This window comes from Cucumis sativus, chromosome 2, assembly GCF_000004075.3.
Source record: "Cucumis sativus cultivar 9930 chromosome 2, Cucumber_9930_V3, whole genome shotgun sequence".
Classification (NCBI taxonomy): domain Eukaryota; kingdom Viridiplantae; phylum Streptophyta; class Magnoliopsida; order Cucurbitales; family Cucurbitaceae; genus Cucumis; species Cucumis sativus.
Genome location: NC_026656.2, coordinates 10926351 through 10996815, shown reverse-complemented (window position 1 = coordinate 10996815; position 70465 = coordinate 10926351). Strand labels below are relative to the sequence as shown.

The 70465-nt window shown below is 31.1% G+C and overlaps 6 protein-coding genes and 1 long non-coding RNA gene across 7 annotated transcripts; 4 read left to right on the top strand and 3 right to left on the bottom strand.

Moving 5' to 3' along the window:
* Nucleotides 1–11059: 11059 nt before the first annotated feature.
* Nucleotides 11060–14989, top strand: LOC101218495 (ATP sulfurylase 1, chloroplastic). The gene is made up of 5 exons (XM_004150518.3): nucleotides 11060–11690; nucleotides 13469–13874; nucleotides 13964–14224; nucleotides 14316–14402; nucleotides 14555–14989. Exons 1-5 carry the CDS (start codon nucleotides 11185–11187, stop codon nucleotides 14696–14698), a joined length of 1404 nt encoding a protein of 467 aa, XP_004150566.1. The 5' UTR covers nucleotides 11060–11184; the 3' UTR covers nucleotides 14699–14989.
* Nucleotides 14990–15451: 462 nt separating this feature from the next.
* LOC101219440 (calmodulin-like protein 8) lies at nucleotides 15452–16633 on the bottom strand. The gene is made up of 4 exons (XM_004150522.3): nucleotides 16474–16633; nucleotides 16222–16379; nucleotides 16033–16110; nucleotides 15452–15917 (listed from the first exon to the last, which is right to left on the bottom strand). Exons 1-4 carry the CDS (start codon nucleotides 16547–16549, stop codon nucleotides 15741–15743), a joined length of 489 nt encoding a protein of 162 aa, XP_004150570.1. The 5' UTR covers nucleotides 16550–16633; the 3' UTR covers nucleotides 15452–15740.
* Nucleotides 16634–21328: 4695 nt separating this feature from the next.
* On the bottom strand, nucleotides 21329–24688 carry LOC101218256. Its single transcript, XM_004150517.3, has 4 exons — nucleotides 23999–24688; nucleotides 22904–23568; nucleotides 22206–22396; nucleotides 21329–22015 (listed from the first exon to the last, which is right to left on the bottom strand). The coding sequence occupies exons 1-4, from the start codon at nucleotides 24501–24503 to the stop codon at nucleotides 21637–21639; spliced, it is 1740 nt and encodes a 579-aa protein (XP_004150565.1). The 5' UTR covers nucleotides 24504–24688; the 3' UTR covers nucleotides 21329–21636.
* A 5944-nt stretch (nucleotides 24689–30632) lies between these two features.
* Nucleotides 30633–32968, top strand: LOC101218730 (guanine nucleotide-binding protein subunit gamma 2). The gene is made up of 4 exons (XM_004150519.3): nucleotides 30633–31064; nucleotides 32141–32193; nucleotides 32314–32358; nucleotides 32460–32968. The coding sequence occupies exons 1-4, from the start codon at nucleotides 30933–30935 to the stop codon at nucleotides 32542–32544; spliced, it is 315 nt and encodes a 104-aa protein (XP_004150567.1). The 5' UTR covers nucleotides 30633–30932; the 3' UTR covers nucleotides 32545–32968.
* A 7047-nt stretch (nucleotides 32969–40015) lies between these two features.
* On the top strand, nucleotides 40016–44726 carry LOC101218017 (plastidial pyruvate kinase 1, chloroplastic). Its single transcript, XM_004150516.3, has 6 exons — nucleotides 40016–40777; nucleotides 41680–41770; nucleotides 41942–42135; nucleotides 43018–43139; nucleotides 43401–43879; nucleotides 44089–44726. Exons 1-6 carry the CDS (start codon nucleotides 40190–40192, stop codon nucleotides 44388–44390), a joined length of 1776 nt encoding a protein of 591 aa, XP_004150564.1. The 5' UTR covers nucleotides 40016–40189; the 3' UTR covers nucleotides 44391–44726.
* Nucleotides 44727–59571: 14845 nt separating this feature from the next.
* LOC101218962 (uncharacterized protein PAM68-like) lies at nucleotides 59572–61567 on the top strand. The gene is made up of 2 exons (XM_004150520.3): nucleotides 59572–60279; nucleotides 61292–61567. The coding sequence occupies exon 1, from the start codon at nucleotides 59677–59679 to the stop codon at nucleotides 60217–60219; it is 543 nt and encodes a 180-aa protein (XP_004150568.1). The 5' UTR covers nucleotides 59572–59676; the 3' UTR covers nucleotides 60220–60279; nucleotides 61292–61567.
* Nucleotides 61568–66236: 4669 nt separating this feature from the next.
* LOC116401989 lies at nucleotides 66237–68679 on the bottom strand. The gene is made up of 2 exons (XR_004214331.1): nucleotides 68490–68679; nucleotides 66237–66499 (listed from the first exon to the last, which is right to left on the bottom strand). It is a non-coding gene; the product is annotated as an uncharacterized LOC116401989 (long non-coding RNA).
* Nucleotides 68680–70465: the final 1786 nt, after the last annotated feature.

Here is a 70465-nt window from a genome sequence, read left to right as displayed (position 1 = left end):
TGGTTGTAAGTAATAAGTGGTAACAAATTAATTAAAGGGTATGACGTCAGATAGAAGCATAGAGTGAGAGTAAGACAAATTAAAGATGAGAAGTGTTATTAATAATGGGCAGTGATATGTAATGCTATCACTTCCCTTCAAGTTACCATCAGAGGTTCTTGGAAAATGAACCAACCCTTATATATATATTATATATATATATATATATTCAGTCTCTTTCTCAACTCGCACAATACTCGGTTTCTCTTTGTACCTAAAAAGGCCCTCTCTTTTTTCAACCTTGGGGACCTTCAATCTCCATTTTTGACCCTTTCCATTGACATCTTTCAACTTTTACCTTTCATACTACACCTACATGATATATTTTTTAGAAAAGGAAAATTATATCTTTTTTTTCTTTTTATTTTGAAAAAAACACTTTAGCTCTATGTTGTAATCAAATGTCAATTGCTGTATTGTAGATAAATCCAAAGTTTTGAAAGTAAAATCAGCACGACCTTAGCACTAAATAGCAAATTAGTTGCTCTCCTAGAATGAAGAAAGATAAAAATTATATTCTTTTTAGTCTTTTCCAAAACCAACGGTGGTTTTTAAGGATAAAAATAAGAAAGGTTTTAAACATTAAATGGAAATTTCATTATTCTAGAATTAATTTTTAAAAACGGTTAAAAAATTAATTATGTGAATTAATTTATTATAAAATGAGTTGATGAATTTGGTATATGTTAATCCTTTCCAACAGTCTAATGGATAATCCTAATTTCCCTTGGCTTTTTTATGTTGCTTAGTTCTCTATCTTACAATAATAAAATCATTTTGTTCATGTAAGAAAATAATAATGAGGTGTGTAAAGTGATAAGTTAAGTTTTGTTTATTATTTAGCATTATTTAATTGTAGTGCCTACAATTAATCTAAAGAGTTAATAAGCTAAAGTTGGTGTTTTATTCTTTATTTATTTTTATTTTTTGTAGTTTTGGACCGTAATCAAACAAAGGGTAGAATTAATTAAGGGCCAAAATTATCATTTTGGTCAATATTTTTTCCAACTATTCAATTTTGGAATATATATTTTCAATAACCTCTTTGTTTTTCTTATCAACATTCATTCATAACTTAGAAATTATTCATAGAAAAGTGAAATTTAGGAGGAATAGTCCATGATAGAACAGACACATGATCAGTTTGATGTCCCACACTCAAATGGTGAAGCCATTTAATTTGTTGACAAAGGTATAAGAAAAGAAACAAATTGACGTAACTGGAGGATATATTATAACTATCAATCAAGGGTAGAAGAATAATACTTGTCCCATCCTTTCATTGTTTCTAGCAAACTCAATATTTCCTAATGTTTTCAACATGCTACATATTATTTATCCTCTTTTTCTTTTCTTATTTGTGTATTTGTACGGTGGACATACGTCCACACCACAAATTTATGCTACATGAGGTATATGTTCATATTTGCTACTTTCTTGTGATATTCTACATCTAATATATTATCTACACCTTTCCTCCAATCTCTATAATTTCTAACCACACAACATCTCCATGACCAAAATATATTTTTTTAGATATATTACCTTTAAAAAGTTAATAGAATAGGATTAAATATTATATTAAATGTACCTTCACCTTATCCGCTTAAACTTTTGAATCAAATTGTTATTTAATAAATAGAAATTCAAATATTTTAAAAAGTATTTGTAGGATAACAAATTAGGAGAGTTTTAATTGGATATAAAATTTCCAATATGTTTGTTAATTTGAAAAGGCATGCATGGAAGATGTCCAATTATCTATTACACAAAAAATTACAAACTTAAGAAAAAAATTAGATCACACTCTAAAAAGTCCACTTAGCTACGGGTAGATAAGGCCTCCCTTTAATAGTTTGTTTTCATGCATTTTCTATATTTTGCTTCTTGTTTTCGAGAATTAGGAACATAAATAAATAAGCTTCATAACTATTTTCATTTTCAATAATTTCTCAAGAAAAAATTTGAAATTGAAACTACTTCTACTAATCTTGATGCCAAATTTTAGTTACAAGGACTAGAATAATCTCATGAAACACTTTTGACGATAAATTTGTATTTTTTGAACTAACAAGCTTGCACAAGTTCTTTGAATGTGAACTCTCTCTCTAGAACTTAGATTTCCTGTAAGTATGTGACTATAAGTAGCGAAGAGACTCATCTCACTAGATTGAATCTTTTCTCATTTTCTACGTGAACTCCCTTCACTCAAGAACCAACCTTTTGCTCTCTCCCTAAAAATGAGAAAACCTTCTCAATTTTAAATGACTTTAGGCTCCCTCTAAAGCAGTGTAGTTTATCTTTAAATCGTTACACTCTCAAACATACTACTCACAAGTTTTGCTGCCAACACTCAAAGACAATATAGTTTAGAACAATAATCACTATATTCTCTCTCAAACTTTTTGATGAAATGAACAGCCAAAACAACATGTGTAGCAACTGCTCCATGTACTCTTAATTAGTAGGACAACATACCAAAGAACAAAATATTCATCGAATGAATCAACAGAAAAGGAAAATATTATGATTCATAACAAACACAACTGCTAAATAAGGTCACTCTAAAACAACTTTTGGAACAACCATCAAAAAGCCAAGAACCAAATCTAAAGATCTTAAATAAGGATATTTAACCAACATTGAAAAAACTAATTAACAATCTCCCCCTTTCACTAAGGTCTAGATTTTTTTTCTTTTCTGAAGATGGTAAACTCCCAAACACAGCAATCAATTGTGAGAGAGAAAAATGGTTAGTAACACTCGTCCTAAGATAAGTCCTTATATCAAAGGAACAATACAAAACTTGATTTAAGCAAAACAACAAAAAGCTATAAGGACAAAGAAAAAAAACATCAATCAACAACCTAACCGTCAAACCAACTATTTGTAGAGAGATGACAACACCAACCAAACACATAAGCCATCAAACCACTAGATTAAAAAAACTCAAGAGGACAATCTACCACCCTTCTTAAATATACATATATTAGGAAGATTGAATGAAATTTTTCTTAAAATCTAAATTGTTGAAGTATGGATCAAATTTGTCTATAAGTCTTGATGCAATATTACAAACTGACATTTAGAAACTGTTTGGAAGAAGGGTAGAGTTATGGGGTTAGTGTTATGATAATCCTGGAGTTATGATAAAACTATTATGATAATATGTGTTTGAGGAAATGTTTATTACTGGCAGTGTTATGATAGTATGTGGTGAAAGGATTATTGATAGATGTAGTGTTATGATAATATGCGTTTAGGAGAAGGATTATGATAGGTAGTGTTATGATAGTATGCGTTTGAGGGAAGGATTATCATAGTGTTATGATTTTTTTTAATGTATATCCAATGAACAAATTTAATATATTTATTTTAATAAATCATATTAGGAAGTAATTTTAGCTATAAAAAATATTTTTTTTTAAAAAAATTCTTCTCAATCTTTAAGTTTTCTTTTTGTGAAAAAAAATCAGTCTTCATTCGATATCCATTTTCCATTTTTATTAAAATTATTTTTTTACAATTTTTTATAATATTTATTAAATTTAATCATTATTTTTCCCTCCAACTTTGGACACTAAAATTTCTAGTTCAATTCTAATTCTAAATTTGAGACATTTTTTTAGTTTCTCAAATTTTGATTGAGTAAAACTATAGTAAAAACTAATAACAAATTTTTGAAGGTTTGAAGGTTGTATATGCAAATAATGTTTATCAACTTAATTTTAATTTTGAAAGATAAACAATGTTAGTTGGTTAATTATTTTGTTATTTTAAAATTAAGTCATGTTTTTTAACTACGAATTAATAATCAAAATTAAAAAATAATAACAATAACAAGTTTTTAAAAACTATATTTTTCTTTAATTTTTTAAAATAGGTAACCCTTTAATAAAAAAATGTTCATAAGCTAAGTTTTTATATAAAAAAAATGATTATTTGTATGAAAGGGTATAAATCTTTTCTCTATTTAAAAAAAATCTTATATAACTAATTTTCCTAAATTTATTTTATTAAAATTTTACTGTCCACCCTACTAATATTTTAAAATACAATACTCAGTTTAAAAAAAACTAAAATTTTAATACTTTTTTAAGAAGAGAAAAGAAAATTGTAGATCCTTTTTAATCTTTACAAAATGTCAGTAATGCAAAAATAATAGAGCTGTAAAAATTTAAAAATAAAGACAAAGGGTGTCCTAATCCCCTCTTATGCTAACCCTCCCCCAAACAGGAGTGGGGGATTATGATAATTCTAAGGGTATGTTTGGGTGAGCCGTTGGGTTAGGTAACTCAACCCATGTTTGGGAAAAGGGTTATTATAATCCTAGTTTTACCCCTAACCCCTCTCCTCAACCCTTTCTCAACACTTATTCATTTATAATTAATTCATTTATTTTAAATATTTTTTTCTCATTTATAGTTTCTACATACATTATTAAAATTTTAATTTCTTCCTTTACTCTTGAATTGGATAATTTATTGTAAATTACACCATTAAAATTTTAATTTAATTACCTTCAATCAACTTTATGTTAGAATTCACATCAATATATTTGTGAAATTAAGATTTTGATATCAATCTCAACTTTATTGTATTTTGTTAACTAGCTTAAATATCTAAGGAATATCAATTCAATAAAAAAAAAAAATGGTACAATTTTAACAAATTACCATAAATTGATTACAACAATTAGCAAACTATAAGGACTATTTGATTAAATTAAAAATTAGTGAGGACCGTAATTTCAACAAATCTAGAGGTGGTGTCTATATTTCGTCACTTTCATAATGTTATTTTGGTTATTAAATTAAGTTTTGTTAAATTAACATAACAAATCATTTGTTATAGAGATGGTAGATTCATGATTTTTTACCTAATCATTATTGCATAATGACTAAAATAAATATTTTGAAAGTATATAAACCACCGTTAAAAATAATAAAAATTAAAGTTGATATTTTAAAAGTAGTCTAAAATAAATTGAAGAGAAATCTAAAACTAGATTCATTGTAATTTCACACGAGAAAACAAAACTAGAGTTGGTAAAAGTCTTGATTGTTATTTTCTGTTTTCAGGACTTCGTAATTTCGATGATTATTTGCACTTATTTACATGTTTTTCGGTTACGTGTCACATTCATAAAAACCAATTTATTGAAACATAACGTTACTTACAAAATGTTGAAAATCAATGTTGTAGTTAAATAAATTAAGGCAACTTATTTTACAAAATCTAGGACAATTTGATAAATTAAATAAATGAAATTTGTGTTATTGAATTTAGAACATGAATTAAAAAGAAAATTATTCGCACCTAACGACTACTTAGAAAAGATTGAAAATGAACGTCGTATTTAAAGAAATTAAGGAATTTTTTTTATGAAAACTAGGACGATTTGGTAAATTAAATATACGAAATTCGTGTAATTGATGTAGAATATATTTAAAAAAAAAATCGCACAAATGTTGAAAATGAGCATTGTATTTAAAGAAATTAAGGCAAATTATTTTACAAAAACTATGACAATTTGATAAATTAAATATACAAAATTTATGTATTACATTTAGAATATGAATTTTTTTATAAAAAATTTATCCACAAGTAAGGATTACTAAAAAAAAAATGTTGAAAATGAGCGTCGTATTTAAGGAAATTTGGACAAATTATTTTACGAAAACTAAAATGATTGAGTAAATTAAGTATAGAAATTTGTGTATTGGATCTATAATCTAAATTTAAAAAAATAAAAAATAAAAAATTTCATAACACTACCCATATAACCCTTTCACTAAACATATCATATTATAACCCTACCCACGTAACCCTTCCTCCAAACACATCTTATCATAACACTTTTTCCATAACCCTTTCCCCAAACACATCTTATCATCATCCCAAGTTTATCATAACTCTAATCCTCTATAACTCAACTCTTCCCCCAAACACACCTTAATATTCTATAAACCCCCTCCCAAACAATCCCTTAAATTTAAACTAGATTTATCAGCTAAGAGTGAAAAGTAAATAGCAGAGACTAAACTAAATTACTACTGATTAATGTTTAAAGAATAATTTTAAATTTTTTTTTTTTGCAAATATGATTTTCTAATAAAAAACAATCAAAAATAGAATATTTAACAAAAAAAAAAATTTATAAAATGTAAATATTTTTTTTTCTTCGTTTTTTTAAAAAACCTTTTATTATTATTATTATTGTTTTTTTATATAAAAATTGTTTAAAATACTTTTAGAAAATCTTTTGAAAGGTAAGTGATTATAACAAGGACACCCATAATGAATAGGTTAAATGTTTATATGTATATGATGTTTTTTAATCTTTTTTGGAGAGACAAAAATGAATGAAAGAGGCAGATTTAATATCAAGTGGTGGGTTCACCCAAACATATACTTTCATTACCCCTTTGGCATCCATTAAGGCCAGGGGCCATCTTCATCTCTTTCTTCTCTTTCCATTTTTGCCTTTTGAAAAATATTTCAAATGCAATGTATTTTAATATTATTGTCTAAGTTTTTCTAATGCTTCAACAAATTATCAAAATTTTCATACACAATTATACGATTGATGTCTAATCAACGAATACATGTCTCAAGGTTGAACTATGCTTCAGTTTGACATTGGGGCTTGCATCAAAAAGTGCAAATGATATAATGGTTCATTTTTGTTTCAATAATTTTGAGATAGCTAAGTTTACAAATCAAGACAATTTAAAATTTAAAATACAACCATTTATTGCGTGGAGATTCAAATTTTTACCATTTTAGACAATGATATAATGTCTTAATCATTTCAATCAAATTTGGTTAAAATATGATTATGAATGAAACCACTTGATATTTGTTTTAGTACAAAATGAGGAGAGAAGGAATCGAATCACATGTCTATTGATCATTGATACCTTACATTCATACATTGTGCAAAGTAAATTTAACTCCCTAGTAATTAACATGATTATCTCTTCCTAAATATAAAAGATTCTTTCCTCATCCCATAATTATTCTACTAAATGATCTCACCCTACTTTTGGGTGATTATTATATTCCCAATTCATTGTAAAATAGATTATGATGTGTAATTAATAACACTACTTTTAAAGAATATATACCTAATCTAGGATTGGCTACATAAAAATCAGCCCAATAGATTAAATTAATTAGACAACTCCTTAAATTAAATTATAATTAAAATTTTAATGAAATTATACATACGATGGCCACCATAACCATTAACAATAACAAAACCTAGTGATAAATTTCACTCAATCAAGTTCATTTTATGAGATATTTTCTTTTTTAGGTTAAAATATCATTTTAGTTTTTATTCTTTTAAGTTTTATATTTTAAATAAATCTAACTCCAATCTTAGTTTATTTATATATATATATACATTAAAAAAACCGATTATAAATTATTTTGCAAAAACGCACTATTCACAAAAATTATTATTATTATTTAATCAATTTATAACTAAAAGAGGCTAAATGTAAGACTTATTGAAAGTATAAAGAATTCAAAAGATAAGAGACTAAAAATTGAACCAACTCCAAAGTCCAAACAAGTAAAATTGATATTTATTTAAAAAACAGAAAATACAAAATTGATTTGTTATAGTATTATACAAAAGATATAAATATATACTTTAGTGTTTAATAAAATCCCAAAAGATTATATAGTGGTTATCCTCTACTACGATACCAAAACATTAGATTAATTAGACAATATATAAGTTCAAATCATAAAAGGTAACAATTCTTTTTGTAGTTTTAAAATATAGATATCTAAGCTGTCGGCCTCACTTGTTATCGTCCTTTTTCTTAAAATTAAAAAACTAATAATTTCTATTAATTATACGAACCAACTCTTAACATATTTCATATAGTTTAAGGGTTAGATAATAGATAGGATGCAGTTGAAAGAAGAAAAAAAAAATACATTTTTATTTAAATTCTTTCCATAAACTATTTAAAAAACATACTTCAAACCATTTTGACTAATTTTCAAATACTTAATTTATTGTTAAAATTAAACGCTTAAATTGGTTAAAAGAAAGACGATTATTATCATCGGTAATTGAACTTTAGATGTTAATTATATAAAATAATATTATTAATTAAGAGGAAAGGAGGGAAAATAAGTATAGTTGAGCAGTCCAAATCTGAAATATGTGTCACAAAAAAAATTAGCTATGAATTGATTAGAGTATGGTTGTTTATATATTTGAAAAGAATTGTTGGTGGCTGGTGGGTGTATGAGACAATACATAAAATTGAAAATAAAATAAAAAAGGTTTAAGGTGTGGCCTCCCTTTAATAGTTTGTTGGGTCTCTCCTTACCCTTAAATCCAATTCAAATTCAACATATGAGTTAACTTTAGACATATTGCCATTAAAATTATGCTCTCTTTAATTCATACCTTTTCATTTATATATTGTATAATCATTTTTATTATTCTTATTTGATTGCATTGTACTATTATATATGGTAATCACACGTGGCCTCTACTATCAAAACACAAAAGTTTTTTTTAAAAAAAACTTAATTTTAACAAATAAAAAATTGATTTTATTGTTATTGTTATTACTGTGTATAAAAAGTTAAAAAATTAAAGCTCAATTATCCAATACATTTTATTTTTCATGCTTATCAATTAATAAATTGTTTTAACCCTAATCAAACCATAGTCTATCTTCATCTAATCTATCCTGATCTATTACACCTGTACTCTAATATTCTACGATATTTATAAATATTTTAAAAAGTTCTCTACAATATTTATAAATATTTTAAAAAGTTTGGTCATAAAATAAGTTAAATTATATAAAAAAAATGCTCCTAAATTTTGTAGGGTCATTGGGTCAAAAATACCCCAAAAGGTCCTTCAATCTTTTAAAAGAAATTTAAAAAATATCCTTAATTTTGGATAGAAATTGTTAAAGTTTTGTTTAAAAAATACCAATCAACTATTGAAAAAGTTTTATAAATACTTTTGAGTTTTTTAAAAAAAATTCAAAAATACATTCATTAATTCAAAATTTATACCAATTTTCTCTCCAATCAAAATAAAAACCAAAATTTTAAGTTAAAACTGTGATCTTAATTTTATTTGATTATTAACAAGCACTAATAGAACACAAACACAACCAATTTTTATAGTTATTATTTTAATTAACGTACAATTAATTGTGAAGTAAAAAATGTATTTTGACTATTACTAGATAGTGATTGTCTAATAGATTTGTCAATGTGAGGGTTTTTTTTTTTGTTTGAGTAATCATTGTTTTACTATGTTTTAAGAAGAAATTTTTATTTTAGAATTTTGTGATATTTTTTTTGAAATTTTATGTTTTAACCAAGGTTTGAAATGTCATTTCCATCGATATTTTTGGAAAAATTATAAAATTTTTAAATAATTTAATAAATATTTTATTATTTTCAAATTAGTAAACATATCTATTATTTATATTATAATTATAGTGTTATTCTGATGTCTATTTTTTGTGATATGTGGAATTTTTTAAGATGTAATGGAAATATTGATTCACATCTTCTATTGATATGGAACTCATGGACATGTGAATATATCGATATAAATCTCTACCTATCGATCGAAATTTGGTTTTAACTTAAAATTTTAGTTTTTATTTTAGATACTAAGAAATTTGGTATAAAATTAGATTAATTAAAGTATATTTGAATATTTTTAAATTTAAGTATATTTATAAAACTTTTCAACAGTTCATCCACACTTTCTAAATAAAAACTTTAATGATTTCATCCAAAATTAATAATAGGGATATTTTTAAACCCTTTTCAAATTTATAGACATTTTTTATACAAACAAGTGAAAGAAAAGTATATTTTTCTTTGATACAAAGGCATATGACAATCAACCTTCCTAACTCCTATCATAATAATGAATTTAATTAAAGAAGTATTTTTTAGAAATAACAAAATAAATTAAAATATTTACAAATTATAACAAAATTTTGGATTCTATTACATCGTCTTCTATTACTGATAGTCTTTTATCACTATAGCATATCAATGACTAGCTATGATAAGTTGCAAATATGTTGTAAAATTCACTCTTTTTAAAAATTCTCTATTTTCAATTTCTTTAAATTTATTAATAGATAATAACACTGAATATGAAAAGTGATTATTTAATGAAAATGAAAATTACAATGTATAAATTTAAAAACTGAAAGTTCAGATGGTATCATTTTAATAAACTCAAAACCTTTACATGTTTTTTCCTTTGAGAAAGAAAGAAAGAAAATATGAAAAGCGAAAAGAAAAAAGAAAAGAAAAGTTTTTTAAAATTAATTATTATTAGTTAACATTTAGGTTTTTTATTATTATTAGTATAGCTGCCCAAAAGTTGAGATTAGCACTAATTAGAAAAGCAATGTAAAATAGATGGTAACAATGTCCACATCCATTAGCCTTAATCAAACACCCCACTAAACTTAATTCCTTAATTAATTAATATTTTCAACTTCATTTCCCCTACTGATTTTTCTTTTCTTTTTTGACAACCATTCTTCCAATATATATACTTTCTCAAAATCCACTTTAAACTATATTTACAAAAATTTTAAAACATTATAAATTGATTTTAAAGACTGTGTAGAGGATAAGCACATTTTAATTACCATTTAAAAAAAAAAAACAAGTTAAATTAAAAATAATTATACTTCCACTATTACTTTTATGAAACGTTTTTTAATCTTCAAAATTATGTTGATAGTGGAAATTATGTTATAGTATCTTTAAGTTTAAGATCTTTTGCTTTTAATCGCACAAAATTTTTAAAAAATCATAATTTTTTTTGGTTAACAAATAAGGATGGAAGTATTATTATGTTTTTTAAAATATAAAAGCAATAAAAAACCAATTGTATGACTCTATTTTGTTTTGAAAAAATAGAAGAACCAATTTCATATTTTATTTGATTAATAATTCCAAATAATAATTTTTAAGAAATATTCATTTTGGTTTTGGTACCTAATAAACCAAATTATCCGTACAATTAGTTATTAAACACCCCCGTTTCTGAAGAAACAGAGACGACCGGGAACCGAACCTGACGCCGGCCCTGACCTCGTGTCTTCACCTCCAATGGCGTCCATGGCCGCCGCCTTCATCAAACCTTCAAATCTCTTCCCCCAGTCTCCAATTACATTCACTAAAGCCGTAACACCGCCGATTATGCTTCCAATGTCTCTCAGAGTAAAAACCAAAACCCACCGTCGGATCCGGGTCTCGTGCGGGTTGATCGACCCGGACGGGGGAAAGCTTGTGGAACTTATTGTGGAGGAATCCATGAGGGGTTCCAAGAATCGGGAGGCTCTGAGCCTGCCCCGAATCAAGCTGTCGCGAATCGATCTGCAATGGGTTCACGTTCTGAGCGAGGGCTGGGCTAGCCCTCTCACCGGATTCATGAGAGAATCCGAGTTCCTCCAAACGCTTCATTTCAATTCGCTCCGTCTTCAAGATGGATCGGTTGTTAACATGTCGGTGCCGATCGTTTTGGCCATCGACGATGACTTCAAGAACCGAATCGGCGACTCCTCTAAGGTTGCGCTCTTCGGCTCCGATGATCGCCCAGTCGCAATTCTCAATGAGTAAGATTACTATTTTCTTCGACTCTGTTCTGTTTTTGTATCTCTATTTGATATATATAATTTTAGACATTCGAAAACAAATATTTACAAAATATATTTTTAACTATAGTTTGAATTAAATTTTAATTCAGAACTATGAATTCATGTCATTTTCAACTATGTTTTGATCGGCCATGTTATGAGTTCTCATCCCACGCCTTGTTAAGGAAAATGAATCTAACTTTACTACAAAAATTACTCTTCTTTCTTGTTTAGTTTTGAATTTTGAATGTAATTTCTGTTCAATCTTTATTTTTCAAAATTTTACATAATTTTGGTTTGCATCCAACGTTTGACTTTGTGGAGGAAGATCATACAAATTATCAAGTTTACTTTAGCTATTTAAGTTTTTATTAGGGTCCATCTTCGTGTTTAAGGTTAATTTTCAATTAATTAGGACTAATTTCGTGTTACAATCACATTAGTTTTAAAATAAGTTATGGTGCAATTTTTTTTAATTAGAATGAAAAGTAAGAAAAACGAATTTATTTTAGTTAGTTTAATTTTTTTTAAAATTTGATTAACTTATATTAACAACAGCAATATCTAAAGCATGTATGAATTAAGGTTAGAAGTATAAATCATAATTTTTTTTTTTTTTTTTGTTAACAAATAATCTACCTAATTTTGAGTATAATTTTTATTTGTCCTTCAAATTTTAAAATATGACATTTTTATTTAGGGATATTTTTCAAAAATGATAAAATATTGTAATTATTTATAAAATATAGCAAAACTTGTGAAGATGTTTTTAGTTTTTTTTTTTTTATATATATATTTTGTAAATAGTTAAATTTTCTTTTACCCATTTCGATTTGAATATTTCACTTTTACTTTTGAGTTAGTAGTATTGATTTCAGTGGTTTGTGATAATTTTCTATAAATTAATTTTAATGAAATAGAATTAATTAATTTTTCATCCCTAATAAAGTTAATCTAAATATATGTATGAAGTAAAATTGTCTAATTAAATTATTTTATTCAATGAACAAAAACAAGCGCTAGTGTAAAATCTAGAAATTTAGGAATCGGATAAAAACTAAACTCGATGCTCGAGATTAAAATACAACATTTAAAAATATATAGACCAAATGAAAGCTAACCTTAAAACTTACGGATTTGAAGAAATGGAAACATAATTAAAAACTTTGGAAACAAAAAGTTATTTTCTCCTTATATTTATTGTCTTTTTATTGCATCCATTTCAATATTAATTTGAAGGTGTTTTATAATTGATGTTTCTTAAACAAGTAGCATTATATCTTTTTCCTCCTAATCTTTTTTGGTAGACAGTATAAAATCTATAATTTAGAGATGTAAAATTATAAGCAAATGAGAAATTAAGTATGAATATAAAAGTATGTAAAATTGAAATAATATGTATACTAGTCTTTTTTTTCCTTGAGTTCACATTATCTATTAATGGTGGACTTCTTAAAAATTAAAAATGAAAAAGCATACAATACATTGGTGTTGGGATTATAGTGATGCCATAATTAGTTGGTTTTGTTTTCTTTTCTTTTTTTCTGTATTGACCATTGGCTGGTAGTCGATTGATTTGATTCAGTTCTTGGTTGGTCCCAAAACTAACAAAATCGAACTGTCTTTCACTGCTTCTATATATTATATTGGTTTTGTTAGTTTTGGAATATACGCTTTGATGGTTTAATTGATGTTATAATAGAAATCCACAAGGGGAGTGGAGTAGTTTGTCTGATGGTTTTTGTTGGATTAATCAGTATTGAGATTTACAAGCACCCCAAGGAAGAAAGGATTGCAAGAACATGGGGAACAACAGCTTCAGGTCTCCCTTATGTTGATGAGGCTATTAAGAATGCTGGAAATTGGCTAATAGGAGGCGATCTTGAGGTCATAGAACCAATCAAATACCACGATGGCCTTGATCGTTTTCGATTATCACCTGCACAGCTTCGCAACGAGTTCACCAGCCGCAATGCCGATGCAGTGTTTGCTTTCCAGCTTCGCAACCCCGTACATAATGGTCATGCTCTTCTCATGACTGATACTCGTCGTCGTCTTCTTAATATGGGCTACAACAACCCCATCCTCTTGCTTAATCCATTGGGTGGATACACCAAGGCTGATGATGTTCCTCTTCACTGGAGGATCAAACAACATCAAAAGGTTCCCAGCTAGGCACCTCCCTTCATATCATATTTCCATTTTCCTCACCATAATGCTACTAAGTCAACTTTCGTAACTCACTTCATTAGGTTCTTGAGGATGGTGTTCTTGATCCCGAGACAACTGTTGTCTCCATTTTCCCGTCACCAATGCATTATGCTGGTCCAACTGAGGTCCAGTGGCACGCAAAGGCAAGGATCAATGCAGGGGCTAACTTTTACATCGTCGGTCGTGATCCGGCAGGCATGGGCCATCCAACTGAGAAAAGGGATTTGTATGATGCTGACCATGGGAAGAAAGTATTGAGCATGGCACCCGGTTTAGAGCGATTAAACATCCTTCCTTTCAAGGTTTTGCTGATAGGAACTTCTAACTTTTTTGCCACAATCACTTAATCTTCATTGCCTTTCCTATTAATCCCAACTTTCAACTTTAATATAGGTTGCTGCATATGACAAAACGCAAGGAAAAATGGCCTTTTTTGATCCCTCAAGACCTCAGGATTTCCTTTTCATATCGGGCACCAAGGTACTTTCTCATACCAATCTCCCCGATTCAAGAGAATCGATGCCAGCTTCATAGCTTTTCCAACACAAAATAACTGTCTTTTGTCTCTAAAACTAAAACAAAAAAGAGGGAATAGAGATTCTGAGATGGTGTCTTTTCTTGTTATTTGTTAGATGCGAAATCTCGCAAGGAATAAGGAGAATCCACCAGATGGATTTATGTGTCCCAGTGGCTGGAACGTATTGGTCGAATACTACAAAAGTTTAGTTCCAGCAGAAAATGGGAGGATCCCAAAGCCGGAAGCTGTAGCAGCTTAAATTAAATCTTATATAAATCATAGTACATCAAATGGATTGTAACAGAACACTTTCTCTCTTGTTTGTAATATAAATTTGACATTCCGTTAAGTGTCTAGAGCTGAATAAAGTCATTTGAGGCAGTGGCCTACCCCTATAACATATGTGCATATGGGGAAGTTGTAACATATAAGTTTGATGCTTTTCTTTGAAGTTGGTTACTGGATTTTCATTTTCATGTAATATATGTATGCTTATATCTCTGTCATTATATAAGTTCTGTTTAGTGAAGTGAATCATTAGCTTGGTAAAGTTAGAAATTTTCTTTCTGGTGGAATGGAATCTCTTTTTGAACAGGATTAACAGGTTCACAAGGCCAACTTTTCCGTGGAATCCTTTGTCTTGTTATCCCATTCGGCTTCCTCAACGTACTCTTTTGTAAACAGATGAGAAGTTCCATTTGCTGTAGCTATACTGTATTATCCCATTTAACTCAGAAACGCAGGTATCTTCGTGCGTTGATTTTCGTGTTCACATTGAAGGAAGAACCGTCGAACTTCCACATTGCTGCGTCATAACAAGGCTCAATTGGGATGCGCTGCTATTCTTCAGAAATTAACATCATATTACGAAAGTGAAGAAGATGCACTAAAAACAAACTTTTGTTTTTGTGTTTACAAAGAAAACTGGTGACTACCAACTGCCAAGAAAATGAAATGAAGATTACAGGTTTGGTCAAGTTTTCTGGTTCAAGTTGAAAAAGTACACATATCATAATCACAAGAGAAATTTCTAAAAATGCTTCGAAATTGTCATAATCTTTTAGCTACCATAACATGCTAGCTTGCTTGCTTTTGCTTCCAAATCATATTGAAATATTGCATACAATTTCATTTCTATCTATCTTAAACCATAATTTCTTCTAGACTTCCAACTTGATGTGAAGTCAAATACTCACAAATACAATAAAATAATAGGGATATGAACAAATCAAAGAAGAGCTATCTTTCTTGGTCATTCACACAATCTAGATTTATCGTTTTGGTTGTATATCATATGATCATTAAAAAAAGCCACTTTCTGGTAGGATTTGGGACACATCTTGAGTCATTATCTTGACAAACTCATGATAGTCAACGTGGCCATCACCATTCAAATCAGCTTCGCTGATCATATGAAAAACTTCCTCATCTGTTAACTTCTCCTCCCCCGAATTAAGCATCCAGTAGACATGGCTCAGCTGCAAAATAATAAGAAATAAATCATGAAATACATAACATTCTTTAATGGGTCTCCTTAAAAATTAACATTCTTTAATGGGTTTCCTTCAAATTTCAAAAGATTTTGGCTTTTACCTCATTTGCTGATATATATCCATCTTGGTTTTTATCAAACACTTTGAAGGCTTCTTTGAGTTTTTTCTCTGTTTCTTCCTAAAAACAGAACAGAAACAAAAATGGTCTCTCAGATTTTAGAAGAAGAAAAGAGAGAGAAAAAAAAAAAAAAACCCAAAATCAAGGGGGGAATAAGACGAAATGAGAAACCTTCATGATTTTGGACATCAAGTTTTGGAATTCTCCAAACTCAATTGTTCCGTTTCCATCAGCATCAACTTCTCGTATCATTTCCTTGAGTTCTTCCTCAGTTGGATTGTGACCCAAATTTCTGATCTCTGCTCTTAGTTCATCAATGGTGATACGACCTGCTTGTTGAATACACAGAGTAAAGACATAAAAGTGAAGTCATTAAACAAAATTGAATCACGATGCTGTAGAAAAAGAAAGAAAATGAGGCACCATCTTTGTTTTTGTCAAATAAAAAAAAAGCTTCTTTAAGTTGATCCATTTGTTCTTTAGTCAGAGCTTCCCCCATTTCAATGGAAACTAACAGAAGAGCTTCAAAGAAAGAAAGAGAGAGAGGAAGAGAGAGAGAGAGAGGGGAAAAGGCTTGTGTGAGAATCTAATATATATACCACAAAATCTTTTTATTTTTCTTTTTAGGAAACTACAACCACAAACTATTAAAATATTGTTTTTGAAAGACCCACATATTTTAATGTTATAATGTCTCAATAGTCAAAAAATGTAACTTTGTGACCAATGGGAGTGTCATTAAAAGCTATTAACACCAACAATTTTCATCTCATGGATTCCTAGTAGAGTAATTATGTGTAGGGATAGTAATTCAATATAAGAAAACTTAGTGTGAACAACAAACCAAAATGGTGAAACAAAAAATAGAAGAGAATAAAACATCCTCCCTCAAACTAAAAATAGTACAACAAAAATTATTGTTTTTATTTATATTTTCTCGTTTGGAAATCAATTATATGTTTTTTTTTATCATTATGTATTTACATTTCAAGATATTTACGCTTCTAAAACTGAATTGTCCAAAAAAAATTAATAAAAAAATAAAATTAATGTTAGTTTAAATTTCAATAATTTCAAGTAACTTAAAAATTAATAACTTCAAGATGTCGTGCGAAAAAATTCAAAATATATTTTATGAAATTAGTTCATAAACATTGATAGTATATGATAAACTAAACACAATTTTATATATAAACATTTGTCTATAAAGAGATCGAACTAAACGTGTAAATGTTAAAGTTTTAAACTTATTTTATTAAAAATATATCATTAAAAAAACATTTTTTTGTCATAAACAATCTTGTGATTTAAATGTACTATTAAAAGGAGTTAAAACTTTTATTTTCCTCTAAAAAATGGGTGTTTGCGAAAATAGCAAAAAAAATTGTGATAATAGGATTCGTGTCACTACATTTTCTAAATCGCAAAAGTAGCAAATTTAAAAACTAATTATCTGATAACTATTTGATAGCCGTTTGATATCACTAATTACTTGTCACATTTGTTATATTCACAATATGCAAAAGATAGATATCATTGGGTATTTTTTCTAAATGTTTTTGTCATTTGATGTAATTTTCTTTTAAAAAAATGACGGAGACAGAGGAAAACAGGTCAATAAAACAAAGATATTTGATATTTGATATTTGTATAAAAATAACAACAAACTTCTTTTTTCAATTACCCATTCTTTTACATTATTACACATCAACTTCTACTTATTTTCTCTAAACTATGTTTTAGGGATTTAATAAATGAGTAGATTGCATCAATTCAAGATTAGTTCACATAACTAAAGAAGTAAACCATTAAATAAAAATGTAAAAGTCAAAAAGTTGAAATCTCACCTTAATATTGTAAATAATTCACATCAAAAAATTGTAACTAATAATAAAATAACACATTATAATATAATAATCTTTCTTTAAAGAAAAAACAAATTAATGAGTGAACATGAGACTCATAACCATGTTTTGTAGGGATTGAGTTAGCAATTTCTCTTTTTGAAACAAAATTTATTTTTAAATATTTAGAATGAAATTATGAAAATAACATATATATATATATATATATATATATATATATATATATATATATATAATATTGTAATATCAAATTCCATTGAAATTTAAGTAAGGTCAAAGGGTAAGCAATTTCATAGAAAATTAAAGTTTGGAATAAAAGTGAGATTTATAACCAAAATTGCACGTTAATGTTTTTACGATATATTATGATGAGTATATTCTAAAAGAAATCATTTTTAATTACATCCAACTTTTGTGGATTTCCATGAAAAATCTTCATCCATTCACAATTCATTCTTTAAACTTCTTTTTCTTTTCTTTCATCTTTTCAACAGAATTCAAGACGAATTATTCAGTTTCTTTGTTTATTTTCCGTTTTAGAAACAATATTATTGGGTTAATCTCTTCCTATTAATTTCATTCAATGTTTTTCTTAATATCATGTACGAAAATGCCTTCTCTTTAAATTTCAATTCTATCAAATAATAGTAATAATAATAAGATACCCCAAGTACAAATAAAGACATTTACGGCGTGTGAATGACCACGTAAGCCCTATGTATCAGTGCATATACAAAACATAAGTAAACAACACCAAACGTAATTACAAAAAGATTCATTACTATTCATTCATTCCTAATAATAAATACTTGATTTGACGTAAATCAAATGTGACCGACTCATTTAAAAAAACAAAAACTTAATTATTATTTTCTAAATACATAAAAATAAAAATATTGTTGAGTCATTGTCTTATTAAATTTTGTAGTGCATTTAATGGAATTTACATTGTATTATACCAAGTGGTCCAACACCTATATTTTATAACTTCAAAATATGATTTTCTATTTTCAAACTCCTAATTTTATTTTAGTTTTACTTCTTTTAAATCTCTACATTTTTGTTTTCTTATGCTTTTCAGAATTACCTTTATGTTTCATCTTTAAAATATATATATATATATGTATGTATAAATTAGCACCTCTCTATAGCTTACGGAAACTTATCCTCATAAAAACATAAAAATTACTACTAAAAACTATCATTTTGGACTAAAATTAAGTCCCAACAATTTAAGAGTTATATTGGAAAGTACACATATTAAAATAAAATTAAGTGTAAAGTAGAGAAACAAAGAAATGAGATTTTAACTTATTTAAAACCAAAAAATCATTAGAAAAATTTGATTTAAAATCATATGCAAAACTTGAATGATAAACATCAAATAGTCATTACAATTCAACAAACATAGGTAGTATGGGTGAGTAATCAAAATATTTATGGATAATTAAAAATAAAAAAAGTAATAAACCAAATATTTTAATAAGAAAAAAGAAACTTGATCCACAAGGAAATGAAAATATAGAATTTATAAAAGAAAAGAAGAAAAAAAGTGAAGACTGTGAGGGGCCAAACACATTTGAAAACAAAGTGATAAAACCCAAACGCGCTTTCTGCTTTCCAATTCCTATCCTACATCTTTGCTTTCACAACAATCCCTCTCAATTTATATGCCTTTATTTCACTCTAAATATAATGTTTAATTCTCAATATATTGAATTAATACAAAGAAAACTTTTTTTTTTTTTCTTTTTGTGGATACTTAGATTTTTTCTTTTTTGGAGATGGGCCAAATCCAACAATTCTTCCATCCAAATTTGAGTATGTTTTGTTGACATAGAGAATGTTGGGATGTAATAGATTTGTAATGGATTGTAATCACCAACTCATGTTTGAGTCGAAGCCTTTAATCCCGATTTGTAATCCTTATTATATTCACATTTAACAATCTCTCCATCAAATGAAGTAGAGTGTCTTTTACATTGTGGTGGAGCCAAAGTGTTGAAAAATACTACTTTTTTTTTCTTAATTTAGGGATGAAGATTCCATGAATTAGAACATCATAATGAAAAATAAAAGTAGATGTTGAGGTTCTGTGTGTTTCAAACATGGAAACACTATGAAAATCGATGGATTATTACTAGAAAACATAGATACTAGAGTTGAAAAATGATATAAGAATGATACAAGAGATTTGGAATGTGTTTGTTAATGGTCGGTAGGGGATTCACAATGGGTCTTTCCTTTTGGAAAGTAAAGTACTTAAAATGGTAGTATTTGACTTTTAAGCCACATCCCATGAATTTAATCATCCCAAATGGCTAAAAGAATTATGAAGTTTACTCCTACCTTTCAATTGTTTTGTATTAATTAATAAATCATTTGATTTTTGGTTTATTGTTTCACCAATTTGAACATATAAACCTTCGTTCCAACTTTAAATTTCTTTCTTTGTTTTGTCTACTCACTAAATTTTGAAGAGAAAAAAGACCAAAAATTCTAACTCTTATATTTACTTATTCATGGTATGGAGTTGAGAGGAATAAGACTTAGTTTCAAAAACCAAAAGACCAAAAAACAAAATAATTATCCAATAAAACCTTGACGTTTGGCTAAATTACAGACATGTCGACTATTGTTATGAGATAAGTTGTTTGATGGCTTTATTACTACATATGGCCACCAAGAAAACTAGCTGTGTATTAAATTTTGGGCTCATGACCAACATAGCTTGAGAGTAATTACTCATGAACTTACTATCACTAGACCCACCCCCACGTACTTTTCACATTGTTGATGCACCGACATTATATTTCCAAAGTACACTTTCGTAGTACTAAAACACCGGGGAAAATGGTCAATTTATACTTGAAATTGGTAAACTAATCAGGTCCAAATTCTACCATTCAAAATATACCAACACAAACGCATTCGTGTGTGAACTTGGGAAGAAAGTTTCAAGATACAGCTTGGGTGTAAGAGCTCTCACTGGAGCAAAAAGTCAATAGAAATATTTTTTGCACATCTCACTAAATCATCCAATCATTTTTTGCCACAAGGCAAATTCATTTTATTTTTTTTTAAAGAAAAACATTTTAATTATTTTTTGTAGTTTAAGAATGTGAGATGCATACAGATTGATGTATTACAATCTTGGAATGCACCTGAGCATTGTTCTAGAGTCAATACTACAACACAAGTAAACACAACCATAACCTGGACAGTCCAAGTCATATAGGGCATATAGTTTATTTAAACAAACTTTCATTTTAATGTAATAATAAAATTTAGGTTCCAATTGTATGTGTGATGACTCCCATGTAATTTCTTGGAACAGTCTCAATGGTACTTAGGTCTACTTCTATATGCAGAATATGTACACATGTATAACTAATTGAAAAGACAGAAGAAGATATTGCAGTTGTTTCTTTATTGCTTCTTTTGGTGGTCATAGTGGGGAGTTATTTAGACTTTGGGACCTTTCCAATATTTGGAACTATGATACTATCTATAATCATCTCAGAAAATAAAGAAAGAATGCTAATTTATTGACCTAAAAAGTTTCCTATTATCAATGTCTAGGAATATGTTGTGCAGTTCTCTTTATTGCATGTACAATGCCAGGAAAACGGTATCAATCCTGAAAAAGCATTCTACTTTCTTCAAAATGGACTATATACTATAAGCTTTTATATTCATTTGGCAGTAAGAAAACGAAGACTTACGAAGCCCTCTCGGATGGTTTCTGAACTTCCCGGAGCTGGACTGAATTGTTGAAGCAGTGATAAAAGCCGAAGTGTGGGAATCTCTCATACCAGGTTTCCTGCTGAGCATGTGTGTCCCAATGCTCCCCACTGCTGCTCTTTCCATACTTATGAACCCAGCCCGAACCATTGTGGCCCTCCCCCCATGTACGGTTCCACCGTTCTCCATGTCTACCTTCCCACCAAGTTTCACCCTGTTTGATGCCATGACCATTCGGATCGAAGTTTTCATCCCATTTGTCGCCCCACTTCGTCCATCCATCACCTTCACATCGTTCAGCCCATTTATCTGTGTACTTAATGCTGCCACCTTGTCCATCATACTTTTCGCCCCATCTGCAAGAGGAAAGTTACATGCTAAAGCAGATCGAAATAGACAATTTCTTGAGAAGCATATCACCAAATTGAATGTACAAAAGCTTGAAGAAGGGAATCAGAGGATTGAGAATACATCATAAAAGACCAAGTCAAGAGGACAAATGAAAGTTGCTTAGCATCTCTAACAATTGAAAAACAAAATTGATACCTTTCATTCCAGATATGAGCATGACCAGGATCAACATATGTGTTCGGATCAATTTTACACCATTTATGAGCATTCTTTTCAGCTTGACCAGAGGTATTATAGTATTCCCACCATTTCTCTTGCCACTCAGTACCACTTCCATTTATCCCCCACTTGTCTGCTGTTTTTTCAAGGTGAACAAGGCCTTGCTCCTGAAAGAGAGTTAGTCAGTAACTTCAGTTAAGGTCACAAAAAAGATTCTTTTGGCTGCAATGATTGAAATTAGGAACACATGTTAGCAGCGGGATGTTGAGATAATGAATTGGAGGAAGAAATAAAGTAAGACATGTAAACATAAATAAATCCTTTAAGAACATCAAAGAGAACGACCCAAAAGAACCTGTTATATATCAACCGACACATTGTACATTACACACTCATAGAGGAATTTCCATATCCATCTTCTAGCAATCTCCAATGAGTAATATAAGTAAAACTTCAATTTCAAAGATAATCAATTAGCAGATGGATGTGAACTGTTCATTAAGCACATTAAGTGAGTGCATAAAACAAATAATTCTAACAGAAAATTGCATTCAAAATCGATCTTTTCACAGATGAAAAAACAAACGATTGGGACTTTAACTGCTTGCATAAAGCAAGTATTTTCCAAGGATAACGTGAAAGAATCAAGCAAATCAGTAACAATTCAAACTGACCTGTCGCATGGATTCTCTCCAATATTCGCGCCAAACATTTCCATAGGCATCACGACCAGATTTCTCTGAACCGAGTTCCTTATAGCCAAACTCATCAGCAGCTTCCCAATATTTGTTCTGCCACTCAGTGGCTAGGTCTGCACTAACTCCCCTCGTTAGTGTCCACTTGCAAATCACTCCATCTGGTCTCTGCTCAATTCCCGTCTCCTTCCACCATCGTGACCCATCGGGATCTATTCCTTTTGTTGATTCCTTATCAACACTGCTAAGCGCCTGTGATGCTTCAGCTGCATGTACCGAAAACTCTATCCCAACATTTTCATCTTCTTCCAAGGAATGTGTCTCGGTACTGGTTTCCGATGATTCTAATTTTTCCATACCCACCAATGACTGAAAGGGTGGTAGAAGAGGATTGACACTTTCAGAGATTTCACTCTGAAATGGAATTGAGAGAAAATCAATAGGTCGCTCTTTCTCCTCAACAAAATTGGATAGCTTCGGATATGCCTGTGATTTTCCAAGCGGTTGCAACTCACCGAAAGCATTATCATTCCCGTCGTCATCAGGAGGGGGCGTCCAAGACCAGAAATCTGGACCAGGGGTCCAAGATTGTGAGGTTTCAAACTCAGGTAGCAGAGCGTTCTCACTTTGAAATTCAGATAATGCTAGATGAATCATAAACAATAAAGAAATTAACAAGTACGGAAAAAGAAAGAGTTAGTGATAGAACCTGAATAACCGCATAAAAATGTTAAAAAAAAAAGAGTCCAAAGTCATAAACTGTTCAAGTGTTTCTGTAAAACTGAACCACAAGAACATTAGGTTTTTACTCTTTTATGTAGTCATACTATTCAACACTGACATTGCTTTTAGTACTATGAGATCTATATTAATTAATCAATTTTGTGAACTTGAAATGTAGAGAAGATATGCGTAGCCAAACATATACGTTAACTACTAGTAATGCTCAAAGTTGATTTTGAAAGAAAGTCAAATACAGAAAAGGAAACCTCAACTAACATGGTATTAAAAATTAGGGCTTCTGAAGTCAACAAAATAAGTCGAGTATTCAAGATTCAATAATGCTAAACATACCTTCTTCACGATCGAGCAACCCCTCGTCATTAGTACTATTCAAATTCACACAAGTATCCGAATCTCCAACAGCTAGCGTTCCAGTCTCGCCAACAAGTGCACGAGCAGCTGCAATGGCGGCGGCAGCGCGATGAATGACCTGCATCCGTTGAATCCGATCCCTCTCCTCCGGTGGGACCTGAAGAATCTTACTAAACTCCTCACTTTTCTTCTCCAATTGATCAGAACTTGGATCACCGGCATTGCGATCATCATTTCCCTCAGTATTCTCCACAACTTTCTGAAACTCAACAGCCTTCCTCTGGCGCTCCACCGCATTCTTCCACATCCCAAGATACGATTCTCCTTCATCGGAAGCCCTAATTCTCAGAGTCCTCGCGGGCGTCGCGTGCCGAATCTGAATGTGTGGCTGGAGAGGGAGAAGGAGAAAGTTGTGGTGGTAGAGACGGGGAAAGTGATGGTGGAGGGTGGGGCGTGGAGAAAGTGGTAATCGGAGGGGCATCATGGTTGAAGCGGGGAAGAGCAGTGATGAAATTGGGAATGGGATAAGGTCAATAATTCAATATCAGGTTGTGAATTGATGATGTAGTTGTGGACGCCATTTTTCTTTCTTCTCCAACAACAGTGTACACTGAGAAGCCCTCGGGAAATGGAAGAGAGTTTCTTGAATTGGAAGAAAGGACGCGATGCCGTTACCCGTCGGTCACCTTTCTTTCAAATAAATGTTTCTTTATTGGTCATATTTTGGACGGTGACACTTTGCGTACTGTCATACTTGATGGTTCTTCCTTTTTTGTGTTTTTGGCTACTTTACTCGCTTGAGTTGCCTTCTTATCATTAATCTAATTTAATCTAATCTAATCTAATCTATAATGTTTCCATTTTCCCCCCTCTTTTTTTTTTTTTTTTTAATTCTCTTTTCTTTTTTTAGCTTTTGGACAATTTGATTTTATGTTTAAGGGACTGATGCTACTTTTAGTATTATCTTATATATTAATGAGGAAAAAACTTTATCACCATTAAAGTGGACAATACTCACTTCATTTAAGGTAATAAAGGTAAGAGGAAAGCCAGCCACAACTCTCTTCATCTTTTAAAACTTCTGGGTGGACAATTTTATTCTTTTATTTGCTTTATTCATTCGGTAACAATTTTGTCATTTAATTTCCCTGTCAGGTGAATTTTAACTCAAAATTATTTATTAATCTGATTATCTGCTTTTATGGGTAGTGGGAGAGTTTGTATGTGCATGATAATAATTGTGACAGAAGTTCTATAAATACTTGTGCTAAACATTCAAATTTTAAAATAATAAAAAACAATGAATTAAACATTTAATCTCCTAAAAAATCAATATTTTATATATACAAATATTTTCTACCACTCTTCTCCCAGAGTTATTGCAATCATGTTTCTATCTATTATATAACTCTATATTTTTTTATATAACTTTTATTTATTTCAATAAACAATAAAACTCAAAATCATTCCATAATTAAGAGAAATTAATATTAACTTCTATAAAAACTAAATTAAATATTATCACACTTTAATCCATAACAAACTTTGAAATAAAGAAACTAATTAAAAAGTAAAAATGAAGGAAACGTTTTTAAATTACCATCAACCTTAGCAATAATAATAATAATAATGTGAATATAAAAAGTTATATCCATTTATTTTATAGAAATTAATTTTGAAATGTCTCACATGAATTACTATTAAATACTCGTTTTTTTAAAAAATAGAAGTAAATATATGATGGGATGTGACTCTTTCCCCTAGTCAATTATGAGACAATGTTAAAACTTTATAAAAATAATAAAATATAATTATTAGTCATCTATTATTCAAACTTACTATTAGTTTTATATTTTAAAAGATAACATGCATCTGCATGTACACGTAAAAAGGTTAAGTATATAGAAAACATAGGTATGCCAAACCACAAAAACATTATTCAATCCATTTGATATAAACATGATTTGATGATTAAAGCTTAGAATAAATATGTTCACTGCTATAAATTTGACCTTCTAATTTGATGTGCAAAGCACGTCAAAAAATATCTACATATCAATCTCAACTCCATCAACAAAACTGATGGTAAAAATATGTCATTAAAAACTCTTTCTTGATGGTTAGCAAAGGGAACTTCGATGTTTTTTGTCCATCAAACAAAATATTTGGAACCTCTTATCCACATGTGCATAGTGCCAATTGAGCTAAGCTTATGTTGGTCAGCTTATGCAATTTTTAAAAATCTTAAATTACAAACTTTCAATTCAACTTATTAAAGTTGAACACAATAACTAATTTAATTTTGATAAAGTCAGTTATTTCAATATAATTATAATTACAACCATTAACTTTAAAAAAGTAATATTGTATTATTGTTGAATAGAAAGTAATTATTTGAAAAAATAGTAAATATTTAAGAATATTGTTGATGAATATAGTATTTTCTAAGTCGGTTAATGAGGGTCCAAATTTCGTGCTTGGTGGAAAGTAGTTTTTTCTTTATAGACAATGTCCATCAAGATATTATTTTTCTTGATGGACCTTGCACACAAACATAGTTTTTTCGTCAACATCTCTTTTCTCGACGTTCGTTATGGCATTGGAAAAAGCCTCATTGCCATAGTGATCCGAGAGTTTCGTGTGGAAGGCTCTCGCTCAACGGATCAAAGGTACACCGGGGATAACAGACTGATGACTCCTAAGAGCTCTTATTGACGGAGTCGTTTGGCACCTCGATGTCGACTCATCACATCCTGGGGTTGAAGAAGGTCCCAAGGGTTCGGTTGTTCGCCGATTCAAGTGGTACGTGAGTTGGGTTTAGAACATCGTGAGACAGTTCGGTTCCTATCTACCGTTGGTGTTAAAGGGAGAACTGTGAGGAGCCAACCCTAGTACGAGAGGACTAGGTTGGGCCAACCTATGGTGTACTGGTTGTTATGCCAATAGCAGCGTTGGGCAGATAAGTTGGTATGGAAGAACCGTTGTAGTGTGGACAATAAACACCAATGATTATATGTTATTTGACTAGAAAAGCTCATCAAGTTAGTTAAGGTTTTTTGATGGACGTGAATTTTTTTTATTTGCAATGGTCATCATCGAAAAAAAATTAATATATTTATTTTGAATTTCTTGATGGGCCTAGGGTTTCTTGATAGATATAGACAAAAAAAAATCATAGTCAAGATCTATCAACAAAATTGATATTTTGATGGACATTACACATCAAGATTTTTTTTTTTTTTTTTTTTTAAATGGATTTAGAATAAGATCATGACACAACACATCAAGAAAAATGATATATTGATGGACTCATTATTTAAATAAAAATAATTATTTTTCAACCCATTATTTAAATAAAAATAATTATTTTTCAACCCATTATTTAAATAAAAATAATTATTTTTCAATCCATTATTTAAATAAAAATAATTATTTCACACGAAGCAAAAAATTCAGATCATCGTTAACAAACTCATAAAACACAATATTATCAATAATATTCTTAAATCTGTACTATTAGTTTCCAATTATTACTTTTCTATTCGTCAATAGTACAAAAATTATCTAAAAGTTGTAGAGGTTCCTAGTTCAAATCTTCACCTATGCTGTAGAAGTTGTTTATAAATTTGGATGACCAAAGTTCTCTTCATAATCGGGCTTTCTTGATGTCTAACGGTTCAATTTGATTTCCATTGATTTTTCCAATAAAAATTCGATCGGAATCCCATACTCTTTAGTTTTCTTCAAATACAATAAAAAATCAAACCATTACACCATTAGATCGATTTTGATTGGTTTGGTTTTTCGATTTTTTAGTTTTTTTTGTATGCGTTTGACATATTCAAAACCACTCTAGAATAAATTAAAAAGCAAAGGATGGAAAGCAACAACTATGAATAATAATAAAAGACTAAGACATTTTATGTTAATCCACCACAAATTGTTGTCCAAAAATCGGCTTCAAATAATTCAATTCATGAACCAATTTATATGACGTAAAATTATAAATACATAAATGACTTTGAAACATTTACCAATCCTCTAATAATTTAAATCCAGGACCATGAATCAAATTATATTTCATACAATGACAAAAATAATTTATATTCATGTTGGTTTAAGTTTTACATTAACTCCGATTATTCTCATGTTTTTCCCTTTAAATAATCTATTCAATTATAATAGAGAAAGCTAGATTAATCATTTCAATTGCATGGTTTAGTTTTGAAATAAAAGAACATATTGGTTGACAATGACAACATTATTCAACAAAAGCTCAGTCAATAAATACTAAAAATGGACACAAAATCACTTCTCTAAGTCATTTTCTTCTTTAAGTTCTTGATAGGCCTATCAATAGGTTAGGTACCTATCAACATAACTCTTTCTCAATTGAAAGATCCATAAATTTAAGTCATAGAGCTTTGTTATCCATTGGTCATAAGTATTGAAGGACTTGAATCACTTCTAGAAGGATAACAAATTAACTAAAATCTTCAACTTCATTAAAATTCATTATTAATTCATGAAAGTATTAAATTTCTTGCCTTCTTCCCTTGTGTAGAGTAGATGCAATGACACTCTCCAATGGTTTTGTAAGTTATATACGCACACTTCATATCAATATCAAACTTTTAACTTTCCAAATTTTCAATTGATAGAAAATTTTCATTATTTCATACTCTCAAATTCATATATTTTCTCATCTAGCTATAAACTAATATAAGTTTTATACCCTAACCTTTCAAGTTATACTAGTTGAAATTAGGAACTAATAAGCCAAAGCTAGCAGTAGTGATGAAGAGAGCATGTGATTGAATTTGGATCTCTTCAACCCTTACTGTATGAACAAAATTTGGGAAAAATAACTGTTTTTGATGATCACTACATTTTGAGTTTAGTTACCATTTGGTTTTTTAGTTTCAAAATGTTATATATAAGTAATTTTGAACTTCATTCTAATTTAGTCTTTAAATAAACATTTTTTTTTCTTGAAATTTGAATTTTCTTTTAATATAGTCTCTAAATTTCAAACTTACATTTGTTTCTTAAATGGCTCAGTTTTAGCTTTTGATATTAATATCTACTAATTAATTTAAATGGTTATAAAATTTTGAATTTATATATATATATAGATATAGATGTCCATAGATTACTGGTATTGTTTTATTGGCTTGAAAATTTTCTTTTATTCTTTAGCTTTTGTATGATATGGTGTTTTTCTTTTCGGAACCTTTCTTTTTTCTCTCCCATCTGTGCTTGGAGTTTTTTCTTGTTTGATTGTCATCTTCATGACAGCAATTGTCTCTTTTCTTCTTGGCTTTGTAAAAAGGTGTTCTTTGGTTGCTTTGTGTTATGATTGGAAAAAAATGTAGAAAAGTAGTATATCAAGCAAGTAAGGTTGTTTTCTTCGACACATTATTGAACTATTCATTGGAAGAAGATCTCTAGAGATTGTTATTCATCAGGATGACGACCATTGTCTCTTTCCTTCATGACGGCCTTTGTGAGGATTGTTGTTATTTGACTTCGTGTTGGATGTTGTTGAGAAGAATCATACCAGTTAGGGAGATCTTAACTTTTCATATCTCTAGAGGATTCTTGTTCAGGGGAGCATGGAGATAGAGGCCACGATGGACCGATTTCAACAAATTTAAGAAAAATCTAGACCTTATTTTGTGAAGATTTGTTGTATTGCAAGATGGAGTTCATCAATCAGATACATAGTAAATATTCTTTCTCAATTGCACAAATGCCCCTGGATATAGTGATGCTACATACCATTGGGATAACAATTTGCAAGTGTCATTATACTTTTTGTTTTTGGTTGTGTTAGTTATATTGCCATTAACTTTGAATACAACATTATCCCACTAGATTAATATATATATATATATTTTTTTTCAGTTACATATCATTAGAATATCTTTCTAGTACTTGATGAATTTTTTTACCTTTTTATATCTCGTAAACTTTATAAATAGTAGCTATTAGAACATTTGAATGATACAACATAATACAAAAATACATTCATTCTCTACCGTTTTCTTTTTCTATTTTGTTTGAGGTTGATTCATAATTTACCTCCAAATGGCCCAATGGACTTACATACATCGGTAAATGATATTTATTTAAAAAAAAGGTTAATGGTGTCAATTATTATTGTTGTTGTAATGGCAAACTCTATAGTATGACAGATGAACAAAAGTAAGAATTGAATTATTTTGTTTAAGCAAAAAGAAAGAAAAAGTGAGACTTAAAATATAAAAAGAATTTAAGATAAAAAATAAAACTCTCAATAAATTCAAACGGCTGATTTGTAAAGATTTGATATTCCCAAAAAGACATAAAAAAGAAAAACCCAGCTGCAAAAAACCTATGGGAAAACACTAATTTTAGTGTCAAATTTCAGAGTCATCATCCTCTCCATCCTCGCCATCCCCATTCTTCTACTGTTCTTCTTCGTACTTACTCTGTTTAATTAAATACACTGACAAAAATGGTGGAAGAGAAAAAAGCTTCATAAGCAGACAAAAAAAAAACACTACGCACGAAAAGTTAGAATTTCTCTCTCTCTTTTTTTTTTTTTATTTCTTTTTCTTTTATAGAATATGACAAAAAATGAAAACTCCCTTCTTTTTTCCTTCTCCACTCGCCTGAAAAAGGGCCAAAACAATGCTGAATAAAACACCCCACCAAAAGCGAACTGACTCTTACCGCCTCCTCCTCCTAACTTCTCTTTAGATCCATCACTTGCTGCCAAAAGAGGGCTTCAAGGAATTTCCATCTTCGCTTCTGGGTCTTCCTTATTTTCGTCTTTAATGGCTTCTCTTTGATTTTTATTGACTTACTACTAGATTCCATCTTTAGGGTTTGAATTTTTAGTTCTTTGTAATCCGGGAACCAATCGGGTATGTCCCAATCGGCTAGTCCAATAACCCAACGGGTTCAGTCTTCTTCTTCTTCTTCTTCGATTGATACCAGAGGAAAGCATCGGATTCAAGCTGAAGTGAAGCGGCTCGAGCAAGAAGCAAGGTTTCTGGAGGTTAGTTTTCTTTTTTTATTCTTTCTTTTTTCTCTCTTTCGTTTGAGGTTTCTGATCGTGTGTGATTTTGAATGTGTTTTGTTAAATTGTCACTTACCTAATGTTTAGAAGCCTATTTCTGATAATGGGTGCTCCAGAAAATTTGAATTGAAGGTTGAACTGTAATGTGAATAATCTCTGTACTTCTTTTTCTAATGTTTCTGGATGGGGAAACTGTATTGAAGTTTTAGTTTTTTTGTTAGTGTTCGTGTTTATTTTGATTCTGTTCCTGATAGTTCCAAGGGGAAACTGTCAAAATTTTGTTGGGTATAGGAGTCCTTGTTTGGTTGGATGTTGATTCCCACTGCATAGTTGTTGATTGGATTGGAAATCTTACTTGCAAAACTTTCTGAATATGATGTTTAGAGATAGCATTTAAAGACAAACAGATTATCCTTGTTCTCACAATTGGAGAATTATGATGCTAAAATGACAAGTGTTGGCTCAAGAGAAATCTTTTGTTTCAATTTTAAAGATCAAAATAAAGAATGATGTTCCTTGTTTTTACTGTTCTTATAGTTTGACCATCAGATTCCAAATATGTACTTATGTACTTGCAGTTTTCTCATGAAGGTCCTGCCTACAGCCTACCCAAGAATCACCATTAATCTTAAAAGCTTATGCTATTAGAGTAAACCAAATTTCATCTTTTTAGTCTGCTTTCAAAACTCCCTTTGACTTGTGGGTTCGGATATATAAATTTGACCACAGTCCATGTCCACTGACTAAATATGTAGCTATATGAACAATGTTCGATATATCTAAAACTTAGGGGCCTCCTGTTTGAATCACCACTAGATTCAAAAGTTTAAGAGCTTGTAATTTGGAGTGACTGGTCTAATTGCTTAAAAAATATTTTTAAGTGCAAAAAAGTGTTTTCGAGAACTTAGGTAGTCATTCCAAACAGGTCCTAAATTATTAAGATAGAGTAAGCTTATTTGGGCTTCTTGATTGTGACTATATGCTTGGATTCATGAACTGGTGTTGATTCGTTCTAAGGGGGGATTGATTTTGTAGCATTGTGAATTCTAATGCAGGAAGAACTGGAACAGCTAGATAAACTGGACAAGGCATCGACAAAATGTAAAGAGTAAGCATGATATTTATTTCGGATCTGCTGAATTGAGTATCCATACGAAATAAAACTTTAAAATAAAAGTATGAAAATCTCCAATTCATTTGTGAAATTGCTGTTTTTTGAACCTGTCAGAATGCTGAGCAATGTGGAGACAAGACCAGACCCTCTTCTCCCACTGTAGGATCTCTGTTCTTCTCTTTAAATTCATTGCTTTGTCTTCAACAAAATAATTTAAAAAAATAATTCATTCTTCTGTCTCTATTTTTGGTTGTTTGTAGAACCCATGGCCCCATAAATCCGCTATGGGATCGATGGTTTGAAGGTCCACAAGATTCTAAAGGTTGCAGATGCTGGATATTGTGACATTGTTTGGATTTCTCTTTCAATTCATTACAGATTGGGAGATTGTGATGTGATGATCATTGCTACTTTGGAGATTTTTAACTCCCATTCTCATTTGTTGTTTGCCAGAGGTTTCTTCAACTTAGGTACTTTTGTGAATAGTTTTTTTCTAAAACAAATGTTGCATTCATTTGAAAACACTTACCATAAAGGTATTTCATTTCACTTTGCACATTTTTCTTGGGAATTTTATTGATACATAGAAAGCATTTAAGAAAATGGAAGTAGAACTTGGAAAACCGATTTGTTTTTTCAGTGTTCTTATACGAAACGCTTGAGAGTCCATATATGTATGATGTACACTTTTATACAAAGATGTCTGTCTGTACAATTTTTTTAAAGTTATGTTTGAACATTTTCAATAAATTGTAATATGTTGAAGTGATGATGCTTTGTTAGTGGTTGGAATATGTAAAATACGTCTGAAGAGTTAATGTGAGCAAAAAAAAAAAACAATAATAAAGTTTTGAATTTTGGAAATGTGAATTGTGTAGAGTGGCATATAAATATAAATAAATTGAGATGGTATTTAATTGAGCGTATATAGAAATGACTAGTGTGTGTTTGGTTGTATTTAAAAGTGACCAAATTAAAATTTAAGTTGTTTTAGAAAATAAAAAACATGTATTTTTTTGCAACGAACTAAAATGAAATTTTAATTTTGAAAATTTGACTTTGTAAAATAATATGGCTATCAAAAACGTTTAAAACCACTTTTACAAAAATGAATTAAAACTTTAGCCACCATCTTCAACCATCATTGTTGGCCATTGTCGATCATTATTGGTAAACATTTTCGATTATTATTTTGACAATATTGATCGTCAACTTTTGTCTATTATTTTTTTCGACAAACGTTGTCAGTCAACTTTCGAAATTGTTTTTTGACAACTATCATTGACCAGCATTTGACAAATGTTTTTCAATGTTCGCCACCTGTCAACTTTTTGGTTACCCATTTTGGACAATCGTTATTGACAACCTCTTGTCACTATTTTTTTACGAATCCTCTTTAAGAATAGTTGTTGACCAACTTTCAAAGATATTTTTTATGATAGTTTTTTTGGTGATTTTTGTTGATGAAGATCAAGTCATTGTTCTTCTAGCAACTATTTTTGTTGATCGTTGACTATCAATTTTTGTCTACCATTTTTCTTGAAATCACTACCATACAACCTTCAACATCACTTTTTGACAATCGCCCTAACCGAATACCATTTTTCGGTGATCATTACGACCAACCTTCTGTTACTGTTTTGTATTGACAGTTGCCAGATAATCTTTAGTCATTGTTTTTCGACGACTTTTATCGACCAATTTTCCTTTACCAATTTTCGGTAGTTGTTGCCTACAATCTTTGACAACCGTCTTCGACAATCACCGACAACCAACTCCCAATAACCATTTCTTTGAGAACTATTGTCGATCAACCTTTGATCATTTTTTTCCAGCAACCACCACCTTCGACTGTCGTCTTTGATGATTGTTTCGTATGATCATTGGCGACCAACTTCCAACCATCTGTTTTTAGTGAAGTTGCTGGCCACCTCTGACTACTATCTTCAATGACCATCGACCAACTTCGACCATTACCTAAACGAACAAATTTTTTATTCTAATTTAAAATTTAATAAAAACATTTTTAGTATATTAAAAGCCAAACAAACAAAAAAAGTTGTTAAACACGTGCTTTTATTTTAAGGAGACGTTAGGAAAAATGTTTAGATGAGTATGTATTTTTTTTTACCATTATTTTCTTAATTCATTCCAAACATGCCCTAAAATTTGAACACCTTTTTTAAAATTTTAGGATACTAGCATGATAATGATACATTTATTGGAATATATATCATTTTTAAACATGTAGAAAACTAAGTCAACGTGTTTATGCATTTATATGCTTAAAAAAATAGTTTGGTATATTTAAATAATTTTTATCATACATGTGCCTACTTAGTACACGCTAACACGTGTTAATTGTCTAAACAAAAACATTTGATGCATGTTAAATAATTGTTGTGTTAAATCATCTATTGCCCTAAAGTGTTGGATACATGTCCGAAAAATATCAAACATGGACATGCTAATCAAACTAAAGTGTCCCTACTTCTTAGGTTAAACATGTTTAGCTTATAATAACCCAATATTGAATGATCGCTTGAAAATTTTTCTAGAAGACCTACGAAAGATGACAAAGCATGTAAATGTTCAAGACAACAAGGTAACATGGTTAAGGAAATGTCCATGTTTTGAGAGAGTATGACTTCACAAATGAAATTGAATAAATTAGATAAACATATTGCACCACAATAATGCTAATTGGAGAAAACTACCTCAATTGATAAAACTTTAATAAAATCTATATCTTTATTGTAGTTTATCTGAATGAGCAGCCATGCACAAAGAAAACACCAGCTTTTGCATGTAACAATAAGTTCTTTTTCTATTGTTTTTTCTTTTCCCTTTCTTTCTCTTTGAGTGTAAAGTAGATTATAGAAGAGTAAAGAAAAAACTCTCCAAGCTTTCTTCTTCTTTCTTTCTTTTCTCTGTTTTTTCGGGTTCTTCTTTCGGATTTGAGCTTAGAAGATGATGAGATGGGAGAAGATGAAGAGAGGAAGAAGGAGAAGATGAACACACAAGATTTTAAAGTGGTTCGACAAATACCTATGTCCACTATGCTTGGGAGCAAAATGTTATTTCAGTTGTATGATGTAATTTCAAAATGATACAAGGTATTTATAGTCTTCCTTATGACTCTAGTTAAAACTCTAGTTAAATCAGAACTTAAAAAAGATGTTCTAACTAATTTCTAACTATATTTCTTTTACAAATAGATAACTAATTTGTTAAGATTTTTACAAATCTCCACCTTAAAAGATATAGTGTGAAAATTTGACTCCCAAAGCTTTTGATGCAGCCACTCATTCTCATATTCTAGGAACTCGATTGTTTGAGAACACTTGAGGAACTTTGTTCGAGTGACTACCTTCGTCAACATATCAGCTGCGTTTTCACTGATATGAACTTTGAGCACTTTCACTTCCTATTTTCCAATTTGTTCTCTGATGAAGTAGAATTTAATATCTATGTGCTGTGCTTTGGTTATCACAGTAGATCTTTACAGATTTTTGTGATAAACCAAAACTCTTCAATAGTCCCTTTAGCCAAATAGCTTCCTTAATAGCTTCTAAAAGAGCTATATATTCAACTTCTATAGATGATAGGACCACCATAGGTTGTAGTGAAGGTTTCCAACTTAGTAGGTTGCCTCCAATTAGGAAACAATATCCTATTAGTGACATTTTCTTGTCCAAATCCCCTACATAGTCAAAATCTACAAAACCATAAAGCTCAAACAATTCTTTAAGACATATTTTATAGATCAATTGAGTATTCATAGATCCCTTTAGGTACCTAAAGACCCATTTGGCTGCTTCCCAACGCCTTTTGCATGGGTTAGTCATGTTCCTACTAATTAAACTAGAAGAATAAGATAAATCAGGCTTAGTAGAAATCATTAGGTACATTATATTCCCTATCACTTGTGAGTAGGAGATGTTTGTCATGTATTTAACATGGTTGAGATCTTCTAGGTTTGGACTGTTAGCAACTGATAGTTTGAAGAGAAGTGTAAGAGGAATTACCACTTGCTTAACATCTAACATATTAAACCTTTTAAGTACCTTTTAACAGTAGTTACTTTGGTCTATTGTCAGAATCATCTTTGTTCTTTCTCATGTGATGTCAATGCCTAAAACTCTCTTAGATTCTCTAAGTTCCTTTATATCAAATTCTTCCTTCAATGTTGTCTTTACTTTTTTAATATCAATTTTAGATTTTTCTGCAAGTAGCATATCATCTACATACAAGAGTAAGTAAACCTTAGAAGAATAGGAATTTGAATTTATAAATGCACAACTATCATAAGAAATTTTATTAAAACCAAGTTTAGAGATGAAATCATCAAACATTTTGTACCAACACGTTGGCGATTGTTTTAGACCATAAATGGATTTTTTAAGATAGCATACCTGATCTTCTTTACGTTTCTCAATGTATCCTTGTGGTTGGTTCATGCATATGTCTTTTGTCAAATCACTATGTAAGAATGTTGTTTTAACATCAAATTGTTCAAGTTTTAAATCTTCTTGAACAACTAATGAAAAAATCATTCTTGGAGATTTTTGTTTAACAACCGGTAAGAATATTTTATTGTAGTCAATTTTTTTCCTTTGTGTAAAGCCTTTGGCTATAACCTGGCTTTATATCTAGGAGGTTGAAGATCGAGAACTTCTTCTTTAAGTTTATAAATTCATTTGCAAGATATAGTCTTACAATTTATGGGTAGCGTTACCAAAGTCCATGTATTATTGATAGTGAGAGATTCCATTTCATCATTCATGGTATTCATCCAATGTCTAGCATTAGGATAGCTCACTGCCTCATCAAATGTTTTTGATTCATCATTATTTAGATGATTCATATCATTTAGGGCAAAATTTACAAAATATTCTTCACTGTATCTAGAAGGAGGAACACTAGTCCTTCTTTGTCTATCTCTAGCCAAAGAATAGTTTGATAAATCTTCTTCTTCTTGAGTAGTTTCTTCTATAGTAGGTGGCAAAGTGATCATTGATTATGTTTCTTCCTTAATGGTACTAGGAAGTTTATTTGATTCATTGTTTGGTGGATGCTCCACCTCAATCTCATTTGACTTATAATTTGAATAAAGTGTTTAATTAATTTTATCAAGCATAAACATAGTAGCTTCCTTAAAAACCACATCTCTACTAGTTATACACCTTTTTTCTGTAGGATGTCACATTCTAAACACTGTAACTCCCTCTGTAAAACCTAGGAACATACATTTTATAATTCTATGGGACAAACCATATACAACAAAAAAATCTAAGGTTTTGTAAATTAGAAGGATGTTTAGACCATTTTTCTTCAAGTGTTAGAAAGTTTGTAGAGTGATAAAGATATCTATTAAGGATGTAAATAGTATATGAAACATTTTCTGTCCAAAATTTTTCTGGAACTAAACCATTAGACACTTGACAACTAACCCTATCCATTATGGTTCTATTTAATCTTTCAGCAACACCATTTTGTTGAGGGTTATATCTAAGAGTCCTATGCCTTATAATTCCACGTTCTTTACAAAATTTATTGAATTCCTCACTATAAAATTTTAAACCATTATCAGTTCTTAAGACATTTAACTTGTTTAGAAGTTTGTTTTTTTACCATGGTTTTCCATTCTTTAAAATTTCCTAGAGTTTGGTCTTTAGACTTTAAGAAACAAACCAAACTCCTTTTAGTGTAATCATCAGTAAATGTTAGAAAATACCTAAAATTATTTAAAGATGGTGTTTGTGAGGGTCCCATAAGTCAGGATGATGTAGTCTAGGATATCTTTGGTGTTGTGATCAGCCTTTTGAAAACTTTTCAGTCACTCCTTTAGAAAGGATCCCCAGTTCTAACAACATTTTCAATCATTTATCACTTATATGAGAAAGTCTTCTATGCCAAAAATCTCCTTGAGTCAGCATATCATCATAAGCAACTAGAGTAGCATGGTTCATGGACACTTCTTTGATGGGAAAGAGTCCATTGATTTTTAAACCGACAAGAACAACCTTGGAGTCTTCCAGCACAACCCGTGTATTCACAACCTATAGAGTCTAGCATGCCAAGGAAAATTAAATTTATTTTCAAGGATGGAACATGCCTCACATTCCTAAAAAGTGTTGCTTCCCCATCTTTGAACTTAAGTGTAACAAATCTAATGCCTACTATCTAACAAGCCTTGTCATTTTCTATGTATACTAGGCCTCTATTCTACGCTTGGTATGTTATAAACCATCTCTTTAATGATGTCGTATGGTATGAATACCCTAAATCAAGTACCCAATCATAAGTATCTTTATTACCTTATGTTTGAATTGAATTTTCTGAGATAGTTAAGACATCCGAATACACAAACGAGACTTGTTCTATTACTGATGCTTTTGCCTTAGGTTCTTCTTGTTGTTTATTTTGATTTTGCTTTTTTTAGAAAGAAACAATCTTGTATGATGTGTTCCTTTTTGTGGAAAAATGTGCATTCATGCTTTGATTTATTTTTCTGATTCTTGTATTCTTGTAAGTTGCTTTTGCTCTTTTTTTTAGAACAAACCTTCACCATTTGCTTGATCTCTTCTCTGTGAATTAAGCTCTAATTTTTTTGGTTTTTTTTGGTTTTTATTGTTGAAATAGAAATAACAGTATTTGAGAGTCATCACTTCTTTACTTCTTTGTATGTTTCTGGAGGTGAGTTGAGTAGAATAAACCATTCATTTTCATCACTAATCTTGTCTCCCAATTCTTTGAAATTTGAAAACACCGTTTTGAATTCTCCAAGTCATCCATCTTGAAGTTAAAGAACCCCTCCTTTACATATGCATGGTTAGGTAGATCTTTGGACTTATATATTTCATCCAATTTTGTCCACATTCCATAAGTTGTTTCTTCACCAATGACTTCCCTAAGAACATTATCAGAGTTTTCAATGTCTTTGGTTGGTCGACTATGGCTTTGATCTTAGCTTTCCATAAGATAAAATCTCCTTTATCATCAAACTTCTCAATATCATACCTTGCTATTCTTGGAGCTTTCTTGAATCTTTCTGCAGGCAGACTCTGATACCAATTTCTATTCTTGGAGCTTTCTTGAATCTTTCTGCAGGCAGACTCTGATACCAATTTTGAAAGGGTAGCCACACCACCTTTGGCATGTAAGTTCTCTCTACCGTCTTTTCTTTTCCTTTCTTTCTCTTTGAGTGTAAAGTAGACTACAGAAGATTAAAAAAGAAAAAATATCTCTAAGCTTTCTAAACTTTCAAATATCTCTAAGCTTTCTTCTTTCAATGAACACACAAGATTTTAAAAAGAAGACGAAGAGAGGAAAAAGAAGAATGGTTCGACAAATACATCAATTGTGCTTGAGAGCAAGATGTTGTTTCAGTTTTATGATGTAATTTCAAAATGATACAATGTATTTATAGTCTTCTTTACGGCCTTAGTTAAATAGAAGTTAAAAAAGATATTCTAACTAATTTTTAACTCTATTTCTTTTACAAATGGATAACTAATTTGTTAAGATTTCTACATTATGAATGTAATCAATAATTTGATTAACTAATTTGTTAAGATTTCAACATTATCAATGTAATCAATAATTTGATTGCTTGTTAAGATTAACAAATGACGTGAAAATTGTTTGGAGAAAGAGAGAAATTTTCTTTTTTAATCGAATAATTGTAGAAATAAATAAAAACCAATTGTTTGAAGATTTTAACTAATTGTTTTTCGTACATCAAAATTAGAGAAACCAATCATCACCGTCCACGTCATTCTTTAAAACCCAAACACACCTCATCCGATCCTTTCTAAGTGCAAAAGGTTTAAGCCGTTTAGGGCCGTCGATCTTCCGGCGACAATTCCGAAGCTGTTCTCTTCTTCGGCATCTCCGTCTCTCTCCCTGCATTAAGCACCGATCTCCGTTTCCTCCATTCTTCCATTCCCCAATTCCCTTTCTCCAAATTCCCTCATTTACCTTTACAATGACACAATCTCTCCAACTTTTCACTTCCTCCGCCATCTCTCTCCCCAAACACTCCATCTCTAAACCCTCCTCTTCCTCCGCCGCTTTCCGCTTTCCTTTCTCCTTCTCCAAATCCTCAATTAGAGCTTCTTCTTCTTCGGATCTCAATCCTCTCTCATCTTCTTCCACTTCCCAAGTCTTGGTTTCTGAAAATGGCTCCAGTTCCGGTGGTGGGGTTGTGTTCTCTTCTGCTGCTACTAGGGAGTTTGTGTCTGTTGCCTCTGATTCCACCTCGATTGAGGTTGATGCTGTCACTGAGGCTGAGTTGAAGGAGAATGGGTTCAGGAGTACCAGGAGGACTAAGCTCGTGTGCACTATTGGCCCTGCTACTTGTGGATTCGAACAGCTCGAGGCGCTCGCTGTTGGTGGTATGAATGTCGCTAGGATCAATATGTGCCATGGGACTCGAGACTGGCATCGAACCGTTATTGAACGTGTGCGGAGGCTCAATGATGGGAAGGGATATGCTGTTGCTATTATGATGGACACCGAAGGGAGTGAAATTCACATGGGTGATCTTGGTGGCGCCTCCTCGGCTAAAGCGGAAGTGAGTTCGATTCTTTTACCGTTTTTTTAATCTTATCGTCTCATAATCGGTCAAATTCTTGATAATTTGCCCCAGGTTAAAATTTTTTCTGATTGCATTGGGATACTGGGTTTTGTCTAGCTGAGAAACGTTTCGCTTCTGCCTGAAACTCTATAATCTGCCAGATTTCTAGATTCTTAAATTGGGTCATAGTTCACTTTCCTTGAAACCTAGTTTTCATAAAGATATTACCCATTTTGTGTTTTAAAACTAAGATGGGTCCTTTCATCATCAATCAAATCGTGAACTTTTGTCAAATACGTTGTTATCATAACCTACGTGTCACGATATCTTGGCTCAATGCATAAACCTTGATCACTGGATTAGTGAAAATGAGTTTACTTACTGTGCAGCTGTAAGTATTCTCGAAGTGGTACTCAGTGAGTCAGTGTTTTATAAAGCTCTCCCGGCACATGCCTAAGCGTTAGGCGTAAGTCTGGCGCTTCTTCTTGGAAAGGCAAGCTTACGAAATTAGGCGCGTCTTCTATGAAGTCCCAAGGTTAAAAGGTTCAAAGCCCTCGGTCTTGGAACATTTTCATTATTTTTATAATATAGTAATAATGGGGGGTTCTTTTTTCTTTAACTATAAAAAATTAAACTTACTAATGTTACGTGCAAAATTTCTTGTGCGAAGGGTTCTGTTTTTCTTCCAGCTTTCCACTTAATACTCAAAATGTGATATATTGCAACTTGAGCTTGTTAACATTTGCGATACTTATGAATTAGCATAGTTCTTCTAATTCTAAGCAAGGAAGATGCTCCTTCATTTCTGTTATGTTACTGCTATCTAACTCCGGTTTAAATAGGGCGATGGGGAAGTCGTTGGGTGGGACATGTTTAACTGCTTGCTCTGTTCTATGTAGGATGGTGAAATTTGGACATTCAGTGTCAGAGCTTTTGATTCAACCCTCCCAGAACGCACCATTAATGTGAACTATGAAGGGTTTGCAGAAGGTTACTGTTTCTATCCTAAATAAAAAAATCTCTTTGGCATTTACTGAATGCATGCACAACTTAATACAGCCTTTGGAAATGGCGTGTGTGGATTGGATGTATCTGTGTTCATTGTTGTAGTAAGTTCCATGATATTGTTTTTGATCTGGAATTATCATTGATGTTGTGTAGATGTGAGAGTGGGTGATGACCTTCTTGTTGATGGTGGAATGGTGAGGTTTGAGGTAATCGAAAAAATTGGTCCAGATGTTAAATGCCTGTGTACTGACCCGGGATTGTTGTTGCCACGGGCTAATTTGACTTTTTGGAGGGATGGACATCTAGTACGAGAACGTAATGCCATGCTCCCTACAATTTCTTCTAAGGTAGGTGCCTCTCCTTCCTTAAAATGTCATTTCCTTGTTTAAATTGAATTCATTTGATATACAATACCTAATAAAGTACCGATATACCACTAAATTGAACGTAACTAGTCAACTTAAACTTCTGGATGCATCATTTAGTTTTGTGTGATTTTTGAGTTGGGTGTTATGTGTTCGAATCTCTTCAATGTCATTTCTTTTCCGACTGATGACCAACTTGGGTTTTTTGCCAATATCTCTAACTCTGCAAGTACATGGTTAAAGTATTGTTATAATATGAAAATTTCCATAATTTATGAGCTTAAGATCTTAGGTTTAGTGATTTTACAATTACTAATAATTGTTACTGTGGAAAGAGTTTCAGACTGCGACAAGAGTTCCATCATCTAGGCTTACCATGTTTTTTTGAACCTGTGTAATGTGTATAGCTAATTTTAGATTCCATTGTTTTAGAACTTGCAGACTTTATACTATTTTATTTTTGTAAGATATGTTAGTATCAGAAACTTTACCCTAGAATTAGAAAGGTTTTGCTCTCCGATCAGAATCTAACATTTTTGTTTAATTAGCTTAGATATTCAAACTTTCGATTTTGGCATTGCAACCAACTCACACTATATTTTGTAGAGGGACTAGATTTATGTTGAAAGATCATGTAGAGATAATTATAATTTGGACCATAAATCTTAGAACATTTTTCATGGGGTGAGTAGTTGTATATTCACACTGCGTACTCTTTATGCAACCTAATGATTGCCTCTGTTCTTGGATCAAAGCGTCCTCATATTCTAGGTTAATCTTTTGTGCAACCTTATGGCACAAATTTCCCTGTTACAATGGCTTCTTTTCTTGTCCGAATTTCTAATGCAAGTTTTACAAATCCAGGATTGGTTGGATATTGATTTTGGGATTGCTGAAGGTGTTGATTTTCTGGCCATATCATTTGTCAAGTCTGCTGAAGTAATTAAACATCTCAAAAGCTATATCGCTGCACGTTCTCGTGGCAGGTGAGCAGAATTATCGTATTTTGCTGATTTGCTCTTTTACTTCATTTGGGTCTGAAGCTTAGGACGTTTCATTGTTTTTTCTCACGGATTTGGAGGGACTAAATGTTTCTCAACTATGTGTTAGTATGTTTTGATTCATAAGCTAGGTATTGACAGGCTAGTTGATGACAGTCACATTTTCCCTCCAATTCTGTAAATTTCATCTCTAAAATGTTCATATGTGCGCCTCCTAAATATTTGTGTTTCTAATTTCACATGCAGTGACATTTCCATCATTGCAAAAATAGAGAGTCTGGACTCGTTGAAGAACTTGGAAGAAATTATTTTGGCATCAGATGGAGCTATGGTAGCTAGAGGAGATTTAGGAGCTCAAATACCATTGGAACAGGTGCCATCAGTCCAGCAAAAGGTCGTCCAACTGTGCAGACAATTAAATAAACCAGTTATTGTTGCTTCTCAGCTGCTTGAGTCAATGATCGAATATCCTACACCCACCAGAGCTGAAGTGGCTGATGTTTCCGAGGCGGTTAGGCAGCGATCAGATGCTCTAATGCTGTCTGGTGAGTCCGCCATGGGCCAGTACCCCGACAAGGCATTGGCTGTTTTGAGAAGTGTTAGTCTAAGAATTGAAAAGTGGTGGAGGGATGAAAAACGCCATGAACCTATGGAACTCCCAGAAGTTGGATCTTCATTCTCAGATAGTATCTTAGAAGAGATCTGCAATTCGGCTGCTAAAATGGGTAAGCCTAAGTTTTATGACTCCTTTGTCCTGTTGTAGATAGTATTCCTATAGAACCATAATTTAGATCTATGTTTTAGTACCATGAACTCAAATAACCGCATATCATTTCACAAAAGTGGTCATTGGGCTGTATAACAATGGTTTCTTGAGTTCTGTTCCTCTTTGTTTACCACAAATCCAGTCTAATTGTGAATTTTGTTTCTCTAGCTAATAATTTGGAGGTAGATGCAATTTTTGTCTACACAACATCAGGCCACATGGCATCTCTGCTGTCCCGTTGCCGACCTGATTGCCCAATCTTTGCTTTTACTTCCACAACATCTGTTAGGAGACGTCTTAACTTGCAATGGGGATTGATACCCTTCCGACTGAGCTTCTCTGACGACATGGAAAACAACCTCAACAAAACATTTTTGCTGCTTAAAGCCAGAAACTTGATCAAATCAGGTGACCTTGTAATTGCTGTATCAGACATGTTGCAATCTATCCAAGTTATGAATGTTCCATAAGGAAGAAGGGGCTCAGTATGGTTCCTGCTGATGTTCCATTCCTTTAAATTATTTAACATAATCAAAGTTTTCTGGGTCTGCTATTTAGTTGCTAGGAAAATCGATGGAAACAAGCTTCAGGTTTTTCGTTTGGTTGAACTCTGATTTGCTTGCTTTATTTATTTCTTATTATGTAACATTTTAGTGGCTATAAGATAAGTGTTCTATGAACAAACTTGATTTACGAGTTATTTATGTAGTTTTTGTGATAACAATAAGTAATATTATGTATTTCTGGGCTTTTTGTTAAAAAATTGAAGCATCTGGGAAGTGTTATCTAAATGTTGGTTATCATCTTATCTTGAGCTCAGAGACTTGTTTGTTTTTTATAAGGTAATTCATATCTAATCAAATTTTTAGAGTTGAAATTGTATTAATTTGGCAGTTTTAGAATTTGATAATTAGGAGTGCATGTACTAGACGGTTCTTAACTTTCAAGGTCCTAAAGTTTTCAGATGCCACTTGTTAAAAGTACAACTAATGGAAGTGTTTATCAAACTATAAATGAAACTTACAGTGAGTATTATAATAACCAAAACCACATGTTTTACAAAACCTTAGACATAACCACGATCAACTTTAAATACAAACTTGCTTAGAATTTTGTATTATGAATGGTTTTTTTTTTTCAATTTTGAGTTTTTCTTTTTGTTGTTTGTTTTGCTATGTTTTTCTATTATTAGACATTTTTAGTTTAGATTTATTATCTTTTTTATTGCTTGTATTAATGATTGTTTTGAAATTTTGAGTTTTTGTTTATCTTCTTTAGGTCTTTTGTTGTATAATGTCTGCTTAGGACACATTTTATTTTTATTTTTCTGGTTTTGTTGTGGGATGTCTTTTTATGAGACATTTTTAATTTAGATTTATTCTTTTAACTTGCATTTTGTTTTGTATTAGAGATTGCTTTGAAATTAGGAAATTGAGAATTTGTTAGGATATTTTTACTTTGTATTTTTTGTTCTATGATTTTTTTTTCTTTTCACGGCAAGGTTTGCTTTCAAGGAACATTATGACTACATCTATAGATATTGTTCAATTTATTAGATTTTCTCTTGCACAATTGTTGAAATTTAAGAAATGGAAGTATTGAAATTAAAAGGAAATTTAAGAAATGTAAGTACTGAAATTAAAAGGATTACTTGTAAGAGAGTTATTTGAGCATTATCACTAGATGAAACTTTACGTATATGATGCTTCAATTCACCTATAATGCTTGATTTTTTTTTTTACAGATGATGAAAAACGTGTTTATAAAAGTAATTTTCCACTGAAATTTTGGAATGTAGTCCTCACACACACAATATAAATGTCACACCATGCTTTAGTAACCACATATAGAACAAATCAATAGACGAAGCAACAAAAACAAGCCAGAGTTGGTAACCCAGTTTGGTGATAAACACCAACTTTCAGTGTGTTTAGAAAAGATAATTCACTAATATAATCAAGTTAAATGATTCCAACGTTGAATTTATCAATAGATAATGAAGATTAGAGTGACAATGGTAGAGCCTAGATGTGATACTCCCTCCCTTGAACTTAGGTTCCTTAATTAAGTATGTGGATATTAGTGATGTAGAGCTTAGGCTCCCCTTAAGCTTGTGAAACTTCCTCTATGATTTGATGTTATCTTTTCTTCTTCTTGTGAACTCATTTCACTTAAAAAAACACTTGAAGACTCCCCTTTAGTGTACGAGAACTCCATTTTCAAATGATTATTGTACCTGTACACCTCGTCCCGCAAGCACCTCAATACATTACGTTACGCGGTATGACTTGAGCATTTCTAACGCGGTTAAATACTAGAAAGCTCAACTTAAGTTCTTAAACTTTGCTTAAAAGCCTAGTACCTTAAGTATTCAAATTTGAACTACACATTGTGTTACGCGGTATGACTTGAGTAATCATAGAATCAAACGACGTAGATCTTTTTTAGGATAAATTTCCTTTTAAATCTAGAAATAGTGGGGGACTTAAATAGTCATTTTAGTGGGGGGCTCAAGTTCAAGTAGTCTACCTTCGGTTAGAATCCAAACCCAAGATAAGGAAGTTGATCCTGAACGTAGAAGAAGCAAAGGAGCTAGAACCATAAAATACTTTAGAAAAGACTTTGAAATATATAACGTAGAATATCCAAAAGATCTAACAGAAGCCTTATCTTCAGAAGCCAATTTATGGCAAAAACCTATTAACAATGAAATGGATTCTCTTGAATCCTATAAAACTTGGAACCTAGTTGACTTACCCTCTGATTGCAAAGTAATAGGCTCTAAATAGATTTTGAGGAAGAAATCCAAACCTGATAGATTGGTAGATAAGTATAAGGCTAGACTAGTAGCAAAATGATCTAGGCAGAGGAAAAACATAGATTTCGTCTACACCTTCTCTTCAGTCACTAGAATTACCTCAATTAGAATACTGATTGCTATAGTTGTCCTAAACAATCTTTAATCCATCAAATGGATATTAAAACTTCCTTCCTAAATGGTGATTTAAAGAAGAGATTTATATGGAACAACCTAAAGGTTTCATAGTTCACGATCAATAATCTAAAGTTTGTAAACTAGATAAAACCCTATATGGTCTAAAACAAGCTCCTAAGCAATGACACGAAAAGTTTGAAAACTTAATCATGTCTAAAGGATTCAAAATAAATGAGAGTGAAAAATGTATTTACTATAAGACTGAAGATAGGTTATGTACTATCATATGCTTATACCTAGATGACATATTGATTTTTGGATCAAATCTGCACGTCATAAATGCTGAAAAATCAATGCTGAGTGCAAACTTTGACATGAAAAATTTAGGAGAAGCTAATGTAATCCTACACATCAAAATTACTAGAACTGAAAATGGAATTTTCTTAAATCAATCTCATTACATAGAAAAAATTCTAAAGTACACTTACTTCGAAAGTAAACCAACTTGTACACCCTATAAGTCTAGTGGTAAATTGTTCAAAAACACCAATGATAGTGTTAACCAATCCGAGTAGGCTAAGTATCATTGGTAGTTTGAGGTATGCTGCTGATTGCACTAGACCAGACATAGCTTACGCTGTAGGATTACTAGCAAACCTAGTCTAGAACACTGAAATGCTATAGAAAGAGTAATGAGATATCATAAGAAAACACAAAATCTAGGATTACATTATCAAAAAATTTTCGCTGTACTTGAAGGTTACAATGATGCTGATTGAAACTTCCTCTCATATGAATCTAAGGATACAAGTGGTTGTATTTTTAATATAGCAGGAGGACTTGTTGCTTGGAAATCCAAGAAACAGACAATATTAGCCATGTCAACGATGGAGTTAGGGATGATAGCACTGGCTACTACTAGTAAAGAAGCAAGTTGGATTCGAAGCTTTCTATCAGAGATTCCCACATGGGAAAGACCGATACCAGCCATACTAATCTATTGTGATAGTACTGTAGTATCGTAAAAGTTCAGAACCATTATTACAGCGGTAGGAGGCAACATATAAATTGTAAACACAGTACCATTAGAGAATTTCTCACTACTGTGTAGTGATAGTTGATTATGTGCGATCTAATGACAACTTGGTTGATCCTTTGACGAAAGGACTAGCAAGAGAGAAGGTTTTTAAAACTTCAGAAAGAATGAAACTCAAGTATATTGAAAATTGAATTATTGTGAGGTAAACCCAACTTGAAAGACTAGATATCCCAAGAAACAAGTTCATGTTGGAAATGACTGTGGGCGTTAGACCCATTAAGCTTACTTAAGCTTTGTCCCACATTGATAGATTTGGAAAGAGTGGTTGGGTTTGAATACCTAAGTACTTGAAAGGGAATTCAAAACTACATTGGTGGCGATAACACAACCTTATCACCACACGCGAAATATCGATCTTTTATGCATTGGTCCATTCGATTGGCCTCTCTTCTTCTAAACATTGGGTTTCTATGATCGTTCTCTCTTTTGCTTAATTTCTGTAGCTTTTTCTCATGAAGCTTTCAATTCTCATCTCCTTCCGAGACCATTTATTCTTGAGTTCCCTGAGGTTGTTGTGAATCAGGTGAAGGATTATGGGGTCATACATCATGTCAAGTTAAAGAAACTACTAAAGGATCATAGCGGTCATACATCATTGCATTAACATACTCTCTTCGATGTATTACTAAAATAGATGTTCTGTTAACATGATTTATAATAAAGATAATCAATAATGGTCCAACAATAAATGTCTTTATCAAAGACGATGTCAAAAGATGTCTTTGAAACTAAGTTACTAGGAACAATGTTTAAGAAATATTAAGCGGTTCTTAATGCATACATCCACAAGAACACAAGTAAAGAAGAATTAATTAACATGCTTCTAACAATATTCATTAATGTATGATTATGCCTTTCTACAACACCATTTTGTTGTGGTGTTTTTTGTATTGTGTATGGAGCACATATACCATGACTTTCTAGGAAGTTAGCAAATGGGTCAAAGCAATGTGCTTTCTCATCATATTTTTCATAAATTGTATAAATTCCTTGGCATTTTCAATTTTGTAATTGGGGACTAGATATTGTTTGCTACAGTCATTCACATAAACTGTAGAATGAAAAAAGAATGCCACAAAGTAGGTTTAACGCAATATGCAAATAAATAATCACAACCAAATGAATATCAAATAATTATAGCAAGATACATACTGATTAATTAATTAATACATCATGCAAATAATTAGAATGAGTGAATGCCAAACAATTAACTCAGCATGTCAAAAATTAAAAACGTCAAATACAAGTTGCTAATTAATTAAAAGGTCAAATGGAAAATGGGTGTTGCCAAATATAGAATCCTAATTATATTGGATAATAATTATTAACATGGATGCTATATGGATAACAGTATGCATAATTAACATAGACGGTAAAATGAGTGCCAATGAAGAATGAGTATTACCAAATACAGGATGCTAATTAATTAATACAAACGGTAAAATGGGTGCCAATGAAGAATGAGTATTACCAAATACAAGATGCTAATTAATTAATTATGCATAATTATTAAAGCAGGATACCATAGGGATATATAATTAACACAGACAGTAAAATGGGTGCCAATGAAGAATGAGTATTGCCAAATACTAATTAATTAATTAATTATGCATAATTATTAACGCAGGATGCCATAGGGATATAAGTAATTAATACATAATGTAAAATAGGATGCCCAGAAATTAAAAAGAAATTAACACAAAATAGAAACTAGGATGTCTAGTAATTAATTAAAAAGAAATTAAAACAGAATGGAAAGTAGGTCGCCAAATAATTAAGCCAGCATCATCAAGCATGAATAAAAAAAGAACTTACAGGTGCCTTAAATGCAAAATGTTCTGTGTTGATCATCTTCACCTCTTCCTAAAAAAATTTCTTTTACGTGTCTCCCTTCTCTATCAAATAATCTTCTTAGCAAAAAAATTCCCCCCACAATATAATATTCTCCCTCTCTTTTTATAGGTCAATGTCTCGTTTTATTAGATAGAAGTGGAGTAGTTTTAGATAGTGAAGTGGAGTACATCAGAGAAAGGGGGAGAAGGTGGAAGAGTGGGAGAACGTGAGAGATTGGGAGAAAGTTGGAGCGTGGTGACCCGGAAAAACAGTGGATGATTGAGAAAAATAGAGAGAAGAAAAAAATCTTTACTTTTAATTTTAATTTTAAATATGTTTTTATTTTTGTTTTTGTTTTAAAACATAAATTTAAAAATTAAGATTTAGAATTTAGAATTTAAATTTAAATTCAAATTCAAATTCTTTTTAAAAAAATAATAAATAAATGAAAAGAATAAAAAGGCAGGACAAAATACGGTATCTATCGTTTGCCCCCTTTGTCCATCCTGAAAATATTTAAAGGTGGACAAAGGTAATAGATAAGGTATTTGGGCCTATTTTTTTTATTTTTTGAGAGAGAAAAAAAAATATCAATCTTAGCTAAGACTAGGTTTGATAAATAAGAGAAAGAACCTGATAGACACGCTTCGACCTCAGCTTTAGATTTGTGCTCGATTTAACCAAATTTGAAAAAGAACATCAACCTTAGCTCTAGGACTAGGTTTGATAAATAAAGGAAAGGACCTGATACACAGGCTTCAGCCTCAGCTTCAGATATGTGCTCGATTTAACTAGGTTTGAAAAAGAACATCAACCTTAGCTCTAGGACTAGGTTTGATAAATAAGGGAAAAGACTTGATAAACAGGCTTCAACCTTAGCTTTAGATCTGGGCAAGATTTAACCAAATTTGAAAAAAACATCAACCTTAGCTCTAGGACTAAGTTTGATAAATAAAGGAAATGACTTGATAGATAGGCTTCGGCCTCAGCTTCAGATCTGGGCTCGATTTAACCATATTTGAATAAAAAACATCAACCTTAACTCTAGGACTAGGTTTGATAAATAAGGGAAAGGACCTAATAGACAGGCTTCGGCCTCAACTTCAGATCTGGGCTCGATTTAACCAAATTTGAAAAAGAACATTAACCTTAGCTCTAGGACTAGGTTTGATAAACAAAGGAAAGGACCTGTTAGACAGGCTTCGGCCACAACTTCAGATCTGAGCTCGATTTAACTAATTTTTTCTTAAAAAAAACATCAACCTTAGCTCTAAGATTAGGTTTGATAAATGAGAAATGACCTGATAGACATGCCTTGGTCTCAGCTTCATATCTGGTCTCGATTTAACCAAATTTTCATTTTAAAAAACATCAACCTTAGCTCTAGGACTAGGTTTGATAAATGCGAAAGGACCTGATAGATAGGCTTCGGCCTCAGCTTCATATCTGAGCTCGATTTAAACAATATTTTTTTATAAAAAAAACATCAACCTTAGCTCTAGGACTAGGTTTGATAAATGAGAAAGGACTTGATAGACAGGCTTCAGCCTCAGCTTCATATCTGGGCTCGATTTAACCAAATTTGTAAAAAACATCAATCTTAGCTCTAGGGCTAGATTTGATAAAGTGGACTCATCCTTCTTTTAAAATTTATTTGAAATTTAATTTAAAAATATTGTGCTTTTCATAGGAATAAATAGCTCACTACTCCATTTTACCAATACCATTAACAATCTATCTCTGCATAATCGTCGTAGGATAGAATAAGACATGTATCACGAGAACTTTTTAAGTTGTCGAACTCGTCTCTCTTCGTATCAAAACAAATGAATCCAAACTGCGATAGACTGTGTAAAAACATAATATTGTTTTAGTCTTAGACTTCACAAAACATAAATCCTTTAGGATGTAAACTTTCAATTGCAACAACTCAACAATCATAGAGAAATTTGTCTAGACTTGTAAAGACTCACATTTCCTTAAGTCTTAACAAGAGAAAATCATAGCTTTTACTTAGTTTGCAAATATAATAAGTTGTACTGAATCATTGTTAATTAACAAATAGATAGAACAATAGACTAATGAATAATTGATGTTTACTATAATTTGATGATATTTAAAAAAGGATGAAAGAAAGGATGGACAAATAAAGAAGTGTTTGATAAATATGATAAGAAATGAAAAGATAGCAATGATTCTTAGAATAGGAGTACAAAGAGAGGAGGTAAGGGAAAGTTTATACATATGGAAATAACATTCTCAGAACTAAATGTAAGTTTCCTAGAAATACCCCTGACTTCTTTCAACACTACGAAATTTTCTATGAAAATGCCTCGCGCATAATATCTTTGAACATAATCTGAATTCACATGATTTTTTAACTCAACGCCATCCATATTGGTTAAAAGCAAAGCTCCTCCTGAAAAAGTCTTTTTCACCACAAACGGACCTTCATAATTAAGAGTCCATTTTTCTCGATGATCATTTTGAAATGTTAATATCCTTTTTAACACCAAATCTCCTTCTCGAAAACTTCGAGGGTGTAATTTTTTATTGTATGCTTGCATTAGTCTTCTTTGGTAAAGTTGTCCGTGACTTAATGCTGCCAAACATTTTTTTTAATGAAATTCAACTGCTCATAACGACATTCAACTTCATCTAACTTAACATCCATGAGAACTCTCAATGAAGGTATCTCAAGTTCTAAAGACAGGACAACTTTCATACCATAAACCAAATAAAATGGTGTGGCCCCTGTTGAAGTACAAACTGATGTATGATATCCATGCAATGTAAACGGTAAATACTGCTCATGTGTGTTTGTCATTCTATGAAGCTCCATATGGATATTCTCTACACTTTATGTACTGCATGATGTCAAAATATCATGGCTTATTATCAATACAGGTGGGCTCTGCAAATACTGCTTAATTTTGTTGATAGCTTCTTCACAATCCTCATTCTATTTTCTTGAATTGTTTTTACGTAAAAGCTTGAAGATTGGTTGGCATGTTGGTGTCAATTGCGAGATAAATCTGGATATGTAGTTCAATCTTCCAATAAAACCTCAAACTTCTTTGTCTGTTTTAGGAGATGACATTTTCCTGATAGCCTTCACTTTATTTAGGTCTACTTTGATTCCTTCTTCACTAATAATGAATCCCAACAACTATCTCGAGGTTGCCCCAAATGTACATTTGGATGGATTTAATTTCAATTGATACTTTCTCAACCAATTAAATAATTTTTGGATTATATGATCTTCATTTGCCTTGGATTTTGCAATCATATCATCAATATACACCTCTATTTCTTTATGCATCATATCATGAAAAAGTGTAACCATTGCTCATTGATATTTGCCCCAGCATTTTTCAAACCAAAAGACATTACTTTGTAGCAGAATGTTCTCCAAAGGATAATAAATGTTGTTTTTTTTTTTTTCTATCTTCAAAGTTGAGTATTATGCAGTGTTATCCACCAACATGTCGATATGTGGTAAATGAAAGTTGACTTTGGTCTTACTCGATTTAAATCTCTATGGTCCATACACATTCTCACTTTTTCGTCTTTTTGTTTGTTTTTTGGGTACTGGAACAATGTTTGCCACCCATTCAGGATATTTGGAAACTGTGAGGAACACTACTTCAAATTGTTTCTGTACTTCCTCTTTTATTTTAAACAATATATCAGGCTTAATTTTATGTAGCTTTTGTCTTACTGAATTGCATTCTGGCTTCAAAGGAACATGGTGTACTACAATATATGTATTTAACCCCGACATATCTTGATAAACTCCAAGCAAAAATATCTGAGTACTCATGTAACAAATTAATCATTTTTTTTTAGTTTCACTGGTCATTGATGTGCCAATTTTTACCTTTTTTGATTCCTCTTGAGAAACCAAATTTATTACTTCAACTAACTCTTGGTGATGACCTAGGACCTTATCTTCTTCTTCTACTAATCTTAACGGTTTTGAGGATATTCCTCTGGCATCTTCATCGTCACTTTATTTGTCAAATTCCGTAGTGTATATTAAGGTATCAAGGGTAGAACTGGAATTACTAACATGTTCGTTCTTTTGAATGTTGTCGATGAAAAGGTTTGGACTGTTGTATTTAATTTGCAAAATGCAAGAAAGAAAGCAGAGAGAATAAGTTAGAAAGAATAAAAGGAAAATGCGAAGATTTCATTAAATAACAAATAAAACAGTACATTAATCATATTGTAAAGCAAACAAAACATTGTGGCCTTGTGTAGAGCCACTATAAAATAAAAGGAATTTGACAAATAAAAACTTAATCATTACTCTCGAAATTCTTTTGAAAATGTAGGTATATCTACAACATCCCAAGTATTAAGCTCGAAATCAGGTGGACATGCATAAACTGTTTCTCCTTCATTTTTACACTTTTCAACAAAGCAATTTACAATGTTCACTTTTGGACTTTCATGACTAGGTAGTGGATTGTTGTTGACATTCTGCTTCTCACCAACTTTTTTTGAAGCTTAACCATCCAACATTAATTAAAGATTGCACCTTCCTTTTTAAAGCCAAACAATTTTCAGTTGAGTGTCTCGCTCCTCCGATATGATAATCACATCGAGCATTTGAATCATACCATTTTGGATAAGGAGATTGTATAGGATTCATTGGGATAGGAGCTAACTGTCGATTTTGAATTAGCTGAGGTAAAAGTTCTGTATATGTCATGGGAATGGGATTAAATCGCCATGTGTTTGAGTTGGTCTCGCTACCTTGACCTTGTACAAATGGTTGAGAAGAGTTTGAATTAATAGGTTTTTGGGCTCTAGTGAAAGAGTGAGTTGATACATAGTTGTTATGAGGGACATGAGAAACATTGCTTATATATGAAGAAAAATTTTGGTCATATTTTCTTTGGCTAAAAAAACGATTTGTGGTTTCCTGAATTAGGAAAACTAATTGCATGAACCTCACCTTCTTTCTTCTTAGATGTTGTTCCTTTCTTTAATCCATCATACGCAGCTGAAGCCTCTTCTAACCTCCCATGCTTTATCGCATATTCAATTCTTTCACAAATAACAATAATGTCACAAAAATTGGTTGTAGCATTACCAATCATTTGATCATAGAATGAAGCCCACAAAGTATTCATACACATAGACGTCATTTCTTTGTCTGTTAATGATGGTTGAACCTCTGCGACCATATCTCTCCATCGTCGAGCATATTCTTTAAAGCTTTCTGAACTCTTCTTCTCCATTCGTTGCAAGTTTAAACGATCTCGAGCCATATCAATATTATGTTTGTATTACTTTAGAAATGCATCAGCTAAATCCTTCCAAACATGAATGTGTGTATTATCTAATTGAATATACCATCGAGTAGTTGGATCAGTCAAACTGTCCTGAAAACAATGGATCAACAATTTATCATTACCAATATGCACTGTCATCTTTCTACCATACATTATAAGATGACTCCTTGGACACAATGATCCATCATATTTTTCAAATTCCGAAACTTTAAATTTTGCTAAGTTTGGCATTAAGCACAAATGTGTTGCTTCTATATTTCCATAAACATCAGTTTCTTCAATTGCTCGCAATTTTTCTTTCAAAATATCTAGTTTTTGCTTAGCCGAAGTGTTCTCATTTTGTTTCATATCTTGAATTTTAGCTCGGGCTTCTAATTGTTCTATATTTGGGACAGGAGGTGGAACATCAAAAAAATAATAAATAAATGAAAAAAATAAAAAGGCAAGACAAAATACGGTATCTACAATATAGCTCATGTACCTTGACACACTCAAGAATTATGGTTTGTCATATTTTGACAAAGTACTAATGGTCGAAAATATTTTCATTGTTAAATTTTTTATTGCAATGTTGGAAATATTTTGTTATAGCTATAAAATTCATTCTATATTTTAAAATTAATCTAAAAGCATACAATATTAATAACAAATGTGAAAAAAAATTAAAATCCTTTTTGCCATGTTTCTGTGTGTGCGCAAAAAATAATTAATTATAAAATGAAAACTATCAACAGTACTCCAGCTTCTCTACTCATAACCAGTTAAAATAAACACGTTAATGCATATCACACAGTTCAGTCAACAGTATGAGTCATCAATACATTTTTAAACTATACATAACAATCAAACCATCTCAGTTCAATCAACAATACGAGTCATCAATACATTTTAAACTACTCATAACAACCAAACTATCTCAGTTTAGTTAACAATATGAGTCATCACTACATTTTAAACTACATATAATAGTAAAAACCCTTCTGAGTCAATACATTCCAACTTCAATATAAGGGGTCTGATAGTAGAAGTCCACTTATCCTTTACCTAAGCTCCTTTATCCTTATCCCCTTGCCAAATTTTAAATTTACAACGTTATCATATACTTTAAAAGAAATATTATTTATTGTTTAAATTTAAAACAAGAAATCATTTATATTCAATGAGTTTTGTTAAATGAAATTTATTAATTATATTTATTTATTATTTATTTAATATAAAGAATAAAATCAATACTAACTATTAACTATTGATTATTATTTTCAAATTCTTAACTTCATTATTATAAAACATGAAATATTTTTAATTATTTATAAAGTATTATTTTTTGGACGATTATATCCTTCACCCAATTTTAAATTTACAACATTATCATATATTTTAAAATAAATATTAGTTATTGTTTAAATTTAAATAAAGAAAAGAAAAAATAATCATTGAATTTTGTAAATGAAATTTATTAATTATATTATTTTATAATTGATTGATTATTTATTTAATATAAAGAATAAAATCAATATTAATGATTGAATATATTTTCAAATAAAATAAAATCAATATTAACTATTTATTATCTTTTCAATTTGTTAACTTCCTTATAGAATATGAAAATATTTTATCAATTTATTTCAATAATTTAATTTATATAAATTATGAAATTACATTAAATATTGATAATGATAAGATATCAAAAGACTTTGTAATATATTATTTTTTAAATATATATATAAATATATCTCTTTAACCATTTTCTTAGGAACATTTTAATTTCTGTCTAGTTACTTGATTTTCTTATTTTTGACTTGCTACATGTATTTTCCCTTTTACGGTAAAAAAGTATATATTTTTTCTTATAATAATTTCTATTATACAATATTGATTGATCAAATTCTATTCATTCATATTTAACTTTACTTTTGTGTTACAATATATTTTGTGTGTTACAGTGTGTTAATACTTGCTGATTGGAGAGAAGGACCGAAAGATATACACGTAGGAGAGTAGAAAAATGATAAAGTGTCATTTGTAACTTTAAACCCAAAAATAATTAAAGTTCTATTAATTATTATCGTTGTTGTTAAGGAGGTGTGAGAAAAACTTAGAGAAATTGCATAGAATAGCATTTTGAGAATATAATATAACAATTATGGCATATTGTTTTAAAATTTTGCAAATATGGCAAAAATTTCACTTCTCCATCTTAAATTTGATATTATTCATAAACTACCCTTCAATAACTTATTTCTCTTTCTATTTTTAATGTCCTACTCATTATTTATTTATGCTTCCACTTTTTAAGACCTTAGTTATTTGTTTATGCTTATACTAGAAAAATTATTTATTATTTATGTCTTAATCTTAATTTTAAAATATCAATAGTACAATAATTGTAATCTGAATAATATAATATAATGGTTGTTGATTGGAGTAATTTAACTTCATTATTATTTTTTTTATACTTTTTTCGATGTGTATTTTGAGTTGAATTTGATTCCGAATGATTTTGTTTTATTTTTTTACCTTAATTTTTTGGTTTTACTTTGTCTCAATTTTGTATGTCAGTGTTGTGATATACTTATATTATATGTATTAGTTGGTTAATAAACTTATATGTGATTTTCATGTTTTCAAAATTTTATGTCGTTTATTAGAGTATTATTAAGTATATGAATGATGTAACTCAATGTATCATTATCAAGTATATCAACAATATATTATTAAAGCATATCAGTAAAGTGAATCATTATCAAGTATATGAATCGAATTTACAAGTGTATATCAATAGTATATCAAGTGTATAAGTAGGACTTCAAGCATATCAAGTGCATTTAATCAATCAATTTGTATAAGTGAAGAATACTAACTGTATATGAAGTGTATCAGGTGTATCAAACATATATTAGTATGTTTCGGTATCGAGTGTATAAAAAAGTATCACGTGAATCAAGTGTATCAAAGAGTATCAGGTGAATCAAGTGTATCAATCAAATTTATCAAGAAGTATCAAGGGGTGTATTAGATGTATCAGGTGTGTATAAGATGTATCAAACGTATATTAGTAACGAGAACATTTGTGACATTTTACCTCTTGATGTGGGAGCTGGACTTCGTTTTTGTCATTTTCGCAAATAATAAAATATGTGTGTTATGAACTTAATTATTATAACTTATTTTGCCATTTTTGCAAGTGGTCAAAAACTTATTCATTTATTCTTTTAATTATTAAAAAACTCCTATATTATAGTTTTGTAAATGAAATATATATATTATCTTTTGGAAGTAAAATGTCAACTTTTCAAATAATCAATATTTCTACTTGTTCGAAAGAAGCTAAGAGATTTTCTTTCTTTATTCCTGTTCATTTTTTGAGTAGCCCAAGCTGAAGGTGTATGTTTTCTTATTTATCTTTCGTTACATTTTATTTTAAGAATTGAATTGTTCTATTGATTAAACTTATGAATTCATTTTTATAAAATTTATTTCTATATCATATTTAGAAATATATTTTATCTGAATATGCGATCTAAGATTTTTTTCAAGGAGATTCATAGAGAAGAAAAAGTATATGATTTGAGAGTGATTGTTATGGTTGAATATGTAATTTATCTCTCTACATTATTAGTGTTTACTTTTAAATTGAAATTGCACTACTCTATTTAATATAATTTTAAATGACTCCATGGAAAGAACATAGTTCATTTATCATTCTAATATTTCTAGTCAATTATACTAAAAGAAAGTTACTAACCCTTTCACATATCAATTTCCCTTGTTCAATTCACCCAAATGCTACATCCACAAACTTAACCAGAAACTCCTGCCATAGAAAACTCAAGAATTGGAGGATTATACCCAAATGGTATTCTCAAGAATCAAGTATTAATCCAAATGATTACTCCATGGTTAACACTTAAAAGTAGCCATAACCCACAATTTCACCCCTACCAAACAAAGTCACAGTGATTCGCAGCAAGACAGAGGCAGTGGCGCACGAACTGAGTCTAATGAAGACGTTCAAAGCAGAATTTGGGGCGTGGCTCGGACGGATGTGCGGCTCGGTGAGGGAGAAAGCAAGGCGCAGGCTGCTCAGATCTGAGAAAAATGCTCGAACGGAGTACAGATCGACGCGGAACTCGGCGGCTGGCGCTTCGCGGACGAAGACAAATCTGAGCCGGTCGGATCTCGCTGAACGGCTTGCGGATGAAACAGAGACGCTTCGGCTTGGCTATGGGAGACGCGACGGAGAATGAAACTTTGTGAACAGCAAACAAGCGTCGGACGGGGAGATATGATCGGATAAAAAAAAGAAAGCAAAACAGAGGGCGGGCGGCTGTTGAAAGGTGAAGAAGAAGATGAAGAGTGAACGAGGGAGTGAGGGCACGTGATTTAAAATTCATTTTAATAAGAATAATAATTGAATTTATTTTGCTTGAAAAATAAAACTAAGAAGAATAAATTAATCCATATCTATTCGTGGATGAAAATTGAAACACCACCAATCACCATGGACCAACTCATAAAAGCTTTGGGATAAGATTTCCACCATTACAAACAACACACACAAATTAATAACCAAATCAGAGGTCTCCATGAAATCCCTTGCCTGTTCCTTTCCCCAGGCTCTCCTCCTTTCAAACCCTCCGCCATGGAATCAAAGAACTCTAATAATCAACCACTCAACTATCACGAACAATCTCACCAATTTCACACCGACATTATCCAGAGGCCAAGTCCAAGTAAACGCCAAAGGCTTCACTAATTCTCCACGCACGGCCAAAAACAGAGAAACCACCGCCCAAAACAATAACGAAGACGACGACGATGAAATTCCAGAAGCCGTATACAGTAGGATTATAACGAGAATCTTGGCATTCGTTGGAATTCCGATGGCGTTCGGTGTGACATTGTTGAAGATTTTCCAAGCGATTAAGGAGCAAAACCTTTGGGATGTGCCTATTTGGGTGCCATTTTTTACGACTTTCCTGACATTCGGAGCTTCGACGATGGGAATTGCTTACGGGACGTTATCGACAAGTTTAGATCCGGAGAAGAAAGGATCTGTGTTGGGATGGGAAGAGGCGCAGAAGAATTGGGTTGAAATGTGGAAGGAAGAAGATGAAGGCAGGCGGTGAAGAAATTTAATGGGCTCTCTATTTGGCTATGGAGAATCGGCGATACTATAACACGGATAAGTAAGTCTGTTCCGATCGTATACCGATAATTAATTTAGCAAAAAAAATGCATATCTTACTTTGTTCTATTGTTCTAAATCACTTATATATCTTTATATTTCATGAAACAAAAATTCTTACTAAAGTATAAAATTGAACATTTATAAATTTATATAATCAATTTAAATATTAAAATAAGATATTTAGATGTAATGTAATTGTTAGTTTGAAGTTTGAAGTGGGAGGAAAGGACAAGGTTATGAGTGGTTGGAAAATGAGAAAAAGCAAGGAAATCCCCAAAAGGACAACTTTTTTCTAAGCCACTTTAAGTTTTAGGGGACTTTGTATATTATAATATCTTATTTGTGCTATTATGATTTATCAAATATACATAAACATAGTATGTAATTTGTATTACACATTTACATTTTATGAGAACATAAGATTGGTCTTCATAGTAGAAATTTTAAGAATAAAATTGTTAATATCCATCTATCTTTTCAAATGTTGATATATAATTCAGCACCATTGAAATTGTTGAACCAAACAAACTAGTTGGTTCAAAATTAGTAATTATTTTTTTGTGATGAAAATTTATTTTAAATGTTAAAGCATTAAAAAGTATTTGTAAATATATAAATAAGTTCACCAGAAGAACTGTTTTTATTTCATGTATCCATTCAAACCAATTATGTAACTTTAAATGAAAATTACAAAATATTCAAATTTTATCAAACAAAATTTCTCATTTTTCAACTTTGTCAAACATCTCTACCCTAACATATTAATTATTTTTCTTTAATCTTAATTCAACCTTCAAAGAATAATTCAATTTTCTTTCCCCCAAAAAAGCCAAATTATGGAATTTAAAAAAAAAAATTCTCACAAATCCAAAATATATATATTATATAGTAACGGGAAAACAAAAAAGTAAAAGATAAGAGAATTACTCATGCCATAAAACATAACTACACTTCAACGTCCACTAAATCTGAGCAACGATGACTCACATGTTATCAATGGTGTTCTGCAGCCAGAGTCGTCATAAGAGCTACAAAGATCGAGTAATATCACCCATCGGAGTTAAGAGCAACAACGCGACAAAGAATGATAAGAACTGAGATGACGAAAGAGGAATCTCCGACGTCATTTCATACTTCATTGTGTTTTTTGTAATTATAGCAAAAAAAATTGATGTGTTGTTATTTATGAAGTTTGAATTTAGGATTATTGTTTGAGGTTAGAATATTTTACCATACTAAAATGGTTTTTAAGGTGAGGTTTAAAGACTTTTTCTATTTATTGATTTTATTGATGGTTTGGAGATGGAAAATAACACAAACCTACGAAATCATTTCTAAACAAATTTAAAATGGTACTTACATAGTTAGAACAAGATTGATAAAGAACTCAAAAGCTTTGGTGGTGGATGAAATTACCAACTATGTGCAATCATTACAATACCAAGGTGTGGTAATTATATTTTAGAATAAAACTAGAAAAAAATTGTGGTTTACTGGTAAAATGATTGATGTACAATCAAACAAAATGTTATAGCTTAATAGAGAAACAAAATCATCTAATGTAAATTTTGGTCATCGAATTCTCAAGGTTGATTTTAACTCCGAAGCTACATACTCCTATCCGAGTTGATTAGAGAAGAGTTAAAACTTCTAAACATCAAATTAGTCAATTTAATTATTTCATGAGAAGCATCTTAATCAATTTACCTAAGTCTCATTACACTCTAACGATGTGAGGATGAATATTCAATTTTCGAGTGCCTAATTAGAAAATTGTATGTTTTCCTTATCTAGTTCAATGGAACAATACTATTAGTTGTCAACCACAAATCACACATTCATTAGCCTATTTAACATTTTTTTTTTTTCGAAAGATAAACCTATAATTACATGTCACGTGTTATATATTAATCGTGAGCATGTATGGAATTGCATTTTAAAGCATTTGTTCATAATACGTGGAAGTAATCATTTCATGACATATAACTCCAAAGTAGGGGAGTTATCATTTAATTATTTAAAATTTTTAACTTAATAAATTAAATTAAATAATAAATAATTAAACTAACTAAATTAACAATTAATCAATTCTCGGATTAATCAATTAGCAAATAAAATCTCACGTATTAATTTAACCTACAAATCATATTTATTTGTATTTATTTTATAATCTTTAATTTAAATATATATCTAGTACACATTAGTTTTAGTTTTAATAAAATTCATATTAAATAAATATTTGAGCTCCTTCAAATGTTTTATTCTCTTGTAAATAATTTTAGAATCTATTTCAAAATTTAATTTATATTATAAAGTTTAATTAAAATATATCATCATACATTATATTATTTCCCTAAGTAAAATTGAACTATTCAAATTTCATCCAAAATATTATAACGACGTTATCCTTTATAAGCTAAAAAATGAGCCTAGTGAGTCTACATATCAGAAACTACAATAAAATGAGATTTATTGTCTAAAACTCATTAACTACATTAAGCAATATCTATTAACTATTTGTCCACTTTAGTAAAGACTTTACAACTAACTCTTCTCAGTGTAGTATATTCATGTGTTTAGAGATATAGACTAATAACAATTTACTGTTTTACTCATGAATTACTTCTTAGACTTTAAATATTAGTGCTTCTCTAATGAAAAACATGTTTACTGTTCAACTAATAATAAACCGAGAAATTTCTTTTGTGCCATAGAAGGAGTATGATCATTTGTTCAATTCCTGAATGCATCATTTATGGGAACACTCACCTACTAATTAACCTAAAGTCGAGAAGAAACGAATTTCATCTTGGGTGATTATGTTTGCAACTCCCTACTCAGTTTGTCCCCAAAATGTCACTCTGATACCACAATAAATCGAGGTTTTTCCGATGCTAGAGGGCATCGACGAAGGTAAAGAATGGCGTCGGCAAAAGTTCTCCCATCGCAATTCTGCATGTCAGAATGATTGTCGGGAAACCCGCATTGGGATATCCATTCCTGACGAGCAAAGATCAAAGCATCGCGAATTCCTGTCCCCCGACATCTCTTTTACAGACGACGGAATCACGTCGAAGAAACTGCACTCCCAATGTCAGCATGTGACATCGGGCATAGGACTCTGTCGACGTATCTTCAGGCGTCAAAAGAAGAATTATCTCAACATTACCTAGCAAAACTTCTCTTCGATGTGCTCAAGATGCGTTGGGGAACACTGCTATTTCCTGACCGCTAGCTGCATCGAGAGTTATTTTAGGTATTTTTTAATTTCTTTTTTCAATTGTACACTATTTTGTTGGGTTCCAATTCAATTTAAATTGAATAAAATTTATAAAAACTAAACAACCAAATTACTAAATAATTATATAAAATATCAAATCAAAAGTAAACATATTATAATTAAACGTTACATTGTCTAACAATTTTGAATATTTGAAAAAAAAAATTACATAAAAAAAAATTAACATAATATGAGCCATTGGTAGGGTAATATTTTACATAACCATTTGAAACTCAAATTAATTGAGAACTAAAAAATACGAGAGCATTGAAAAAATATTTACAAAAACAAATTTCTAAAATCTAAAGGCTAAGCATGTTTTCTATAAATTACACAAAGAATTACAGAGAAAAAAGGTTTACATCGTCGACGACTTTGAATTTGCCAAACACAAAACTTGGGGCACCACCACTCGGAGACCTCCATATTCTCTAGGAGGAGATTGGTGTGACGGAACCAATAAGAATGAAAAAAAAACTTTGAGAGAATCTCGAAAAGAATTCGTTGGAAGGCAAAGACTCGAATTGAAAAAACATGTTATCTTCGGCGTATTTATAACATCATCCTATTTAAGATTTTATTAATTTAAAAAGTATTAAATTAATAATTAATTAAATCATATTACATTAATATTTTATTTAAATCATATTTAATGAATATCTCACATATCATCTAGTTTTAATTGAATTAAATCAAATTTAATTAATAAAATTAAACTAAACTTTTAATTAATTACTAAATTAAATATTTTATATTTAATTTAATTCAAATTTGAATCATATTAAAAATAAATTTCTCTCCTAACCTCTATAGTAGTTTTAGTGTGTATTATATACGCATTAAATTTTAACCTATAATTTTAATATGAATCTAATTTACATTAAACTAATATTTGAACTCATTTAAATATTTTATCTCTCAAAAATTAATTTTGAATCATATATTATAATGTATATACATTTTACTAATTCTCAAAGTAAATTTGAATATTTCAAATTACAATCAATATAAATAAATTTCATTACCCTTTACGAGCTAGAAATGAGATCTAATGAACCTACCGATCAAAAGCTACAACGTTATAAGATTAATTGGCTAAACTTATTAACCACATTAGTCAACATTCGTTAATTGTACACACTCCACTAACAACTCATAGTTAAACTCTTCTGACTGTAGATATATTTTTGTGTCCAAGTATATAGACTAATATAACAGTAAGTTAATCCTTTAGTGCTTGTAACATCAGCTGGGTCAATTTTTTGTTTTACCTCTAGTTATTTCTAGTCCTTAAATATTAATGTTCATCTAATTAACAACTTGTTTATGGTCCAACTAATAAACAGAAACCCCTCTCATGCCATAGAGAGGGTAGGACTCTTTGTTCAAATCTCAGAGACACCATTTAAGAGAACACTCATCTACTTACCCTAAAATCGAGAAAGAGTAAATTTCATGTTATGTGATTATGTTCCCAGCTCCCTACTCAGTCTTGTCCCCAAAACTATAAGCATATTGAATTGGTAATCTGGCTATTATCACCCATATAAATCAAAAGACAATCCATCGCGAACATGAATTCATAATACACTCAGAATTAAGACAAAGTTACCTAGGTCATCTTAATGAAATAGAAACTCAACTAGTTAACGAAGTTACATCTAGTGGTTACTATTTCGTGGTCCTATCTTATGCAAACTTTTGCATAGGATACTCCCACTCGCATGTCATCAACACGAACGTGTTCGATCATTACGTTTGTATCATTACATTATTCATAATGTGTTACTAGAATAATGTACCACTAGAAGAAATCTAGGCTTTAATGTCAGGTGAAAAAAATGAAAAATGATGTTTAATGTCATTTTTCAAAAGACGAATGTTTAATGTCGTTTCTCAACCAACATCAAAGAAGAAGAATTAATGTCGGTTTAAAATTGACATTAAAGCTATATATTTTTTTATTTTTGTAAAATTATTTTATTTTTACAAATATATAAGTTAAGTTTAGGGTTTCTTCTTGGCCGCCGCATTCTCTTCGATCTCCACTACTAATCGACTAGTCGATCTCCATCTTTGTTTTTTTTTTGTTCTTGTATTGATTCAACTTTTCTCGCTCTTGCTACTTCATCGACGTTCTTTCTTCTCGTTCTTGCTGAGAAATCTCATTTTCTATAATTAAGTTCTTTATATAAATCTTGAAGCTTAGAAAGTGGTTAGTAACTTTCTTTAAATAGTTATTTTAGAAAAAAGAAAAATAAATATCTTTCCTCTTCATTCTATTTTCTTCTTCCAACCGCTAAACATTATTCAAGAGAAACACAACTAGCAACAACTCATTTTCCTCATCTGCTTTGGAATCCATGGCGGTACTGAAGGTTATCAGCCTAACGAATTTTCTTCTTCAATTGTCTTCTTTGCTACAGTAGACGAGATCGTCGACGGAGATGACATAATTGAAGTTGTGAGAGAAGATGGCTCTGTTTTGCTTGGTTTATTGGAAAAACTTAATTCTAAGATTCAAGAGCTTGGTTAATTCTTTTCTTTTAGTTTTGCTTAATTTCTTGTCAATTTGAGTTGGTTTGGTAGTGGGAAGATGTGGTGGATGAAGTATTTGTAACGATCCAACTTTTCTAACTAAGTTGAAGTCGTTAATTTTGACAAAGAGACCTTGATTGACACAAAATATAGTAAATTTTATTTGAAATCATACGAGCAAACTTAAATCGGGCCCTATTTCAAATAACCAAAACTTTAAAAGTACTGTTTACAAAATAATAGTTCGTAAACTTAGTTCCATCACAAAAATTTTAAATAGCCTCATGTACTAAGGAAAAAAAAAAAAAAACATAAGGCACAAGCATTTGAAGGACATTCCTCTATGACAATCACGTCTCCTTCTTGTCCCTCGTCGGTCTACCCCATTTGTTACCTTTGCCTAAAATAGTTAAACATGAAAGGGTGAGTATAAACATACCAGTAAGACTACTGGTCCCGTTAAGGAAAAATAAACTATTAACTTCCTATGGAGTACCCTGCACAGTCACAGTCTTGTGATCCCGTAGGATATACGTAATCAGTCTAACGCCCCGAAGGACGCATAATCAGTCTAGTATTCTGCAGAAACACATATCAGTCTAGTGCACCCAAAGGATGCACATATCAGTCTAGTGCTCCCGAAGGATGCACGAAAGGGTGGTGATCCCGTAGGACACCTGCAAGGTAACAGAAACTAATAATTTTTCCTCTTAGTCCATTCTAAACATCTTAACAGTCATTCATAATACAGTCCAGCTACCTCAACATACAATTCTTTCACTTAACACTCTAACCGTCACCCTATCCTACTTTAGTCCACTGTCAGTCAATAGCATATCATTACATCAGTCAATCGAACTATATAGTCATAACACCCCTCAGTTCACATCCACATCTCATACAAACACAATCTACAATTGTCGTCCTATCTACATCCACATATATATATATTCCCAGATAATCACATTATGCATTCAAAATCAAGACTACGTCAATCCATGTATATATATTTCCAGTCATTCATGGTATACATTGAACACTAAGTCTACATTCACACGTAAATATCATTTTGATATCTCTACTCAATCAGAGGTAGCTATACAGTCAACACAATTCAAAACTATAGGTGAGCCCAGTAGTAAGAGAATCCCTTAATAATACATAATCCAACCTTAGCGTAACGATTTCTCAAATAGATATATTCATACATAAGTGTCACTCATCTCAGTTTAAACGTACACCATCCATTCTTTAACATAACAATCAATCATCCTCAGTTTAGTCAACAAACATTTTTAATTTAGTCAAACCATCAACACATAAAGCAATTAAGTCTCTTTAACCATTTCAACCTACATTTAGTGGTCGTATCCTTTTAAGTTATTCAAGTCCATATGCATAACAGTCAAACAACAAGAGAATCAACATCATTCTAAATAACTTCAAGTATCTAAATCACCCATATATGAACATTCAACACTTACCCAACGTTAACCAATCGAGTTCAAACCAAAACCAATATTTGTGGTGAACTCAAAGAAAATCAAGCGCTAGCCTCAATACAGTAAAACAGAGGCAGCAGCAACGTCCGAAGGTAAAGCGAAGAAAATTGTGAAATCTGAGCATGGGTCAAATTTGGGAATCGCGGCTAGAAGATAGGGAGTCGTGTGGCTGTGTTTTGTAAACAGAGGTAGAACGACTTGTGATTTGCGGCTAGGAAAAGCAGTACGCATGGGAAAACAGTCACGACGCACTGATGTTGAGCGGCAAAGGATCGCAGCGGCGCGGAACAGTTGACGGACGTCGCGGCGGCATGAAACATGTCCCTTCGACTGGGTTTTGACCGGACGACAGAGAGAAAAAGGAAAAAAAACATCGACTGCGACTCGAGCTGTGACCGATGACGAAGGCCGCTGAAGGAACGTCGGCGTGAGTGATCGGCGTAGGCTTCAGGTGAACGGAAAGGAAGAGAAAGAGACGGCTGGCGGCTGGCGGCTGGCGGATAGGTTCTGGACAGCACGGAGGTGCAGACGATTCGCGACGAGCCATCGGAGGTTTGGGTAACGGCGGCGTCGGAAAACGAAGGAGAAGGGAGAGGGGAGGTGGTCGGCGGCTGCTGAAGGTAGGGCAGAATGGAAGAAGAAAAGAGAAAAAGAAAAAAAAGGAAGGGGGTCACGCGAGCCTGAGGAAGAAGAAGAGAGAGATATAATCTTTTTTCCTCCATGGTTTCTTTTCTTTTTCTCTAATTAAAATATTCTTCAAACTAAAGTAATAAAATAACATCCGACGATTTATAATAATAATAAAAAAATCAATAATAAGACCATTTTATTTTATTTAAATTTTAAATTTACCTTAAAATTTGGGGGTGTTATAGTATTAGTGCGAACCTTTTTTGGCAAATTAGTGGTGCTTCAAGTTGAAATGGTTTTTCTGTAGCCGCATGAATTCTAGAAATAAGAAAATGTTTCCTGTGATTAAATGAAACTCCACCATTTTCTCTCTCAAAACAGGTTGTGACAAAAGAGTTTCTTGTGATTGAAGCATTTTCCTATTTCTGCAGAGGTTCTTATTGATGAAAAAGCACGGGAGTTAGAGAAAAAGGATTATCTTATATCTCAGAAGGATGAAATATTTAGGGACAATTCCTTCTTCATTTGAAAAATTGTCTAATTTGCTTGAAAATCTCCTTAATAAGATTAAATGAAGAGTAAGGTAAAAACTTAAAATCTTTTTTGTCCTCTTTCATTCAGAAGATTTACTCTATCATTACCATACAACTGCTAGCCACCATTGCAGTTGCAGCTACTGTTGTTTACGTTTGACCAATTTCTACTTTCTTTAACTCAATTGAGTGAACTTGGCTTTATACATCTTTCTCATTCTTACGTCTTTTTATAAGCTAGGATTTTTCCTTGATTATTGAAATTGATGATCTTTTTTTTCTTTCTTTTTAAAGGGTTTTACTGATTTCTGTTTTGGTTTTTTGTTTGGAATTTTCCACAGTGATAGATTCCACTCTCTTGTTAATTTGGCTACAGGTGGGCCTCTACTATTCATGAAGCTTGCATTTTTGGAGCGCAAGATGTTAGATAGAGGAGTGCAGGTTAAATTAATATTTTAATTTATCTGCACTTTAGTTTAAAGTTTTCTTTTTCTCTTTGTAATTTCCCGGATTGATATAGATTGGGTCTTCACAAGCAAATTTGTCTGGAGTATATTATTTTTGCATTATATAGGTCAAAATTGGTCGAAAGTATGATGATCTTGAGTTATTTAGGAATGATATACACCCACAATTTGGTATTATCAAGGTAACTATGTGTAACAGGATCATTATTCTCTTATGATCCTGGCCTACTGTTTTTCAATATTTTTTGGCCTCTTATTAAGGATGATGCACACCCACCATTTGGATAATGCCTAGTACCTCATATTATAGACTGATTGAATGATTATTTGCTTTAGGTTCTTGTTTGTATAGAAACCTTAGCAAACGTCTGTGTTTCTTTAATTGGATTATTTGTTTTTGAAGTTTCATTTGCTTTATCATAGTTCTCTTGTTGATTGAAGATGAATTGAATAATTGAAGATATGGACTCGACATCTATAGACTCTTCCAATAAGCAAGTAAATTGTTTAGGATTCATAGCCAATGTATTTTAGTGTACATGTACGTATTGCTATCAACACATTGATTCATTTTATGAGTAATACTTGGAAGGAGGGAGAGGAAGAGGAAGGGGAGTCTATCCTTCGACATGTTTACCTTGATCTACAACATCTCCATTAAGAAAAATGATAGAAGAAAGTCTGCCTAATATGAAGAAACTCTGGGAATTCGTTTTTATTACATTGGTCTTCCTTTGGGCAGTAATACTAAATGCTTAGCTTTTGGAATCTCGTGGTGGTAAAGTTAAAGAAGGACTTGCCTCTTGTATTGGATGAGTTGGACATAATTAGATGTCTTATATATTCTGCTATCATGGTTACATCTAAGAAGGTACGTAGGAGATTTGTTGTGTGCTTGAGGTGATTGTTGTGTTTTTTTCTTCGCTTTAAATGAATTAGTGTGTCTGTGTTTTATTTTATTCATTATTATGTTCATACCTTTGCTCACTTTTCTACTTCATTTCTTCTTTTTGTAATGGAAGTTTATTTGTGTAGACAAGGCTAGTTGCTTGTTTATCTTGGTTGTTGTCATGGGTTTTTTCAGCTATTTATAAATTAAATTTGTTATGTTACTACTTTTATAAATTTTATACTAAGTTTAAAGGGACAAGTTAGCTTGAGCATCTTGAAAGAAAATACACCTTGGACTGTTCTTTACATATATACTTGGCTGAAAATGGTGAGAATCCTTGTT

What these genes read in the sequence shown, in the direction of transcription:
- LOC101219440 (XM_004150522.3), bottom strand. Translation starts at nt 16,549, where the DNA reads ATGGGGGAAGCTCTGACTAAAGAACAAATGGATCAACTTAAAGAAGCT. An exon ending in TGATGTCCAAAATCATGAAG is followed by an intron (nt 16,111 to 16,221) that starts GTTTCTCATTTC and finishes TTCTGTTTTTAG; the next exon opens with GAAGAAACAGAGAAAAAACT. An exon ending in GATATATATCAGCAAATGAG is followed by an intron (nt 15,918 to 16,032) that starts GTAAAAGCCAAA and finishes ATTATTTTGCAG; the next exon opens with CTGAGCCATGTCTACTGGAT.
- LOC101218730 (XM_004150519.3), top strand. Translation starts at nt 30,933, where the DNA reads ATGTCCCAATCGGCTAGTCCAATAACCCAACGGGTTCAGTCTTCTTCT. An exon ending in AAGAAGCAAGGTTTCTGGAG is followed by an intron (nt 31,065 to 32,140) that starts GTTAGTTTTCTT and finishes ATTCTAATGCAG; the next exon opens with GAAGAACTGGAACAGCTAGA. An exon ending in GCATCGACAAAATGTAAAGA is followed by an intron (nt 32,194 to 32,313) that starts GTAAGCATGATA and finishes TGAACCTGTCAG; the next exon opens with AATGCTGAGCAATGTGGAGA.
- LOC101218017 (XM_004150516.3), top strand. Translation starts at nt 40,190, where the DNA reads ATGACACAATCTCTCCAACTTTTCACTTCCTCCGCCATCTCTCTCCCC. An exon ending in TCCCTACAATTTCTTCTAAG is followed by an intron (nt 42,136 to 43,017) that starts GTAGGTGCCTCT and finishes TTACAAATCCAG; the next exon opens with GATTGGTTGGATATTGATTT. An exon ending in CAATTCGGCTGCTAAAATGG is followed by an intron (nt 43,880 to 44,088) that starts GTAAGCCTAAGT and finishes TTGTTTCTCTAG; the next exon opens with CTAATAATTTGGAGGTAGAT.
- LOC101218495 (XM_004150518.3), top strand. Translation starts at nt 11,185, where the DNA reads ATGGCGTCCATGGCCGCCGCCTTCATCAAACCTTCAAATCTCTTCCCC. An exon ending in CCAGTCGCAATTCTCAATGA is followed by an intron (nt 11,691 to 13,468) that starts GTAAGATTACTA and finishes TGGATTAATCAG; the next exon opens with TATTGAGATTTACAAGCACC. An exon ending in TAAACATCCTTCCTTTCAAG is followed by an intron (nt 14,225 to 14,315) that starts GTTTTGCTGATA and finishes ACTTTAATATAG; the next exon opens with GTTGCTGCATATGACAAAAC.
- LOC101218962 (XM_004150520.3), top strand. Translation starts at nt 59,677, where the DNA reads ATGAAATCCCTTGCCTGTTCCTTTCCCCAGGCTCTCCTCCTTTCAAAC.
- LOC101218256 (XM_004150517.3), bottom strand. Translation starts at nt 24,503, where the DNA reads ATGATGCCCCTCCGATTACCACTTTCTCCACGCCCCACCCTCCACCAT. An exon ending in GTTGCTCGATCGTGAAGAAG is followed by an intron (nt 23,569 to 23,998) that starts GTATGTTTAGCA and finishes TGATTCATCTAG; the next exon opens with CATTATCTGAATTTCAAAGT. An exon ending in GGAGAGAATCCATGCGACAG is followed by an intron (nt 22,397 to 22,903) that starts GTCAGTTTGAAT and finishes ACTCTCTTTCAG; the next exon opens with GAGCAAGGCCTTGTTCACCT.